The 72089-nt window shown below is 42.5% G+C and overlaps 2 protein-coding genes across 2 annotated transcripts; one reads left to right on the forward strand and one right to left on the reverse strand.

The window, feature by feature from the left end:
* The first annotated feature begins 7624 nt into the window (after positions 1-7624).
* On the forward strand, positions 7625-8216 carry LOC131906226 (dynein light chain roadblock-type 1-like). Its single transcript, XM_059257009.1, has one exon. It carries the CDS (start codon positions 7665-7667, stop codon positions 7953-7955), a length of 291 nt encoding a protein of 96 aa, XP_059112992.1. The 5' UTR covers positions 7625-7664; the 3' UTR covers positions 7956-8216.
* Positions 8217-15239: 7023 nt separating this feature from the next.
* Positions 15240-41637, reverse strand: Sinhcaf (SIN3-HDAC complex associated factor). The gene is made up of 6 exons (XM_059256420.1): positions 41344-41637; positions 27278-27424; positions 24876-24975; positions 22921-23047; positions 19908-20058; positions 15240-16862 (listed from the first exon to the last, which is right to left on the reverse strand). The coding sequence occupies exons 1-6, from the start codon at positions 41544-41546 to the stop codon at positions 16703-16705; spliced, it is 888 nt and encodes a 295-aa protein (XP_059112403.1). The 5' UTR covers positions 41547-41637; the 3' UTR covers positions 15240-16702.
* Between the last annotated feature and the right edge of the window lie 30452 nt (positions 41638-72089).

The following is a 72089-nucleotide window of genomic DNA, read 5'->3' on the forward strand; positions in this document are numbered from 1 at the left end:
ATAGATAGTTTTTACAAATAAAGTCTTTAAAGAGACAGTAAAGGTAGTATAAAAAATAAGCCAGCCGGGCGGCGGCGGCGGCGGCAGCGGCGGCAGCGGCGGCGGCGGCGCACGCCTTTAATCCCAGCACTCGGGAAGCAGAGGCAGGCGAATCTCTGTGAGTTCGAGGCCAGCCTGGTCTACAGAGTGAGTTCCAGGAAAGGCGCAAAGCTACACAGAGAAACCCTGTCTTGAAATACCAAAAAAAAAAAAAAAAAGCCAGAATTAGATAATAAGATAATAAATAAGAACTAGATAACAAGAAGCCTGCCATGGCCATACAGTTTATAAGTAATATAAGTCTCTGTGTGTTTACTTGGTTGGGTCTGAGTGGCTGTGGGACTGGCGGGTGAGAGAGATTTGTCCTGACCGTGGGCCAGGCAGGAAAACTCTAGCAACAGGAAAGGGTATTTTGAGACAGAGTATTACTACATAGCTCAGGCCAACCTCAGACCTGTGATCCTCCTGCCTCACTCTCTCAAGTTCTGGTGTGCACCACCATATCTGTCTTAATATTTACAGAAGGAACAAGTGACTGTCCTTGGCACCAGGAACTTGCAAGCTAGAGCAGAACTACCTAAGGGTTAACTTAGATTCTTCTCTTGATGCTAGGGAATTTCTTCTTTCAGTTCTCCTTGCCAACCCACTGCTTTCCCAAGCCATCCAGCTTCTACTTCACATTCCAGCCAACTCCCTGAGAATACAGATGCTGAGCCAGATACCACCCCAGCACTCAGGAGACTGAAACAGGAGGATGGCAAGTTCAAGGCTATCCTGGGCCCCAGAGCAAGAAAGACCCCATCTAAAAGAAATAACGAGCTGGGTGGTGGCACACGCCTTTAATCCCAGCACTCGGGAGGCAGAGGCAGGCGGATCTCTGTGAGTTCGAGGCCAGCTTGGTCTATAGAGCGAGATCCAGGAAAGGCGCAAAGCTACAGAGAAACCCTGTCTCGAAAAAAAAAAAAAAAAAAACAAAAAAAAAGAAGAAGAAGAAGAAATAACGTTATTGGGATGCAGCTCAGTATTTGCCTGGTGCATTCAAGGTTCTGCTTTCAACCTCTAGCACCGAAAAGGAGATAGAAATGCTGAAGTAGGGCAGTCTAGGCTGAAAGCTGCTGAACCTCAGACAAGTTACTTTAGCTATTGATATTATGATGGAAACAATATTAGTACAGTTTAAGATAAGATGGCCAAGCCATAGTCAAATTCCTGTGATTTGGGACTGGAGAGATGGTTTGGCAGTTAAGAGCACTTAACTGCTCTTCCAGAAGACCAGAGTTTGGCTCCCAGCACCCATAGTGGGTGGATCATGACCACCTGTAACTCTAGCTCCAGAGAATTCAATACGTTTGACCTCCACAGGCACTGAACTCATGTGCACATATACATAAATAGACACACACACATACACATAATTTTAAAATAGTAAAAATAAATCTTTACATCAAAAAGAAGGAAAAAGATGAAGTGAATTAAGACATGTGAAGTGTTTTGAATGGACCACCTTCCTGTGGTAGGCAGCTTCTGACATAGTTCCCCATGGTCTCTGATTCTTGATTCAGATCTGTGTAATACCTTCCCTGGAGTGTGAACTGGAACATAATAACTTCCTTTTGAAACATGGAATATAACAAAAGTGATGGTGGATGGTGAATTTTTTTATATCAATAAAAACTGGTAAAAATAGTACATCTGTCTATGTCTGTAAAGAGGTTTCCACAAAAGATGAACATTTGAATGTATGGACTGAGTGAAGGAACATTCACTCACCAGTGTAGTGGGCATCACCCAAGCCACTAAGAACACAGTCAGAACAAAGAATAACTTTAGTCTACTGCAGCTATGATAGTCACTTTCACCGATGTTGCCCACTGACCTGTGCTTCCTGGTCCTTGGGCCTTTCTTTAGCTGGAAGGAAACTCTACCAATGGTTTTTCTAGGTCATCAGTTTACAAACGGATACCACTTCCTAATTCTCTTATTCCCACCCATCCCCTTTTTCCATTTTCCTTTTCTCCCTCCTTCTATTGCTAATAATCTTATTGTCCTCCAGTGTTGTGAACTGCTCTTAGGAGAGTCTTGCGTGGTAAGAAACTGGGCCAAGACTTTAGCTACCAGGCTATGAGAAAATGAAACTTCAGTGTAGCTTAAGTTTTCCTGCCTGGCCCACAGTCAGGATATATCTCTTTCACCTGCCAGTCCCACAGCCTCTCAGACCCGACCAAGTAAACACAGAGACTTATGTTGCTTTCAAACTGTATGGCCGTGGCAGGCTTCTTGCTAACTGTTCTTATAGCTTAAATTAATCCATTTCCTTTAATCTATACCTTGCCACATGGCTCGTGGCTTACCGGCATCTTCACAAGCTGTTTCTCATCGTGGAGGCTGGCAGTGTCTCTCTGACTCAGCCTTCCACTTCCCAGCTTTACTCTCCTCTTTGCCCCGCCTATACTTCCTGCCTAGCCAACGGCCAATCAGTGTTTTATTGATTAATTAGCAACACATTTGCCATACATCCCACAGCACTTCCCCCTTTTTTTTTTTTTTCAAAAAGGAAGGTTTTAACCTTAACAAAGTAAAATTACATATAATTTGGGAATTTGGGCGTAGCTTCTCTTACTACTTCCTGCTGGAAGGGGGCGCTGTATCTTATGGGGAAACAAAGAAAATTTTAGAATTATGGAATAGTCCATGAGGCTGTATCATCTGAGCCAGATGCCTTCAAACCATTCTGGATGTTGGATCATCTGGGCCATGGTGTCATCGGAGACCTTTCAGGGGGTCTTGGCTGGTCAAACCTGATGTATCTTAATCTTGAACAAATCCATAGCCTTTGGCTTTCTGTGGGAACAAAAGCAGAGACTCCTTTCCAAAGTAACATATCCTTATATCCAAATTTTGAAGTCAAGATATCTTTAAAATATGCATATTGGTTTAACTCAGCTTCCTTTACAATCAAATATTTTTCTGCAGTTAAGAATCCCAAAGACAACACAATCCAGATTCCCTGTGTAATATTCATCTTTACGTGGCTTATTTTTATACTACCTTTACTGTCTCTTTAAAGACTTTATGTTTTAAAACTATTTATTTCTTTATATAACTGTATATATTCCTTTTTCTCTCTCTTTCAAGCCTACGTACATTTTACACACATTGTAAACTATTACATCTGAATCTGTCTTATTGTGAATCTCTTGCCTTAAACTGCAGCAGCTGTGGCTGCTGGCTCCGCCCACCTCAGCTTCCCAACATGGCTACGTTTACCGCCAGCTCTGGGAGCTATCGTGGGTCTATGCTTTTATCCAAGCAGCGTGTAACCCAAAAACCTCTTTTTTTGTTTTGTACTAGCAAAGTCTAAATCCACCATGCAGCTTAATGTGCCACTTGCAGAGGCCTGATTCCCACCATATTGCAGGTTGAGCGCACACGCTAGGAACCCACAGGTAGCTGAAACCAGCAGCTGCCGCTCATTTGAGAGAGACAATTAGGAAGCTGTTTTTAGTTCCGTTTTAGAATCTTTTTTCTCAGTTTTTAGGTGGAAACTCTTGCCACCACGTTGGGCGCCATTTGTAGCTTAAGTTTTCCTGCCTGGCCCACAGTCAGGATATATCTCTTTCACCTGCCAGTCCCACAGCCTCTCAGACCCGACCAAGTAAACACAGAGACTTATGTTGCTTTCAAACTGTATGGCCGTGGCAGGCTTCTTGCTAACTGTTCTTATAGCTTAAATTAATCCATTTCCTTTAATCTATACCTTGCCACATGGCTCGTGGCTTACCGGCATCTTCACAAGCTGTTTCTCATCGTGGCGGCTGGCAGTGTCTCTCTGAAGCAGCCTTCCACTTCCCAGCTTTATTCTCCTCTTTGCCCCGCCTATACTTCCTGCCTAGCCAACGGCCAATCAGTGTTTTATTGATTAATTAGCAACACATTTGCCATACATCCCACAGCACTTCAGTAGATCAATTTGCAAGGAACCTCCTCACTTAACAGTTGCAGTGAGTAGGCAGCTGAACCTTCCTGTTGGAGTTTTAACTGCCTCTAAAAGCCTAGCCAAGCTACAATAAGATCACTGATCCACAGAAACTGAACTAATAAAAGCTGTGTTAAGTCAGCCATGGTGATGTATGCTTTTGATCCCAGCATTAAGGAGGCAGAGGCAGGTGGATCTTTGTGACTTCCAGGCCAGACTGAGCTAAGGAGTGAAACCATGTCTTTAAAAAAAAGTTATATTAAGCCACTAAATACTAAATCTAGGGATAAGTTCTTATGCGGCAATAGGCTAACAGCACCAAGCACCCTACAAATGTCAGCTAGTGATAGAATTCTCAAGTTCCTCCTTCCTCTAATACCCACACCCCATAAACAGAACCACCATCCAAGTTGATCAAACCAAAAGGAAGAAAAATATTTAATTCTTTTTTTTCAATCCTTCTTCTAAATAGAACAAGCTTCATGAGTATCTCAGTAAGAACACTTAGAGGAGGAGATTGAGTCAAGCTTGAGTGTGAGTGTGTGTGTGTGTGTGTGTGTGTGTGTGTGTGTGTGTGTGTGTGTGTGTTTGACAGACAGAGAGAGAGAGAGAGAGAGAGAACCTGTGTGTCAAGCTTTAATAAATAATAATAAAGAAATAGAACAGAGAGGGAAGCCAAGGTCATTCAGGGTCTTGAGGGTGATGGAAGAGGCTTAAGTTTTTATTCAAAATGTGATGGGAAATGAAGAGAGGACATTAAACTGTGTTATTAGATGATCTCATGTTTTAATATGAGTCTTAGTTCTTGTATAAGACCCTTTGGCTGCAGTGTGGAATAAAAATTATAAGTCAAGGGTGAAGCAGAGAGACAGGCAACGGAAATGCTTAGCATTCTACATAAGCGATGATCATACTTCAGGTTAATTACACTGGCAATAAAGAAATGTCTGCATATAGGGAGGGATTAAACAACAGCAGCACAGTTTTTGAAATATGGTTAATAACATTGGCTGAATAACGGCATGAGAAAAGAGGCCCGGAGTTTGGCTGGCATGGATTTAGTTTGACCTATAGGAAAAGATGGGGAGTATATCTAAGAGTAGAAATCAATGGTGTGGTGGCATATACCTATAATCCCAGCACTAAAGAAGATGAGACAAGAGGAACTCTATAACTTAAGGCCAATTTGGCCTAAAGGATGAATTCTAGGGCAGCCTAGGCTACAGAATGAGACCCTGTCAAGAAACCTCAGGTGGGAAGACTTGGCCTCACTGAGCTGCTGTGGACTGATGCTGGATCTATACCTCCTGCCCAATCCCATCCTGACTTCTATGTCCATGGTCAACTGTTTCTGGCTATTCATCTAATGCTGCCCCCATCATGCTCAATGGTGCTCTTGACAGGCCTCTGGTATTCCAGGAGCCACATATCCAGCACGTGATACTATATCCCACCACTCACTACACTCACCCAACTCTTGCCCCTTTTCACCAGGCTATACATGTGTGTGTGTGTGTGTGTGTGTGTGTGTGTGTGTGTGTGTGTGTGTGTGTCTGAGAGAGAGATGGAGAGAGAGAGAGAGAGAGAGAGAGAGAGAGAGAGAGAGAGAGAGAGAGAAACATCCTCTGAGTCTCCCATTCAACATGATGGTGGGTTTTATAGCCTATATAATGTAAGGCACTTGAGATCAAACCCAGGGGCCTCTCACATGCTAACCAAGCACTCTACCATTCTACCTTCCTATCTCCCTTTCCTTTCTTTTCTTCTTTAAATGCTTTTATTTTGAAGCAAGGTCTTACTAAATTACCTAGGCTGGTCTCAACTCATGGTCCTCCTGCTTCAATCTGCCCAGTAACTGTGTACCAAGCAAAGCCCTCATATATATGCATTTTGGCATAGATATTCTCTGGGCATTCCACTTCTTTCACTATTTGCTACTGCAGGGCTTTCATGGTTTCCTCAGTCATATGATCAATACTTGTAAGACACAACCTTACAGTGTATTAGCGCCATCTCCTGGACACCTAGCCAGGGCATGACACTGTATCATGACTGTTCTAAGTAAACTCCTTTTTCCATCTTAAATTCAATTCCCTTTCCCCAGGATCCAGTCCTACACATATACCCCAGTTCCAGAGAATTCAAATTAGCCAAGCCCTACAACTTCAGGGTACAGTCTTTTCTCTCCCTCCAGAGCAGGCCCCACGCCTCTGGATTTGATGACCAAGACAGGAGCAACATGGAGAAACCCTGTCTCAAAAAACAAAACAAAACAAAAAAACTGACTTCCGGGAAGTTTTTTTGACTTCCACATGTGTATAAACACACACAAACACATAAAATAAATGTTTAAAAATAATCGTTTTTTAAAAGGTGACAAGGTATTCGCCAGCTTCGACAGTGCATGCCTGTAATCCCAACATTTGAGAGGCAGAAACAAGAGAATCGTAAGTTCAAGATTATTTCTAACTACATATAGTAAATTTAAGTCCTGGGCTACATGAGACCCTGTCTTTTTTTTTTTTTTTAAAGATTTATTTATTTATTATGTACACAGAAGAGGGCACCAGATCTCATTACAGATGGTTGTGAGCCACCATGTGGGTGCTGGGAATTGAACTCAGGACCTCTGGAAGAGCAGTCAGTGCTCTTAACGTCTGAGCCATCTCTCCAGCCCCGAGACCCTGTCTTAAAAAATAATAATGAGAAAGGAATCACAGTGGCCTGGAAAGCCTAATATAGACGAGACTACATCCAGTTCAGCCTTCCTGGTGCAATCTGCAATCACAGTGGGGTACTTCAAATTATTTTTTTTAAGATTTTTATTTTTGTGTCTAATTATGTGTACATGTATCTGTCTGAAGATGTACACATTGAATGAGGGTGCCCACAGAGAACAGAAGAGGATGTCAGATCCCAGGGAGTTACAGGCTTGGTTGACAAATTGAGTTCGATCCCTAGGATCCACATGGAGGAAGGAGGAACTGACAAGTACACACACACACACACACACACACACACACACACACACACACACACCAATTAATAAATAAAATTAATTTTTAAGAAAGAGACTGACAGGTATGAAGTTGTCCTTCACGTTTAGAACTGTGGTCGTAGTTTCCGGCATACCCGCAATTGCATGTCTCTGGTCACGTCTCAGTGGCAATCTTCTGGGGTAGCAGCATGCAGAGGACATCAATGTGCTTTCTTTCTATTCTTGACAATTTAACTGCAGAAAAAGGTAAAAGAGCTAGACATGTTGGCACACATCTGTAAGCACAAAACTCTGGAGGCTGACGGCCATCACTGTGACACTGTGAAGCACCAAGGCAGTGGGCGCTACAGTGAGACTCTATCTCAAGAAAAAAAGAGGGGCTGGAGAGATGGCTCCGTGGTTAAAAGCACCTACTGCTCTTACAGAAGATACAAGTTCAGTCCCCAGTATCCATGTCTACCAGCTCACCACTGTTTATAACTCCAGCTCCAGGGGATCTAGTTCTCAACAAGTACCTGTACTCAGTTTCACAGACATATACATACTCAAAATTCAAAATAATAAAATAATGTATCTTTAAAAAATAAAGGAAAGGAGAAAGGCGGGGAGCTGGCTGGGCATCGCGGACTCGAGCTGCTGGATCGGTCGGAAATGGCAGAGGTGGAGGAAACACTCAAGAGACTTCAGAGCCAGAAAGGAGTTCAGGGAATCATCGTGGTGAACACGGAAGGCATTCCCATCAAGAGCACCATGGACAATCCCACTATTACACAATATGCCAACCTCATGCACAACTTCATCTTGAAGGCATGGAGCACTGTGCATGAAATTGACCCCCAGAATGATCTAACCTTCCTTCAAATTCGATCCAAGAAAAATGAAATTATGGTTGCACCAGATAAAGACTATTTCCTGATTGTGATTCAGAATCCAACTGAATAACCGAATAAGCCACTGTCTCGGCTTCCTGTGTCATTCCTTAGTTTAACGTCCCCCAGAATAATAGTGTTAATCATGTCAGTGGGCACAGGGTGATTGCCCACGAGCCCATATAGACCATGCCAATGGTAGCTCTGCCCACCCCAACAAGGAGTGTCTCTGGTGATCCAGTCAGTTCTCATTTCCAGGCTTTGGAGGGAGAGCTTATGATAAGCCCACACACAGCTTCCTTCTGACCTTCAGTTCACTTTGTCACCCTTGGAAAGCCTGTTTTTTTTTTTTTTCTTTAACTAAAATTAACGTCGAAAAAAAAAATAAAGGAAAGGAAGGAGCCAGAAAAATGACTCAGAAGGTAAAGGTGCTTGCTGTAAGCCACGTGACCTGAGTTCAATCCCTGGGACATGCTTATTAGAAAGAGAGAACCAGCTCTAGCAAGTTGTCCTCTGGCCTCCACAGATGTCACATAACAACCAAGCCTGTAACTCCCATGGGATCTGACATCCTCTTCTGGTCTCTGTGGGTACCCTCACTCAATATGTACACCCCTAGACAGACACATATACACATAATTAAACATAAAAATAAAAATCTTTTAAAAAATAATTTGAAATACACCACTGTGGTTGCAGACTGAACGAGGCATACATGCCTCCCTTATAAAGAAATAAGTGTAACTTTTCTTTTATTTTTTAAAGAGAGGCTGGAGAGCCGGGCAGTGGTGGCGCACGCCTTTAATCCCAGCACTCGGGAGGCAGAGCCAGGCGGATCTCTGTGAGTTCGAGGCCAGTCTGGGCTACCAAGTGAGTTCCAGGAGAAGGCGCAAAGCTACACAAGAGTCTCGAAAAACCAAAAAAAAAAAAAAAAAAAAAAAAAAAGAGAGAGAGGCTGGAGAGATAGCTCAGCAGTTAAGAGCACTGGCTATTCTTGCAGAGGACTTGAGTTCAGTTCTCAGTACCCATATGGCAGCAGACAATCCTCTGTAACTCCAGTTCCAGGGGGTCCAACACCCTCTTCCAGCTTCTGAGGGCACCAGGAATGCACACAGTACACATACAAATATGCAGGCAAAAACATTCACACACGTAACATTCAAATAAATAAATAAATAAATAAATAAATAAAAATAAATAAATAGATCAGGTCATGGTTAAGGCCTGAGTTTACTATGATCAACCATTCACACACGTAACATTTAAATAAATAAATAAATAAATAAATAAATAAATAAATAAATAAATAAAAATAAATAAATAAATAAATAGATCAGGTCATGGTTAAGGCCTGAGTTTACTATGATCAACCATTCACACACGTAACATTTAAATAAATAAATAAATAAATAAATAAATAAATAAATAAACAAACAAACAAATAAATAAATAAAAATAGATCAGGTCATGGTTAAGGCCTGAGTTTACTATGATCAACCTGGCTCTGCTTCTCTAATTCAGGGGTTATAGGCATCAGCCATAACTGTTTCTGTCTTAGTTCTTTCCTAAATTATCCTGGCCAAACAAATGGAAACAGATTGTAAACTGAGTGCGGTAGTTTATGTTGGGCAGGCAGAATTCCCTGAGTTTGCCTCAAGTTTGAGGCCAGCCTGGCTACAGAGTGAGATTCTGTTGGGGCCAGACTAGGAGGAGGAGGGTGCTGGAGAGTTCTTTCAGCAGTTTAAGAGCATGGCCTATTCTTCTAAGGGACCCAGATTCTATTCCAAATACCCACATGGCCGCTGACAACTTTAATTCCAGCTCCAGGAAATTCAAGACATATGCATGTAGGCAAAACACTCATATATAAACAAAATAAAAATAAAAAGGAGCCGGGCGGTGGCGGCCCAGCCTTTAATCCCAGCACTCGGGAGGCAGAGGCAGGTGGATCTCTGTGAGTTCGAGGCCAGCCTGGGCTACAAAGCGAGTTCCAGGACAGGCTCCAAAGCTACATAGAGAAACCCTGTCCCGAAAAACCTAAATGAATAAATAGGAAACAAAATCATTTTTAAAGTTTACATTCGGGCCAGGCTCCAAAGCTACACTGAGAAATCTTGTCTCAAAAGAAAAAAGAAAAAAAAAGTTTACATTTGGGCTGAAATAACTATTTACTAAACTATGGGTGAAGCAACACATTAGCTCATTTTTGTACTAAAATATTAGGGTGACCATTCAGTGAGTTTATCTGACATGTGGGTGTTAAGTGTTTTCTTAATTTCTCTCTCCCTCTCTCTCTCTTTTGTGGGACAATTTTCAAGATAGGGTTTTTTTTGTGTGTAACAGCCCTGGCTGTCCTGGAAATTATTCTGTAGACCAGACTGGTCTCGAACTCACAGAGATCCGCCTGCCTCTGCCTCCTGAGTGCTGGGAACAAAGGCATGCACCACCACCAACCTGGTTGAGACCCTGGTGTGTGTGTGTGTGTGTGTGTGTGTGTGTGTGTGTGTGTGTGTGTGTGTGTGTGTATTTGTGTTTGGAGGGAGGAAAGGAAGGTGGGAAATGGTGCAATTATATGCTGATTAAAATAAAAATTATTTATTATCAAAATGTTATATTGGCCTGAAATGTCATGTCCTTATCAAAAAGGAGTCTTGAAGGTAGGTATTATTTATTTCTTAAAGATGTGTAAGCATTCTATGACAAAATACCTTCAAAAGTCAGTTTATAAAAAGGAAAAGTTTATTTTGGCTAATGACTCTAAAGGTTTCAATCCATATACTGCTTTTGGGGGGCCTGTGAAGAGGCAGAGGATTGTTACAGAACTGCAGGGCATGAGGTTGTTCAACACAGAAACTGGGGAAAAGGAGAAAGGGGAAAAAGATGAAGAGCAGAAGGAGGGAGGGAGGGAGAGACAGAGTTGATAGATTTGAGATTTTCAGAATCCCGGTATCTCCTTCTAGGAAGCTCCTCCAATGACCTACCTTCCTCCCGCTTGGTTCTGCCTCCTAAAAAGGTTCCCTCACCTTCCAATAGTTCCGCAATCTGGGGATCCTGTCTTTAAAAAAGGATGTCCACAATGTTCTCAGTTTTTTCAACTGGCGCCACCTGGTGTGCATTCATTTCAGCGCATGAGAAGGAACTCTGCTGAGCTTATGTACAGCCACAGCAGCAGGCTCTTCCTGCAGGCCGTTCCCCAACAGCCTTCTCAGTAATTCAGCCCACTTGCAATCTGAGATGGTTTCGTTATTGAACTTGGGGAATACACCCTGTGCTCCTAGCCAGGTTTGTGAGTCTGAGGTCAGGTGAGCTCTGCTATAATTAAAGCTGAGTTTGTAATTTGGTATTAAAGCTCACAGGCCCTAGGAGGTCACCTGCAGAGAGGCTGTATGGTTATAAAGGATTTGCCATCTCCCATAGGAAAGTCAGCAGGGACCTTGAGTGGTGGGAAGTCAACAGGGAGTTTGTGAAAGTAGCTCAGGACCAAGAATGAATGTACTTGTTACTTAAACAACAACAGTACAATTGTTCAGTTCCTTTTCTAACACTACCAGGGACCTGCTCAACAACTTGAGACTGCTGAGCCATTGTTTGAGACTGAAACATAAACACAAGCATAAACCCCCTATTTCCTTGTAGCTGCAAAATCCCACACCTGAAGTTAAGTGCAGGTAAGCTATGTAAGTATAGACATTCTAAAACAGAGTAATTTCCCCCTTCCAGACACGGAGACAAAGGACAGCTCTCATTTTAGTCACTCTCTACACCGGATGAATAGGCTTGTCTAAGACCACCACCCCCAACATACTACAATAGTAAGTAGCCTTTACTCAGGGTGTAGGGAACATGATACTGACAATGAGTAACCAAACTCCACAGCTAGATAGAGAAATCCTCCAACAGGATCCTCTGGTCCCTTTTTCATAAATGAGTCTGTGAAATTACCTACCTTTGATCCAACTTAGCTGTCTCCTTCCTTTTCAGGTCCAGTTCATTGAACACCATTCAAAAAACTACTGGCAGAACACCGATCTGCAACATTAAGCACTCTCTCCCAGGGTGTCCCTGGAGAGCTTTGGCTCTGCACTGCAGGGCAGGCATTAAGATCTGGCTACACTTGAGGCTGTCCAACTGTGGACCTCACGTACCTCAGGTGGTCTTGAATTAATTGTGATCCGCCTACCTCCACCTCCAAAGTGCTGGGGTTACAGGTGTGTACCACCATGGAAGCTGTACAATACATTTTCAAGATCAGCATTAAAAAACAAAACTGGGGTTTTGCTCAGCTGGTCGAGTGCTTGTCACACAAGATGAGGACCAGAGTTTAGACCCCTAGTATCCACAAAGTAAGTATTGGTGGGGCACAGCTGTGTTCCCAGTGCTGGGAGGTAGAGGCAGGAGGGACCCTGGGGTTCCTAGTTATACATAAATCATTCCAAAAGAGAATGAACACTGCTGGGCAGGGTTTAATCCTAGCACCAGGGAGGCAGAGCCAGGTAGGTCTCTGAATTTGAGGCCAGCCTGCCTGGTCTACCGAGAGTTCTAAGACTACCAGGGCTACAGAGAAACCCTGTTTCAAAGAAAAAAGAAAACAAACACAAATCAGAAAAGCAGGTTTTATCCAAGTTACACTGTTCTTTACACTTCTACTCAGCTGCAAACGAGGTTTTGGGTTTTAAGTATTTAATTTTGTGTGCATTGGTATTTTTGCCAATAGTTTTGTGTGCACTGGTATGTCTGTCTGTGTGAGGGTGCCAGATCCCTTGGAACTCTGGAAAGAGTAGCCAGTGCTCTTAACCACTGAGTCATCTCTCCAACCCCTTGTTTGTTTTAAATTAACTTTTGTGGTGATTTGAGTGAGAATGGTGCTCACAGGCTTACATTTGAATGTTTGGGCGGCAGCTGGAAGTGTGGGAAGGATTAGGTGTGGTCTTGTTGGAGGTGTGTCACTAGGGCTGGGCTTTCCTTTCTTCTCTTGGTTAAGTCTCTCCACTCTACCTCATGGCCGTTGTCTCAACATGTAAACTCTCAACAACTGGCCCAGCATCAGGCCTGCCTCTGCAATGCCACAATGGTCGCAGACTCCCCTTCTGAAACCTTAAGCAAGTCCCCAGTTAAATGTGCTCTTTAAGTTGCCCTGGTCATGCATCTCTTCACAACATTTAAGCAACTAAGACAACTTTTGCAGGATGTTTTTAATGTTTAAAAACACTTGGCTCATAGTAATGTTTCATAACAGATCTGTTTTCTGATTTGCCATACAAAGTAGTAGCATTATAGATCAAGAGGCCCGGGTTTGGGGATTTAGTTCAGTGGTAGAGCCCTGGATTTGGTCCTCAGCTGGGGGGGGGGGGAGGGAGGCGGCAAAAAAAAAAAAAAAAAAAAAAAGATCAAGAGGCCCAATGTAAATTTAGAGCTTCATCTTTTTTTTTTTTTTTTTTTTTTTTTTTTTTTTGGTTTTTTTTGGTTTTTTGAGACAGGGTTTCTCTGTGTAGCTTTGCGCCTTTCCTGGAACTCACTTGGTAGCCCAGGCTGGCCTCGAACTCACAGAGATCCGCCTGGCTCTGCCTCCCGAGTGCTGGGATTAAAGGCGTGCGCCACCACCGCCCGGCTAGAGCTTCATCTTAAAAGATGATTCAGGTATGGTAGACCACAATTTGTTGTAGTTGCTTTGTCAATTTCACAGACCTAGACCTATCTGAGAAGAGAATCTTAATGTCTCTGTGGTGGTTTGAATAAAATTGGCCCCATAGGTTCATATATTTGAATGCTTAGTTCCCAGTTGGTCAACTGTTGGGAAGGGTCAGGAGATGTGGCTTTGTTGGAGATGGTGGGCCTTGAGGTTTCAAGAGCCCAGGCCAGGCTGTATCTCTACCCAATGTCTGCATACCTGCCTGTGCGCCACCGTAATGGACTAACCCTCTGAAACTGTAAGCGAGCTCACAATTAGATGCTTTATCACAGTTCCCTTGCTCATGGTGTCTCTTCACTGCACTAGAATAATAACTAAGGCAGCCTTAATAAGAGTGCCCAGTAGACAAATCTGTGGGACATTTTCCTGATTAATGATAGATGTTGGAAGGCCCAGCCTACTGGGGACAGGGCCACTCCCGAGCAGGTGGTCCTGGGTTGTAGAGCAAGCCACGAAAAACAAACAGTAAGCAGTTTTCCTCCATGGTCCCTGCTCAGTTCTTGCCTTCAGGTTTCTACGCTGACATTCTGACCCTTGACACCTAGGGACCTAAATTCCAGCTCAAGGAAACAGGAACGTGCTATTTAAGATGTAGTCTGAGAAGTACATTCTGTATATGAAAGCACTCTGACCTGTGCATGGTACACTAACAACAGACAGAGAGAAATGGTCTAGGGTGTGATAAGTACATGTGTGGAAGTCAGAGGAAAATTGTGGGATTTAGTTTTCTCCTACCTCGTGGGTTCTAGAGACCCAACTCCAGAAACTGTCAGGCTTGGCTCACATACTCACACTACTCAGCTATCTCACCCACCAGCTTGGATATACAACTCTCAAAAATCTTGTTTAAAGCTTCTATCTTATTTTTGAGTTCCTCATAATTCTGCAGTTTTACACAATGTCCAGGTCTGACTCTGCCCACAGACAATGAAACCTTGTCACAGACATTCTAGTACTATGGACATTCAGGTTAAAATCAGGACATGAAGTTCTCTGCATGTCAATTGTAACATCCATTTATTCTTGAGTCCCCACCCCAGCTCATCAAAATAGAGCTTATACTGTGTCTTCATGAAGAAAATTTTATATTTATTTTATGTGTATGGGGTGTTTTTGTCTGCCTCTAACTTGTACCGTAAGCCTGCCTGGTCCCCAAGGAGGCCAGACTGCATCAGAGCTCCTGGAACCAGACCTACAGATACTTGAGCTGTCATATGGGTACTGGGAACCCAACGTGGGTCTTCTGCAAGAGTAGTCAGTCCTCTTAACAAGTGAGTGATCTCTCCAGGCCCTGAAAAATATTCTTACCAGAGACCTTTAAAACAAAATCACAAAACAGCTCCTTTTATTTTCTAATAAGACTAAATTTATTCAATACCCTAGAGTAAAAGTTTTGATTATAAGTATCCAACAGTATAAAAAGTACAAAACAGATCTGTAGATTTCTAATATATTAATACAAAGTGCATGACTACATACAGTACATCCTACAGGCAGAGAGTGGAGGGGGAGAAGACTGTGGTTGAGGTCTAGTAATAAATAAATAAATACAGAAGTAGAGATGATCCATCAAAGTATATTCTACCACCAATACTGCAGCCAAATGTACAAAAAAAAATCCCATGTCAAAGTAACGCAGGAGAATGGTAATGGCTGGACTCTGGGCCGTGGAGAACCAACCCACTCATTAAGCAGTCTGTGCATGTGGTGGCTTGTACTAGGTAGGTTTTCCAAAAAGGAAAGAGACACACAATGTGAAACTATAAAACTGTAAGATGCCACAAACTGTGGCCCTCCTTGTTGTGAAACACTAACAGACTTTAATAAAACTCCAGTTTTTAAAATAATTATGAGTGACAGAATACTAAGGCAGCCATATACCTCTCCCTCTGTGAGAGGTCTGAAATGGCACTATTGTTTTTCCTGAATTTTGAGAAGAGGAAATCAGACAACTTCAGTAGGGCTCAACTGAGAAGCCCTTGCTGAGATATCCATGTGAGGAGCTCCATTCAGCTATCTTGATGTTCAGGAGCCCAACTCCAAGAAGCCAACCTCAACACACAACTCTTTTCTTCTAATCAACTTTAAATAGTGGGAGAAAAATAAAACAACAAAACCCCAAGCCCTAATAAAGTTATGACAAGGCAAAGAGCTACTCTATAGATAAAACCTCCACAAAGGTCAACTGAGGTAATCCAGAGCTAGAACTGAATCATGTGGATTTCAGTGAATCCCAGACAGTTGTGTAACACCAATGTCAATTATTTACACACTGCAAGCCCTCTAAGAAATGTGCCCCAAGCAGCATCAACTGTGCCCCATGCATCCCCAGGACTTACACATTCTGTTTAAGTAGTTTCTAACCACCTGTTCCCTACTGTGTGGTGATGCTTTGGTACTATCCCTATAGGACCTTGCCCATCCTACAGGCTTGCCTTCCCCAGAAAGAGCTCTGGTTCTGTTTGATAAGGTTCACATACAGTCTTTTATCAAATATTATGATGAAGGGAGGCGACAGGTACTACCTGTGTTCAGAAACTGCTTCCTCCTTCAAGCTATTTGCAGAAAGCTCATTCTGTCCTGCTTAATAATCAGTAGTACAGGTCTGATTCATCAGAACCTTGGCAACACCTTAGCATTTAAAAATGTTTAACTACCTCTAGGGGCAGGTCATGCTACTGAGTTATGACAAATTATCATGAGGGAAAACAAGTGTAGCCAGCCATTTTAAAATGCCCCAACCACTGCCTCTCCACAGAAAGACTAAACTACGTATGGTTTATCACACAACAACTCCCATCTCTGTCCCCTGAAATCCCCTAATTTTGTTCATTAAAGGGGATTTAAAAAAAAAAAAAAAAAAGACTTAAAGAGCACTTTACAGCAGCATTCAGCTTTCCTATGAAATACTCAGCATCTTAAATATTATGTACACTTTTTTCTTGTAGTAAGCTAGAAACTGGCTTCAGAGTTTGCTGGATGGGGGACGGGTAACCCATTAAAAACTATTCTAGAAAATGTCTTTTGGCAGAATAGCAGGTATCCAAGTTAAAAATAGGAGGGTCAGTTTGTTGCTTTGTGGTCTTTTCAACATTTAAATCACTCTTTGTTCCCTTCTACATGAACCTTAGTCACCACTCCTGAGTGGAGATGGGCAGAGGCGCCGGGCCCTGCTCCTCAGGCTTCTCAGCAGCTGCTTTCTTGCTGCTGCAGCAAGGCTTGAAGAGATGTGTGTCAATGAGGACTTCCCCAAAACGGCCCTTATAGATGATACCACAACATATTTTCTGTCTAAAATAAATGAGAACAAGATATATTACAAGCGTGCATTTTCAGAACTCAAGTTGTTCAGTTCCGAGCCATCCTTCCAGTCCCACAGCTTCTGTTCTCTTGAAACATTTTGGTCAGATCTTTTTAGTAAATCCTACTCTTCTCTGATTCTCTGCCTATTTCCTTTTGATTCCCTTTATTTCTACGCTTACCTTTAGGATTTACGTACTTTATTGATCTAAGATACTCATCAGATTATTTATGAAAAAATAATCCTGTTTAATCTACCTTTATATCCTAAAAGCAATAATCATTTACCCATACATCTTGATGTGGAACTTGTGTGTGCGCATGTGCACATGCAAATGTGTGTGGAAACTTGAGTTCAACATGGGGTGTCTTCCTCAATTGCCCCTCACCTGGAGCTCACCAATCTGGCTACACTAGCTGGCTAGCAAAACCCTGGGATCCTATCTCTGCCTCCCCAGTGCTGAGATCAAAAACCAACCTCAAGCTCACACAGTTATGTTCCTTTGTATGTTCCAATCTGTATTATATTTTCACTTCCATTTATATGGGTTGGTTTCTATTACTTTGTTTTGCTGGATGTAATTTTCCTGTCTCTTATCTTGTATAGAATATACTTTACCTTGTTAGATTCTTTGATTACTCATCTTTGAAATGCTAATGTTATCACTATGATGACTAATTAATTTGGATTCTACTATTCCTTTCTGTTCAGGGAAGAGCTAGGTATAGACTGAACCTAGGTCCTTACACATTAATTAGAACCTATATGCCCAGCCCTATTCTACCATATTACTTCACTTTTTCTGTTCTACTCTTCCTACTTTACTATCTTTTATATGGGATAATACTGTGGAATAATCCATCTATACACTGTGACTATGTATTATTCATTGGTTAATAAAAAGGTAACAGGCCGGTAGCTGGGCAGAAATGCCAAACTGAGAATGATGGGAAGGAAGGCAGAGTCATAGGGAGATGCCACCCAGCCACCAAGCAAGCAGGATGTGTAGAAAATGAGGTAATAAGCCATGAGCCATGTGGCAAAGCATGTATTTAAATATAAATAAATAATATATATTATATGTTAACTTAAGTATAAGAATTAGCTAGTAACAAGCCTGAGCTATTGGCCAAGTATTTATGATTCACATTCAGCCTCCGAGTAGGTTATTTGGGACCGAGAAGTCAGGACAGGAAAATTCTGATTACAGGTTAACTTATGCTAATTCAACACTGTCTGTTGGCTTTAGTTACTTCATAGAATTCTAGCTACTCAGTATATTTAGTATCAGCAAGGCAAGGACACTTTAAATCCACCATCATCTTTATTTACTACCACAGACTCAACAAGTAATATAATAACCCTCTCCCTCTATTTTATTATCATTTATTTATGTGTGTGTGTTTATGTCTTTGTGTGTGTACAGGTGCTCACTGAGGCCAAAAAATGTCAAATCACCTAGAGCTGGAGTTATAGGCAGTTACAAGCTTCCAGATACCAGGATGCTGGGAGCTCAACTCTGGTCCTCTCAAAGAGCCAACTGCTCTTAATTGAAACATGCTCTCGACCACCAAGCTCTCTAGTTCCTCTTCATTTCAAACTTCCACAACTACTTTTTTGATTTGGGGGGTGGGGTGCTTTAAGACAGTTTGAGTAGCCCTGGCTGTCCTGGAACTCCCTCTGTAGACCAGGCTAATTTTGAACTCACAGAGATCCACCTGCCTCTGTGTCACAAGTGCTGGGATTAAGGGTATGCAACACCAGGCCCAGCTCATAATTATATAATTTTTAAAGTGTTTAAATTTACCTCAATATTTACTATTTCATCCATTCCTCAATTTTAATCTGGGATCTCTTTGTCTCTTTGTAGATAAATCTATTTTCCAGTCAAAATAATTTGTTTGGTTTTGAAGCAGGGTCCAGAGCTGCCTCAAACCCATGATCCTCCTTCCTCAATGGATTACAGGCAAGAGACATCATGCTTGGCTCCAGTCAACTGTCTCATGCACTTGTGCATAAGATATTTTTTGCTAAATATAGTTTTATTTTGGGTCTGTCTGTCTGTCTGTGTCTCTCTCATTCTATTGGTTTTTCAAGACCTAGAATTCGCTCTGTAAACCAGGCTGGCCTTGAACTCAGAGATCTGCCTGCCTCTGTGTCATAATTGCTGGGATTAAAGGTCACCATGCCTGGCTCAGAGCTACTATCTCTTAGCCAACTGAAGACATTAATATACTGGTTTCTGGCTTGCTTTATGTATATTTCAAAGAATCCATCTTTGTGTCATGATTGTTCCTGTGAAAGCAGTGTATTTTCTCCATACAGACCTATACTGTCCTTCATATTTTGTAGTTCTAGGCATGTCTACAAGTAAAATGTCTTATCTGTTTTCTGTATCCTAGAGATACTACTTTTTCTTTGGAAATATTTTCCCTCTTCTAATTATTGACTTTTTGGTCTTTGGCCACATATTATCTGGCCTGAGTGTTCCCTATCACCACGATAGTTTTAACTGCCAACCTGACATAATCTAGAACTGAACTGGGAGAACTTGCCCACTATGGGTGGCACTGATCCTAGACTGTGTAAGAGTAGAGGATGCTGGCTGAGCACAAGTACACACAGGTCACACTATTTCCTCTGCTTTTGATGGATGTGATGTGGGCAGTTCTCTCAAGCTTCTATTACTATGACTTCCCCATGGTGACAGACACTGTAATCTGGAACTGTGGGCTAAAATATCCTTTCTCCCCACATATTTAACTCAGCAAGCAGAAATGAAACTAAGACACCTTTTAAGAGACTTTAAACCACTTGTCCTTTTTTTAGAGATAACTGTCCGAATAGCTAGGTCTTAATTTAAGTACCTTGATGTATGTCTTACATTCAAGGTCTGCTCAATTCCTGCTAATCCAACTTCCTATTTGTGCCACGGGTTATTTGTCAAATACTTTCAACTGCTATACACCTAGAACACTGCAGTCAGTAGTTGATATGGGTTGGTGATTATAAACAAATTATTCTTTGGTTTTTACCTTTTCCAGTAGGTAAGATCTAAAAAGGAAAAAACCGGAGTTCTATTAGAGCTGGAAGCCATCTCTGTGTCTGAGCCATCATCTGACTGGTTACTGTAGCAGGGAGACTGGGCTGGAGAGGCACTTGAGGTGGTGCTGTGAGCATCAGAATCTGCATTAAACACAAAAGACATTTCCAGTTTCATCATGTGCAAAGTCCAGGTGCTGCTCCACTTATCTATATGGAAAAATAACTCACAAAATAAAGGTTAATTTACTAGCCTAGAGCTACACCAGCATATTTTTGCGCCATGCATTTAAAAGCCAGAAAATAAAGCATATGCCCTTTATCCCAGCACTCAGAAGGCAGAGCACACCATCTCTGTGGGTTCACTCTCTTTTAAGTTCGAGGATAGCCTGGTCAGCACTGTGATTTCTAGGATGGCCAGAGATATGTAGAAAGACCCAATCTCAAAACACCAAAATGAATAAATGAATGAATGAATAAATAAATGAATGAATGAAAGCCAGAAAAAACTTTTGGTTGATGGTCACTGTGCTTTTTAGTACTGTTTAGACCAAAACCACCACTTAAACTTCCCGTCTATCCAGGACATGGAAAGAACAGTCTATTTATTTATTTATTAGTTAGAACAGTCTAACTAATCCATTGAGGAAGGAGGATCACAGGTTTGAGGCAGCTCTGGACCCTGCTTCAAAACCAAACAAATTATTTTGACTGGAAAATAGAATTTATCTACAAAGAGACAAAGAGATCCCAGATTAAAATTGAGGAATGGATGAAATAGTAAATATTGAGGTAAATTTAAACACTTTAAAAATTATATAATTATGAGCTGGGCCTGGTGTTGCATACCCTTAATCCCAGCACTTGTGAGACAGAGGCAAGTGGATCTCTAACAGTCTGAGTTTCTAACTCAGAGAAACAATTATTAATATTTATTAAACACCAAAGCTTTAGTTTAAATTTTGTGTGTGCATGTACACATATGCAGACAACCTTGGAGACCAGAGGTTATCTGATGCCCTGAGGTAGTCATGAGCTACCTGATAAGGGTGCTTGATGGGCACCAAGCTTCTTTGCAAGAGCAGTGACACCCTAGGCCATCTCTCCAGTCTCACTGAAACATTTTCTGGAGTGCTTACAAGGGCAGGAGGTGCAGTTCAGTAGTGAATGCTTTCCTGGCACAAAGCCTCAGGTTTGAGCTCTAGCATTCAAGGAAAATAAAAGCTTATAAATGTAAGGATCTCACAAGTTCCTCTTTAAAAATCCTTACATAAATAATGTAAAGTTAAACATCTAAAATAAAGTATCATGTGTTATTAGTATGCTGTTTCATTTTAATAAATGGTATTCAACTTCCTAAAAACAAAATTTTCAAGAGTATCACACCGGAAAGGAATAATCTAGCAGGCTATTTAAACCTCCCAAACATCAGCAGACAGCTTCTGTGTGAGGGAGGCTCCCTATCCTAAACGCTCAGTGTTCTTTGAAACATTTCAAATTTCAGTGTGTACCATTTTTACATTTAAAAGCTGCCCTTAGATTAATTTAAGACTTTGGGATACCAAGATATAACAACTGTATACAGTGAAGAACTGTAATTGGTAAGTCTTAATTGGTAAGGATTAGTTAGACATGAACAAGAGAGCACGAGGCGGATGGGCAACAAACGAAGTCTCAGGCTTCTTTGAATTAGAACCTCCAAAACACTTAACAACTTTCATTTATCTTTATTGTAGTAAAAAGACGACAACAAACTAGCCATTCTATCTACTGTGAATAACTACATTCTTATGAAATACTCGCGTGTTTCATCTAGCAGTTTTGCCTCAGGTCCCCAGGGTTAAACAGGTATTATACAGTAACAAGAGGCTGTTTCCATTTTCAAAGTCTAAAGTCTAAACTGAACATATGGATAACCACAACCTCCACCAATAGTCTATGAACCCAGTATGAATTTGACATTCCAACACAACACATGTGTCTTACAATGAAAGGTCAGAAGCTACTTTCCTCCATGTGAGTGATGATTTCTAAAGTTTCTTTCCAGAAATCTAGGCTTTGGTTGAATGCTGTGTCCACTAATTTGCTGACTTTTCTGCACATCTCCAGGACTTAATTTCTTTATGTATAAAACCCAAGTAAACAAGCTGGCAGTGCAGTCTGGAAAATTAAAATGTCAATAAAGACACACTGTCTTGGTATCCTTTGAAAAAGTAGCTACCTATTATAAGTGTGTGTGTGTGTGTGTGTGTGTGTGTGTGTGTGTGTGTGTGTGTGAGAGAGAGAGAGAGAGAGAGAGAGAGAGAGAGAGAGAGAAAGAATGCGAATGTTAGTTTTGTCTATGTACATGTTTACCCATTATATGAGAAAGCCAGACTGACATCTTTACTAAGGCAGGGTGTCTCACTGAATCCAGTGCTCACTTGTCTCAGGGATCCCTTATCTCTGAATCTTGAGTGCTGTGATCACAGGCAGGAATGTCTGCCCAGCTTTTTGTTGTTGCTGCATTTATTAGTGTACGTACATAAGCATATACATGTCACAGTGCACGTGCAGAAGTCAGAGGACAACCTTTTGGAAGTCGGTTCTCCTAACACATTGGCCCTGGAGATTAGAGACTCCAGTTGTCAGGCCTGGGCAGCAACTGCCTTTCCAGATGAGCTCCCTTGCAGGCTCCACCCAGCCTTTATGTGGGTGCTGGGGTCAGACTCAAGTCCTCATGTTTTTGCAGCAAGCTCTTTATCCACTCCAGGATATCCCAAGTCCCTTTAGTCACTTATAGATATCAAAATAAGAACACACAAAGAGAAAAAAAAAAAAAGCAGAAAAACAGAACACAGTCACTGATTCAATAGTACCTTCCACAGGGTAAGGCCCCAAAACAGGAAGGGTCCACCTCAGTACTTAGCAGACAGTAAGCAGGAAATGGATTCACATACTGTAAAACCAGCCCCGGTCAAAAATAAAACACTACAACTCAGTACTGGTGCTCAACAACAAACTCACTGTGGCGTTTAAACTCCTTCTGCAGTTTACTGATCTGGTTGCTTTTCATCCTGTTTCCAGATAGAGTTTTCACTTTCTTTGGTTTCAGTGTTGTCTTTAGACTGGGTCCTGCCCTTGCATCTACCACCTGGAAGAAAATACTGAATATTTAATACCGTCTGGGCCCATGCTTACTTGAGAACGAGTTTTATACTCAAAAGTGACGAGGGTTCCTCTGTATCTTTAACCGTTACATGACAGAAAAGCATAAGCACGACTTAGACCTTCTGCATGCTAATCCCTAAATTTATCAACCACAGCAGCATTTCCTCTCACTTGTCTAGCATGGCATGGTTCTACTTCTTAGGCCTTCAACATAAAAGGTTGTCACTGGCAGGGCGGTGGTGGCGCACACCTTTAATCCCAGCACTCGGGAGGCAGAGGCAGGCGGATCTTTGTGAGTTCAAGGCCAGCCTGGGCTACAGAGCGAGATCCAGGAAAGGTGCAAAGCTACACAGAGAAAACTTGTCTCGAAAAACCAAAAAAAAAGTTAAAAAAATAAAAATTAAAAGGTTGTCATCACCCGCAAATACCACAATTTTGATTTCCTCAGATAAGCTACTAAAGAAAAGCTTATTTTCATATTAAGGTGACAGGTCCATAGGAAACCCACTGCAGTAATTTAACACTGCCAAAGGGAGGCACTGTGTTGTGTAAAGAAAAACGCCTATTTAAGCAAAATATTTTATGTAATGTAAATTTCATAAATCTTGGCCACAGATGGGAGCTCACACCTGTAACCCTGGTACCTGAGAGGCAGGGTGATAAAATCAGAAGGTCAAGTTGTCCTCTGCCATACTGGGAGCTTGAGGCTAGCTGAGGCTATATGAGACTTTGTCTTAATAAAGCAAAAAAAAAAAAAAAAAAAAAAAAAAATTCTGAAAAGCTACCTAACATTATTCAAGAATTTAACAAAACTCTAGACTAGGGGATACTAAGCAGCACAAGTTTAATCTAGCATGTTCCACACTCTAGTTCAATCCCTAGCACCAAAAATGAAAAAGGATTGGGGGCTGGAGAAATGGTATAGCAATTAAAAGCACATGCTGCTCTTGCAGAAAGTGAATTCGGGTCACAACATCCACCTGGTGGCTCACAGCCACCTGTACTCCAGTACAGGGGATCCAACGTTCTCTTTTGGCCTTTGCAGGCACCAGGGGTACGAGGCACACAGACATAAAAGTAGACAAAACACACACATAGATTGAAAATAAATACATCTTCAAAAATAGATGTATTTAAACATCTAAACATTTAAACATTAAAAAAGTGTTGCTCAGATCATCTAGATCAAATGAGGGAGCGGCTTTTCCAGCAGACTCTGAGTGCCATGCCCAGGCACAGCTCCAAAGGATACAATAGCCCCCACCTCTGGTACACACTCACACACATAATTTTTAAAAATACAAACATATCTAAATATATTTTATATAATTCTAGTGGCATGGGCAAAAAAAGTAAAAAGCATAACAGAATCTACATCAACACTGCTGACCTAACACAGCTTATCCAGAACAGCATCCATCTAGCCTTTTATTTTATAGGCACCACCTCATTCAGGTCCCACAGTAGCTCTATGGACAGCTGACAGCTTTGTAGCCTGTCAGACAAGCAGTAAGTAGGTAGTAAACACAAGACTAAACCTATGCGCTCATGAGTTTGAAGCAGCATGTCAGTCTAAGAGTGAAAAGGATCCATGTCTAACTCTGGGACTTCCTAGAGATGAAGTCTTAGAATCTGACAATGTGCAACCCCAAAATCTCCAATAAGGGTATTGTAGACAGACCAGGAAATGACACACCAGGCTAGTTTATCTTTATCTTTTAGCCTTTTCTATCCTAGTGATATAGAATTTCCTAAATTGGGAATGCTGGTGTTAATGTTATTTTAAAAGAGGTAGAAAAAGATGAACTAACATGATTCCAGTTTTTTTTTGATCCCGCTGGCAACTTCTTCCATCTTTTCACAAGCAGCACACAGGCATTGCAGATGTCTCCAGAGCGAGTCTCATGCAACCTGCAAGGAAAACAGAATATTATCACGCTTGGAGAAAAATACATCCATTTATGGCTCATAGATGATTTCTGATTATCCTAACATGATCTATTCCACTGTTTCTCTAGTGCATTTCAGATATTAAATTAATATGCCAGTAAGTGGTCCTACACCCATGTGTATATATACAGGCAACACTAAGTGGAGTCAGTGGTATTTTAAAAGTAATTCTTTTGTTTTTTTTACCCTATTTTTTTTTTAATTGGTTTTAGACAGGGTCTCAATATTCACTCCTGGCTGTCCTAGAACTCAATTTGTGCTGGTCAGGCCTCACTCAGACTCAGAGAGCTGCCTGTCTCTGCCTCTAGAGTGCTGGGATTAAAGGCGTGCGCCACCACCGCCCAGCCCCGGTTCTTTTTTTAAAAAAGAGAGAAAAGAGTCTGAGCAGTTGAAATTGGAAGAAAAAAATGATGGGGAGTGGTGGGAAAGGAATGAGATGGGTAGATTTGATCAAAACACACACACACACACACAAAATTTTCAATTAAAAAAAGTTATTAGCTTCTAGAGACCCAGTCAATCATATCAATGTATTCCATTCAAAAATCTTTTTTAAGTCAGGTGTAGTGGTGCACACCCTTAATCCCAGCACGTGGGAGGCAGGGGCAGATGGATCTCTTTAAATTCAAAGCCAGCCTGGTATAGACATAGTGAGTTCCAGGGCAACTAAAGCTACACAGTGAGAGCCTGCCTTTAAAAAAAAAAGTCAAATCAGATTTATTTAATTTTTATGTGTGTAAGTGTGTACCATGTGTGTGCCTGGTGCCACAGAGATCAGAAGGAGTAGGATCTCCTCAAACTGGAATTCCGAACAGTTGAGTTACCATGTGTGTACTGGGAACTGAACCAGGGTCCCTGGAAGAGCAACCAGAGCTCTTAGGGGCTGAGCCATTTCTCCAGCCCCAATGTACTACATTTTAACAGTTTGAAACCAAAGAATACCAAGTCCGAGCTGCGGTGATGCATACCCAATGTACTACATTTTAACAGTTTGAAACTAAAGAATACTAAGTCTGAGCTGCGGTGATGCATACCTACAATCTCAGTATTCAGGAGGTAGATGGAAGAGGGCTACTGTGAGTAGCATGGGCTAGAATGACACACACACTTTAAAAACACGGTAGGCCAGAAAAGATAATACACACACCTTTAATCCCAGCAGCTAAGAAGCAAGCTTGGCCTACCTACATGGCAAATTCCAAGGATACACAGGGATATCCTTCCTCAAAAAAACAACTAAAAACAGTAAGACAGAGTCTATGTCTAGAATTAGCAATGAGCAAACAATAAATGCTTTAAGAAAAAGCAGTATGTGGTCTGGGGTGATGGCTCAGTAGGCGAAACACTTCCTGAACAAACACCAGGAGGATCTGAATTCAAATATCCAGAACTTACATAAAACCAGGTGTGGAGGTGTGCAATGAAAAACCAAGCATGGTCATGTGCATCTGTAATCCCAGCTCTCATCTCTAAAGAGTCGGGAGGTGGGAACAGGAGAATCTCTAGTAGTTCACAGGCCAGCTAGCCTGGCCTAATGACTACGCAAGATCAACACTCAAGGGTGCTGACCCCAGCGTGAATGACAGAGCACACAAGCACTCAAATGTTCACATGCGTCAGGGAGTCAGTGGTTGTGCACGCCTTTAATCTCAGCACTCAGGAGGCAGAGGCAAGGGAATCTCGGAGTTGAGGCCAGACTGGTCTACAGAGCAAGTTCCAGGACAGTCAGGGCTACAGAGAGACCCTGTCTCGAAAACAAAGTGCACATGCAATCAATCAAAATCAATGACATGCAAATGCAGGTGCACTCTCTCTCAAGCATACTATCTTCTACAACAGGAAATGGTTCAACATTAAATATTTTATTTCGTCCAGGTACTATTGAAAAGTTAACATACCCTGGTAAGTTTCAGGGCAGAAGAATATTAAGTATATTGCTATCATCCTCCTCAGTAAGTTATTTTAAGAACATGAGCCCGGTGGTGGTGGCACACGCCTGTAATCCCAGCAGAGGCAGGCGGATCTTTGTGAGTTCGGCCAGCCTGGGCTACCCAGTGAGTTCCAGGAAAGGTGCAAAGCTACACAGAGAAACCCTGTCTTGAAAGGAAAAAAAAAAAAGAAAGAACATGAATCCTCACTAACCCAGATATTAGAAAACTAGTGATTTTAAATATTAGCAGATTGTTCCCATTGCTTTGCACGGAAATATTTCCACACACTTTGACTATTTTTCCATCTAAGAATGGAACATAACTAATCTTACCCAAAACAGCTCTGGAAGTCCTTTTCATAACGTTTACTGTCCGTGAACCGAGAGCTGGAGGACTTGGCTCTGCAGATACAGCAGCCCTCTATACTTCGGTACATCTTTGGCTTGTGAAAACCAAACATCTTTTCTCCTGGGCAATAGCTGTAAAGACAAGGGAATGGATGCAGCTTTGTTAAGGACAATGACAAGAAACCATGCAAGGGGGGCTGGAGAGATTGCTCAGAGGTTAAGAGCACTGCTTGCTCTTCCAAAGGTCCTGAGTTCAATTCCCAGCAACCACATGGTGGCTCACAGCCATCTGTAATGAGGTGCCCTCTTCTGGCCTGCAAGGATATGTGCAGACAGAACACTGTATACATAATAAATAAATAAATCTTTTAAAAAAAAAAAGAAAAAAGAAACCATGCAAGGACTTTCCTCTACTCAACCCTACCCCCAGCACAGGTAATTTTATAACCAAGTCTAACAAACTAGAGGAGCTCCCCCAGATCTACTACCCCACAATACGAGGGCCAGTATACAGAACATGCAAATGCCTGGAGCTAGGAGGCATAAATCCACTACCTCCTTTGTTTCTCCCTACCAATATTCTAGAAACGGGACAGCATTTTTCTTAAATCACACACCCTACCAACCTACTATACTACAATCCTCAAGGGACATATGGCTACCTGTAGCACCTATCAGCCTATCAAAGCCCATTCTGGGCTCCAGGGTCCCTCAGTATCACAAGTACTTGTTATAGGTTTCACACTAGCCCTTCTCACCTCTTTTACCCTAAACTCCCTCCAGCTAAAGCTCATCCAACTACTATCCTTCTTATAACCGAGCTATTCTCACTGCTCTCTGCTCTTCATTATGCTCTCTCTACTCTCTGTCTCTGGTTAGTCTCCTTTCTCTTACAGAACCCTGGCCATGACCAGTTTGCTGACCATATTCAGTCTGCTTTCTCCCTCTGCTCTGGACTATTCCAGATGCCTCTGGCTGTTCTCACTCTCATATCTACAATAAAAACTTTAGAAGGTGTTGATTTGGTGTGCTTATCAACTGTGCTCTATGGAAGTGAGAGGTGTTGGTGTGCTCTTTGATAAATGGGAAGTTCTATATAGTCACCTTTAGCTGAAAGGAAGATAGGAAAATCACAGAAATCCAACCTTAGGAGTTTAAAAATGATGTCCATGCACTACTGAGGGAAATTAACTCCTCTGGTCAAAATCCCAATACTAAGGAAGGTTAAAAACTATCTTTAGGCTGGAGGCCAGTCAGACTCCACATCTAAGGTCAACTTCACCAGATCTGGATTAGAGGACACATGCCTGTAATCCCAGCACTAGGGGGACTTGAGGCAGGGCTGCCATGAGTTCAAGGTCAGTCTGGTCTGCCAAGTGGAGGGGATGATAATAAATATGGAAACTTAAAACCAATGGACCACAGGATGTGTACACCCAACTACCAATTACCACAAAAACATAAGGCAAAGAAATAAAAAGGTACAATTCCCTTTGCACATATAGTGTTGGAATTCATAGAGCCGTGAAGCTTCCTATCTGCCACTTAGATCATCTCTTGCCTGAGCCCAGTGCCGTCCATGGACCACAGCAGGTACAAAGAGGTTCACACGCAGCCAAATATCCAGAGGCATATGTGTATCTTTGTTTTTTTGTTTGTTTGTTGTTTTTGCCTTTTTTTTTTTTTTTTTTAAAGACAAGAGTTTCTCTGTGTAGCCCGGGCTATCCTGGAACTCACTCTGTAGTCCAGGCTGTCCTGGAACTCAGAGATCTGCCTGCCTCTGTCTGTGTCACCACATCCAGCTAAATGGGCAACTGTTAATCCCGTGTTTCTTGGTGTTTTCTTTGGTGCAGGGGGCGGGCAAAGATGGATGAATAAGACCACTAACACTTTAATTATTAAGTCTAAACTAACAGCTACCTGTAAAAATTGTTAAGACAGAAAAACAAAGTAGCGGGATTGTTAGAAGAAAAGTACATAATACAAAAAAACTGAAGAATAAGGTAAGATGAGAGGGGATGGAGGGATGGTACAGAGGTTAGGAGCACTGGCTATTCTTCCAGAGGACCTGAGTTCAATTCCCAGCAACCACATGGTGGCTCACAACCATCTATAATGAGATCTGGCACCTTCTCTGGTGTACAGGCATACATGCAGGCAGTACACTGTATACATAATAAATAAATAAATCTTTAAGAAAAAAATAAGTTTTTTTTTTAAAAAGTTAAGATGAGGTGGGTTTTTTTTTTAACCTGAACTCAAGAAAATGTCTTCCCAAACAAATGGTCATGCCACTTTAGCCAAAACAGCAAGTATCAAATGACAGACCCAAGAAACTAGACATGTATATATATTCCTGTTTCTTCTCTAAACACCCTTGCCATCAAGGTCAAAAGTCCACAGTTCCTCTTACAATCATCAATAGTGCTAGGAAACTTCAGCCTCTTCATGAGCAAGGACAAAGGAAGTACACACAACAAAGCTCCATGCCTGCAGTCTACTCTCACAGCCTCTCCCTTCCCCCCAGAAAAACACCGTGCCAAAACGACAGGGCACCCAGACTGTCTCTAAGCTGTGAAGCTAGCTGCCTTCAAGACTGGATTTGCCAAGAAGCCAGTTTTGTCCGTTCATCACACTGACAAGCTACAGCCTCTGCTCAACAGTGAAGCCAATCAGTAATTTTCTTGGTGAGGATACACACAAAAGTAACTACCAGCCCGTCAAGAATTTTGACTTTTTTGACTTTTAACAACCCACCACATTCCTGTGGACTAGCTTCTGCTTGAACAAGGGTGGGGTGGGAGCAGAAACTCAGGGTCCATCCTCTTCTAGACAGTGCTGTGAGAAATTAAGCAAGATCCTAACCCAAGTCGTCTCTTATTAGATGACCACTCAACCCATTAAAGCCCATTCTGAGCTCTTCCACACCCTTAAGAGGCACGTGAGAATCTGCAGCGAATATACATGGTGTTCATTCCAAGCTTTGTTTACAGCAGCCCGTTAAAGTGGTGGTTTGTATTTAACCACTGAGGTTTGGGGAGCCCTGAGAATTAACTGAAAGTATTTTCATGAAATCTATGGAGTCACTTATATTCGAAACCAAAAACATCTACCCAATCCCTGTAGTGAAGCCAGACACAGCATAGTGCCCCTAAATCAGGTTATATCTGAGAAGGTGGGTGGGCCTGGCAGTTTGATTGTGATTTTGAGATTCCTGGTATTTCAAGCAACCTGGTGGCTGTTCTTTACTTCTTTCCAAGTCCCAATTTGTGAAACAGTAAGTAGTTCTTCTGGAACTGTCTCACTTGCTCAAATAGCTTGGTCAGCTATGCATCTTGTCTATACTGGAAGCATTCTCACCACACCATTCTGCACCAGAGGCAATCACCTGCTTCCTGACTGAGGGTGAGTCCGCTGCAGCTCACAGCAGAACAGACACCACACAATCTCATCTTAGAAAGGACTTAAAATTGTAACTTATTTTCTAACATTACAGACAGTGGTGGTGATGACAAACTGAATATCTAAAACCACAGAACTATATGAATAGTAAATTTTATGACATACAAATTGCATCTGAAAGTCATAAATGCAAACAGACCAGAAACCACAAGCTACGATTTCTCAATTTATTCCACAATAGTTAATATGTAATAATGTATCCATTCAACATACACACTCCTTCCCTATAACTTCCTTGCATAAATATCCTCTTAATATATTTTGTTGCAAAGTAAATAGCTGGCAAAGTTATAGGATGAGTGGCTATAAATACTATGCTCAATAAATAAAAATCAAAACAAAAAAAGGTGAGTTAATCTCCTATATGAAAGATAAAGGCTGAATTGGAGTGACAGCTCAGGATCTCTTCTTGTACTCAGCACTCACGAGGGTGGGCTCTAAATCCTATAATCTCTGCTCCGGAAGATCCAAAACTCTTTTGGCCCCCACTACACATTAATGTGCATAGCACCTCCCTATACATACAAAATTTTATGGCTAAGTGCATGGAACGTGCCTGTAACCCAGCATTTAAAATGTGCAGGCAGAATGACTGTTGTAGCTCAAGATCAGTATCCTATACATAGGGACTTCCAGGATAGCCTGGGCTACATGAGATCCTATGCAAAAGAAGGGCTGGAGAGATGGCTCAGCAGATAAGTATACTTGTTGCTCTTCTAGAAGACCCAGGTTCAATTCCTAGCATACACATGGTGGCTCACAACCATCTTTAACTCTAGTTCTAAAAGATCAAACACCCTCTCTTGGCCTCTTTAGACACCAGGTACATATCTGGTGCATAGATACACACAAAGGCAAAACACACATACACATACACAAGAAAAACAAGAAAAAGCATCTTTTATGTTTACCTTCATTGGTGTCTCAAACAGTAAAACAGAGAGAGTACTGGGGTCTGGGCAAAGGGCCACAGGCATCATGTCCAGTTACAAAGGTGGCAAGAAGCAGCCCCTGAAAAGGCCAAGGCTTCCAAGCAGGAACCAAGAGAAGAACTAAAGCCAAGGCCTCAGGTTAGTGCCCTGTCCCGTCTCCAACCACAGGTAAAATTAAGAAATATCGTTAAAAAGTAAGCTGTTCCTTGCACCTGACATGGTGAACCGCTTCCACTATTTATATACAGATTTATATGTTTACATATGGATTCTCTGTCTATAACTACAATAAAGTGTTATACTGGAGCCTGTTGTACATTGTAAAACACTTTAGTTTTAAGTCATAAAAATAAGTAAATAATAAATTACATAGAAAATAATGATATCCTCTAAAAAATGTAAACATGAAGTTGACTTTTGCTTTATTCTCTTCCTCAAACTATCCATTCTTAACCAAGAGCACCACAACCCAGATGTTATTATCATCACACTTTCATTCACCTCAAGAATCCAAAAAAGCTTAGAGAGCTTGAGTAAATTTCTTAAAAGCAAAACAGATGGAGCTGGTCAGTGGTGGTTATGTGCCTTTAATCCCAGCACTTGGGAGGCAGAGGCAGGAGGATCTTGAGTTCAAAGACAGCCTGGTCTACAAAAGTCCCAGGACAGCCAGAACTACACAGAGAAGAAACCCTGTCTCAAAAACAAACAGATGGAAAGGTATCTACGTGTTAGACAATTCACACCACTGCAGATCCTACAGAACAGACAACAGAACAACCCTTGTAAAGCAGCAAAGAAAAATCCAAAGACAACTTTGGAGTGAAGGCAGAAAAAGAAAATGGCAGTCAACATGAAAACCCACTGGTGACCACATGGTGTGGGGGATCCCCACGTTGCTGCAATTGGTAATGCTGGCATTTTAATCGTGTGCTCTTTAATCACCTGTGCTCACAGAACCTAGCAAACAGTGTAACTGTAGCAACACTCTTCACAAAGGGTCAACAGAAGAAGGTTTTGTTTCTTCTCCCACTGCTAGGTCACTTGGCTGCAGAGTTCTCCAACAATGAAACACACTGCATCAGTGCCTAGGGAAAGCAGGAGTAATACTGTTCGTCCTCCCTCTTCTAGATACCTGCATTAAAGCTTCCAAATTTACATCAACACTTTTAAGGTGATGGATTTTAATTTGCCCGGAAGCTGAGTAAGAGGCTGTAGACTCCACTTGTTTGCAAAGAGCTCCAAACACGTATCTCTAAGAAACCACATGCCTAAGCATTAACTGTAGTTGCCGTCTGGCACAGCCTAAAACTCACTTTACAAGAAAGGGGTCCAAACTCATATAAGTCTTCCACTAAGACAACACAGGTTAAAAATTAAATCACAAACCCAGGCCTCTGGAATTTAGATGGTATATATTAAGAAAAAAAAATGCTAGGTCTGCCTATTTGCACAACATAAAGGGAAAAATAACCATCCCATCTAATTCTCGATTAGGAGTGATGTGGGAAGGGGTGGAGTCTCTTTTTAAGAGGCAATTATCAGTTACAGAATTTAGCCATACAGTAAATGGTGAAAAGGTTATCTACCACTTCTTCACAATTAAGAAATTGCTTTTAGGGAGGCTGAAGAAATGGCTCAGTGGTTAGGAGCACTTGATGCTCTCTCTTCCAGAGGAAGGCTTCCACAGGTCCTTGCACTCATGTGCACATACCCAAATGCACAAACATGCTTAGACATAAACAAAAATAAATCTCTTGAAAAGAGAGAGAGAGAGAGAGAGAGAGAGAGAGAGAGAGAGATTTGCTTCTAGCTGAGCATGGTGACACACACCCTTAACCCCAGCACTCAGAAGGCAAAGGCAGGCAGATCTGAGTTGGAAGTCTGAGTTCAAGGCCAGCCTGGTCTACACTGTGAATCATAAGACTGCCAGGGCTACACAGAGAAACCCTGCCTCGGAAAAAACAAACAAACAAACAAAAAAACACAAATTGCTTCTAATTCTATTGGCCCTTTGGTAATATTAAGGTGAAATCTCACTTCCTGCCAAGTATATGAAAATACCAGGGTACATTTTTTTTCTTGAATTTGATAAGATCTGCACATTACTGAAACATAAACTTTTCCAGTCCCAGAACATATCCTAGGGATTCAACTGAGTGTTTCCTGCAGGAAAAGTGAAACCTAAACTTGGGAGGTTAGAGGGGGAAGGGGGTCATAAGGAAGATCGTAAGTAATCCACTCTAACAAAATATTAAGCAGAGACCACAGACTCATACCTGACTCACACTTCAGGAACATTCCTAAACTTTAATGTCATCTTAAAATACAGCTAAATCTCAACTCTTGAATATTACACACCAACACACGGGTTAGAGCATCAGAGGACAGGACGCATCCAGCAAGCAACAACCCTAACTGCCAGTTCTGTCTTAATGCCAGCTCTTCTTCCTCAACATTTCATTTCGTCATTAGTTTTGGTCTAGTCCACTCTCAGGAAATTCTCCAGCATCCCCGAGCTGATCCAATTTCTTCCTTTTGCTCTGGAAAGCAATACAGCCACGTGACTACGAAACCATTCTAACTTTAAATGCCCCACACTGATGATAACATTGCCCCTCCAAATCTGCTGCAGTGTCAGCTTCCTTGGTTATGATCCACAGCCAAACAAAGATCTGAAAGTCAACTGCTGTCTTCCTATCACTCTCTCCACGGCTCTCCCATCTAATCTCATAAAGGTCCTTATGCTGCCTTCCTTTCCTGCCTGTCCCTGTCTTTGTTAGGACTGACTTCTAGAACATGGTTATCTTCCTACAGCTCAAATATTAATCATCCTTCCAGGGTACCAACTCTTGGCTGCAGGCTAAGCTCTGAACTCCTTGGCAAGAAATTCAAAGCTTTTCGGGAGCTGGCCCTGCCTACCAGCTGCTCACAACTTGTAACACTGGTATTCCAGGAGGGCCAAATCAGCTTTGATACCTAGCCACTCCAGCGCTCAGGCTGGTGTTTCTGTCTGAGATGGCTTCCTTTCCATCCCTCACCCGGGGTTTATTCACACAACTTTACATGTCTTTATTCTTTTAAAATGTACTTAATTTGTATTCATACACATAGGTATCTACATGGGTACACACATTCATGTGTGGGGACCAGTGAAGGCCAGAAGGGAGTATTATTGAATCCCCATAGAGGAGCTGGAGTTACAGGCATGTACATGTGACATGTATGCCGAGATCTGAACTCAGGTCCTCTAAAATCTCAAGTGCACTTAACTTTTGAGGCATCTCTCCAGCCTCTCATCATTTCAATATTGCTTTGTTTTTTTGTTTTTTTTTCTTTCAAGACAGGGTTTCTCTGTGTGGCCCTGGCTGTCCTGGAACTCCCTCTGTAGACCAGACTTTCCTTGAACTCAGAGATCCACCTGCCTCTGCCTCCTGGGTGCTGGGATTAAAGATGTGTGGCACCACTGCTCAGATCAATTTTATTGTTTTGAAGCAGAGTCACATGCCTAGGATGACCTTGAACTCAATATATAACTGGGATGACCCCAAACTCTTGATTATCCTGCTTACATCTCCTAGGTGCTGGGACTACAGGCCTGAGTCACAATCACCAGCACTTACCTATCAAATGAGATTTCACTTACTTACCTATTTACTGTGTTATCTCCTCTGTTCAATAGTAAACCCTGACAGGACAAACAAGTCGTGATTACACCCATGTACTAACTCTACACATGGACATTTGCTTACTACGAAGAAAGTAGGACAGCAAAGATGAACATAAAGGCAGACTAAAAAATGAAAAAGAAAAAAGAAAATAATTTTAAAAAAAGGACTGTAGACATGTCTCAGCTTGTTGCTCTTCCAGGACCCTAGTTTAATTACTAGCACCCACATGGCAGCTCACAACCATCTATTAACTCCAGTTCTAGGGACTCTGATACCCTCTTCTGGCCTCTGCAGACACCTGGTACAAGTACATATACGAATTTCGAGTAAGTGAACAAAGTCTTCAAAAGAAGTTTTTCCTTAATATTTAAATTTTTTAATTAAAGACTTCCCACAAAAATATAAACCATATGAACTCCTAAGATTATTAATGGTAAACAATTTTCATAAAATGGTAGAAAAATAGTTCATTATTTCAAGAGGGGAGCAATTAGGAGAAATGAGTCTCATAATTAGAACTACTTCAATCAATCAAACTTATAATAGACTGAAACAAAATACACAACTAGAAATGAATTATTTTAGCCTAGGTTTCAACTTTTGTTCTAGAACAAAATATCTGTAGTAGCAAGTATCTGTGACCTTGTATTCCTGGTGGAGAAAGCAAGCCTTCTCACCTTGAAAACAAATGCCTTTCTTTTTGGATTAGATTTTTAGATTAGTCCTACAATAGCAGAATCTTAGTTGCAGAAAAAATTTAAGAAAAAAGAAATTTGAAAATCAAAAGAAAGTATTTCCCATTTAAATCTGTGAAGAATCAAAAGTAAGTGCAGGACCCCAGGGAAGCGCTGTAGAGAAACCAGGAACAAAGTGGTGACATTTACTAGGTATTCACCGGACTTTTTGGTGTAAAATGGTTGAATCAGATCTGGAATAACAAACAGAAGTTGAGGGCAGTGTCTTCCCAGAATTGGTTTCTGATGGTGGGGGAAGGGGCCAAACACACACTCTTTCCATGCAGCATTTACTGTTTCTCTGGGCAAAGTAACTGAGATGTCTACTGCCCAATCCCGAGGACAACAGCCTGAGGACAACAGCTGTGTCACTTACTGCCCACATTTCAGTCACTTTCAACCCTGTGGAAATAGGTATGACTGCCATTATCACAAATGAAAACACTGGACGAAGCGAATCAGCTTCCCACTGCAGACATTCTCCTCTTTTTTGTTGGAGACAGGGTCTCTCTGTGTAGCCCTGACTTTCCTGGAACTGGATGGATAGACCAGGCTGGCCCAAACTCACAGATATCCTGCCTGTTTGCCTCGCCTAAATGCTGGCATTAAAGATTTAAAGGTGCCACAACATTTGGCCCCCATCCTAGGCATTTAACCCCAGAAACTTCTGAACAATTAAGCAAGTGCTTCAGATAATGTGTTTTAATTAGGTTTACTATCTCTAGAGGGGGGGAAACTTTTTTTTTTTTTTTAAAGAATTGTTTCTGGGAGCTGGGGAGATGGCTCAAACCCTTAAAAGACTTGTTTTGCAGGGCGGCTCATGCCTTTAATCCCAGCACTTGGGAGGCGGAGCCAGGCAGATCTCTGTGAGGCCAGCCTGGTCTACAGAGTGAGTTCCAGGACAGGCTCCAAAGCTACATAGAGGAAACCTGTCTGAAAGGAAGGAAGGAAGGAAGGAAAAGAGAAAGTATTTGTTGTATTAATTATGTATATGTAGGGTGTGTGCACAAGTGTGAGGGTGCCCAAAGGGGCTGCCAGGAGAGGGTGTTGGATCTCTTGAAGCTTGAGTTATTACAGTTGGTTGCAGGTCACCTGACATGGAAGCCATGATCCCAATCCAGGCCTTCAGCTACAGCAGCAAGCAAACCAACTCTACGGCCCAGAGCTGTTTCTAAAGCAACAGCTATGGACTTGGCATGGAAAAGTTAATCGTTCTCAAAGCAGCCTTAGGAAGTTGGCTTAAGATTTTTCCACGGGGACTGGAGAGATGGCTCAGTGGTTAGGAGTACTGGCTGCACTATATTAGATAGAGGTTAGGCAGTGGTGGTAGCACATGACTTTAATCCCAGCATTCCAGAGGCAGAGCTCCATCTGGATCTGTGTGCTCAAGGCCACACTGGAAACAGCCAGGCATAGCGGCAGACACCTTTAATCCCAGCACTTCAGATCTCATATATTGCTTGGGAAAGACACACACCTTTAATCCCAGGAAGTGATGACAGGAAGCAGAAAGGTATAAGGCATGAGGACCAGGAACTAGAGGCTTTTTAAAGCTTTTAGGCTTTTTAGCAGGAGTTCAGCTGAGATCCATTGGGATTGGCTGAGAAGTTGGCGAGGTGAGGTTAGCTGTGGCTTGTTCTGTTTTTCTGATCTTTCAGTGTTCACCACTGCCTCCTCCCCCAAAAAAGAGCACTGGCTGCTCTTCCAAAAGACCCCAGTTCAATTCCCAGCACCCACATCACAGCTCACAATGGTCTGCAACTCCAGTTCCAGGGGATGTGGTACCCTCACAGACATACATGCAGACAAAATGCCACTGCACATAAAAATAAATAAGTCTTTTTAAAAGAGAAAAAAATGGTTTTTTCCATTTAAAAGTTTATTTTAGCCGGGTGGTAGTGGTACATGACTTTAATCCTAGCACTCAAGAGGCAGAGGCAGGTAGATCTGAGTTCCGGGCCAGCCAGAGCTACACAGAGAAACCCTGTCGGGGGTGGTAGGGTGTGTGTGTTATAGTTGTGGAGGTACCACAGTGGTACAACACTTATCTAACGTCTTATACCTGAGGTTCAAAACACAAGCATACCAAGTTTGAGGGCGAGTATTTAAAACAGTGCTACCACGATGACTCAGCCAATAAAGTCTGACCACCTACTTACTGAATCTGATGCCTATACCCAACTCCACCAAGTAGTCCTCTAGCCTCAAATGCTCTTTCAAAAAAAAAAAAAATCACAAGAAGGGAGTGGAAACCTTGTCTTCATTTTTCTCTTAACTCGCTCAAGTCTCTTTTACAAGCACCACTTGATTGTAAGAACAGATACGTTTAGTTCTACATGGGGTGTGGATTTTCCTAAGATGCTGAAGTCTCACAGTAAGCCGGCTATAAAATACAAAGCAAACAAAAACACCCAGATCAAACAATGTCTGCAAAGCACCTCATGTCTTTTCACGTGTCCCAGGAGTCACCCAAAGAAAGCCAAGGTTATAACACCCAAGGTTTTTCATTTTCTTGATAGGCTTTCCCTAGTCACTTCAAAGAAATGCACCCCAAGACGGGTTACCTTTCAGTATCATTAACTTGGTCAACAAAACTTGAAAGGAATGTTTCTCTAAAAACAAAACAATAAACAAACAAACAAAAACGATTTCAATTTTTATGGTGCATGAGGGTAAAGCATCTAATTTTACTCCCCAGTCAATGCCACACCTAGATGCTAATAAACTAACTGAAACACGGGAGAAATCAGGAAAGAAGCAAGACACCATATTGCTGGTTAGATGTCTAGACTGCAGGCAAACCCCAAATACCAAAGAAGCATCCATGTGTCAAACCAGCATAATTTTTGAGCTATGCCTGGAGCCACATACCAAAAAAAGTTAGCTTGAAAAAAAAGTCTAGGAGGGGTAACTCGAAGGTCAACGCAGTTCCCAGGACTTGTGAAACTAGCAAGGGCTCGCTAGCAGTGTCATACTCTAGCAACTTCTCCCAGCATCCTTTTACTATCTTTGAAAGACCCTACTCCCCAACTCAGGAATCTTCAAGGTCATGTCTGAGATTTATCTGTGTCCTGCATGTCTTAAAGGCCAAAACATCCTCCGAATCATCCTCTGAATATTTCACACGCTTTTAGCCTTTGCCCCGACTCAAAAGCGAATCCCAGACTTTCATTTAGAGTGGGCAATTCAAACGTGTTCAGTTTTGCAGCACAGATCACTGAAAATTATTTTCAAGTGTGGCAAACTTCAGTTCAAAAGCAGGTGCTTTCAGTACCCTGCTAATAACAAGTTTCACGTCCACCTTACTAAAAGAAGGCAAAAGTTCCCTCAATCTTTAGAAAACATGACAGGGCGAAGAGTCTACTAGGAACGAACTCCTAACATGGGGGGGAGGGGGGGAGGTGTCATGAGCATCTGCCTCCGAAGTCATTCATCACCCGCAGTAATGAAAGGCCAGAATAAAATAAAAACAAGAGGCGGGCTGGGGTGCTAGTTACCGGAACAAACTGCTGCGTGTCTAAAAGCCGCCCTGCCAAACCTGCGCTACGCTTCGCAGCTCGCCCCACGTGTAAACACACAAAGGCGGCACAGCACGCACCCCTAGTTCCTCCATCACTACTTCCCGGAGCACCGAAACTTCCCCGCGTGTAGTCGGAGGTCCTGGGATGGGGCGCAGAACTCCACTCCTCGAAGGAGCGCAGCGCTCGGGGCTCCCGGGCCCCACGCGCCGCCCGCCGCCCTCACCTGCGCTGAACAACGGCCCCGCGCCCCGCCGGCGCCGCCCGAAGGCCGCGCCTCCGCTCCCGGGCCGCTCCGCACGCTCGGCCTGACGTAATTCAAACATGGCAACAGTTCCACTTCAAAGGCGGATGCATGGACCTCCCAGACGCGGCCTCCCTGCCTCGGAGCTCGGGCCACGCGTGGGCCCCGCCGAGCGGCGCTCCGTCGCGCCGCGCTGGTGACCCGCAAGCCGAGGTGCCCCCACGGACACGGCCTCGCCGCGCCGCTGCGGAAGTTTCCGAGAGGACCTGAGGGACAAAAGCCGCCCCGCGCCCCGCCCGGCCCGCACCGCTCGGGCACACGCGGCCCTTTGTTGTCCGGCGGCGTCGGGGCGACAGGGACCCGCGCGCGGGCCCCAGGAGAGGTCGGGTGCCCTCGGCCGCAGGCCCCCGGGGCCAAACTTTTGCCGAGTCCCCGATCAGAGACGCCCGGAGGTCTCCGCCGCGCGTCTGCAGCGAGTTGGCGACTTTCGCTGTGCTTTGGAAACTGGCAAGACGCCATCACCAGGAAATCACATTGTCCTGCTCCCGACAGCCCCGACGGCGACCGCAGCTCACTCGGAGCCGGACACTCGGACGCAGACCGGTCGCGGCCCTGAGCACGTGGCTTGTCAGGTGGAGCACACACACAAAAAGGGAAAAGGAAAAAAAAAAAAAAAAAAGAGTTGGGTGCCTCCTGCAGTGGACTGCGCCCCCGCCTCCATCCAAACGGCTTGGCTCTGCGGGCCAGGGCCACCCCTCGCATGACGCCCGCACCCACGCTACAGGTGACCAGACCGGCGGCGAACTTTGGGCTGCGGAGACCGCCCGGCGCCGGCCGAGTGCAGAGACCGCGTGCTGCGCGCTCATTGTCGCAGACGCGTCCCTGCGGACTTCGCCAACAACGCCACGCCGCGTGCGCCGCGCAACCCCGAGGCTGGCCCTCACCGGCTGTCTTTAGCCCGTGTGGCCGCCGGCTCCAGGTAGTGGCAAGTTAGTTTACGAGCTCCGGCTTTGTTGTGCACCCGCGTGCAAACCATCGCGAGCGCCGCGGGAGTGCAACACGCGGGTGCTCGCGGCGCACGAGACCACAGCCGGAGCCCACAGGGGTTCCGCGACCCCGACTCAGCTCTCTGGGTCGGTGGGGAACACTACAACTGAGAAAAGTCATTGTCACCTTCAGCGTGGATGCAACTCCGCCGCTACTCGTTCGTTTCCACGCTGCACTCACTTTCCCCACACCCTGACTTTCGGTTTACCTCAAATACCCTCCCCAATTAAGAAGCGCACATCCAACACCCCTGTACAAAGGAATCTGGAGTCCGTAGAGGACGAGGACAGCGCTCCTCGCAATGCCATCTCCAAGACAAAACTTCCTGTGTGTTTGTGTATGGGAAGGACGGAGGAGGCGGGGGAGGTAAAGGGAGGAAAGAAAAAACGCAGAAAGCGGAGCCTCGGAGACAGTTTTGTACCGGTGTCCCGACTAGGATCACTCACCTTCCACGCGCAGCAGCGTCCCCACGGTGCGGACTGCACCAGGCCAACCCCCTGCAAGCACTCCCTCCGCCTGCGCCGAGTCCAGAAAGATTGTCTCCTGCAGTTCTTCGGTTGCTACCGCGGACGGAGGTGTAGATTCCGCTTTCCCTCTGCGCACGCGCAGCTCCCGGGACCAAATTCTCTTGAATTGAGCTGATTTGCATACGGGCGCGTGCACGTCGCGGGCTGGGCGGGGAGAGGGCAGGGCGTCCGCGCGCGCTCCCGCGGCCTCTATTGTCCTTTTAAGGGGAGAAGCCGCGCGGCGCGGGAAACGCGGCGGCCCGCAGGGACGGGGGCGGGGCCTGCCTACTACGCAAAGTCACGTAAACAAACGCCCCGGGGTGGGAGCCGACGCGGGGGCGTGGCAGGGCGTGAAAGACGTAAAGGTGAGCGGTTCTCCTCAGCGAGCCGCACCCCTTTAGGACCCTGCTAAGCTTGGAAAGTTCTGGAAGGTACTTTTGCAGCATTCGGGCACCTATGCCCAGTTTCTAGCTTGAGGTGACAGAGAAGGTTGTCTTGGAGGCACCCACTTAATTTATGCTTGTCCTCACCTTTCCTTAATTCTGTTTGAAGGTGAGCTTTACGTTTTGTCTTTAAATCTTTAAGTATTTCCAAGACCACCTGAAGGTGAGAACCGACTTCTGCAAATTCACTTCCACATGCACACACACAAAATAAAATGTCAGTTCTCCAGCAGAGGTTTCGTTCTTGTGGAGGTTTCGTTCTTGTAGTTTCTACGAGTCCCTTAATAAAGTCCCATTTGACACTGCCCATTTACCCTTCTCAAACATGATCCAAACCCTAACTCGGTTGTTTTGCTTTGCTTTGCTCACTTGGAACTAAGTTTTCAAGCCTCTGCAAACTATGGTGGTAATTAGTGTGGGAAAGGTACCGCTTTCTGAAAAGACCCAAGTCCTCCAGTCATGAAGAGCTTCTCTCCCCAGCAAAACCGCTTCAGAAGGGAGAAAGCGGAAGCAAAATACACACTGTTCCTTGTGGAATATATGGTGATCTAACATCTAAATGTTCCTTAAAAAGTAAAAAGAGAGACAATTCTAGAAGAAAGGAAGTAATCTATAGAAAACAAAGAGAGGTTCCAGAGAACGACGTGGGGGGGAGGAGAAAAGGAGAATGATCCTGAAGTAACTTTTCAGATGAAAAAGTAGGAAATAAAGAATGATTGGGATACTACACCTGGTGATTCTGGGAGGATAGGGAGAAGATGGGGGAAAGGGTGGTTTTTTTTCCAGAACGTGATATTGGTCCCTTGCTGCAAAGTGTGGAAATAACTGTAAAACTTTATCATTGCTGGCAAGTTTGACTGCTTTCGCTGTAGGGCCAACAACAGATTCAAAGAAATACTTGTGAAGTGCTACTTTAATTCAACAGCCAATTCCTAGAACACAGTTCAGATCTACTTGTGAAGACCACAGTTTTTTTTAAAGCGTTCTGTAACTCTCTTCCTGTAAGAAGGGGAGAAATGACACCTCACTAAAATACAACTACTTAAAGCAAAGGTTTTCTCTTATGTTTGTATCCCAATGCCTAAAACAATGCTTATCACATAATGGACAAAAAAAAAAAAATCTTTTTTGGGGGGGGGCGGGGGAATTGAGACAAGTTTTCTCTGTGTAACCCTGGCTGTCCTGGAACTCACTCCTAGGTAAACCAGGCGGGCCTCAAACTCAGAAATCTACCTGCCTCTGCCTCACAAGTGCCGGGATTAAAGGCGTGCACCACCACCACCACCACCACCACCACCACCACCACCACCACCACCACCACCACCACCACCACCACCACCACCAGGCTAACAGTTCTTTTGTTTTTCTTCTCTACATAGCCCTGGCCATCCTAGAACTTGAAGATCCACCTGCCTCTGGAGTGTTGGGATTAAAGGCATGCGCCACCACCACCCAGCTATAAAACAGTCCTAAGATATCTTTTAATGACCACCTGCTATTTTTTTGAACATACAGGTGCATTCCAAAGGTACTTCTTCGTTTTTTTTGTTTGAACATGTTATAGCTGGCCCTACCCACAGCTAATAGTTCATTTATGAGCTACCTTTAAAATACTATTACCTAAACACCCTAAGTGGATTTTTAATCATGAAGAAAGGAAGAAATAGTTCATGATTATATATAAATTTTGATAAGTGATTGAATTGCTCAATGCTAGGGAAATGCCTAGTATTTTTAATGGCTATGTTGAACTTATAATGAGTTCTCAAAAAAATTTATTTTGTTTAACTAGATAGATAGTATGGTTACTATCCTGTTACTTTGGTTATAATGCACTGTTCTTGCTATGAAATAGCCTTAAATATGTAAGTATTTGTGTTTGTTTAGCCAACATTTAATGAACATAATTATATGCCAGATAGTGAAATTATTTCACAACTAGATGGCTCAGTCTCACTCAACCCTTCTAATTTGTTTCTATATACTTTTGTTGGTTTTTCTTTTATAGAATTTATTCTTTTATATTTAATTATTACTTTGATTTTTTAATATTCTTGAAATTCAAGTTATAAAAAAAAGTTGAAAAGGTCAATTTTTTTCTGATTGTGAAGGATATTATTTGCAACCTAGTAGTATTCATAATGACAATTATATGACATATCTATAATGACAAAAATCAATGATTGCTTTCTAATAGCTTTTATTTGAATTTCACTCATTTATCCCACAAATGTTTCTTTTTTTGTTTTGTTTTGTTTTTCAAGACAGGATTTCTCTGTGTAGCTTTGGTGCCTGTCCTAGAACTCACTCTGTAGTCCAGGCTGGCCTCGAACTCACAGAGATCCACCTGGCTCTGCCTCCCAAGTGCTGGGATTAAAGGCGTGCGCCACCACTGCCCGGCCCCTCCAATGTCTCTTGAGCACCTGCTACATGAAGGCAAACACTTGAAAGAGACTGGCAATACAACATTAAAGAAGACATTTAAAGTTGATGTTCTCCTAAAGATTACAGGTACTGAAGGGAAAAAAAGCTTGTATTTATATATTTTGTTTGCACCTCTCTATTGGTGAAATTATTAAGGCCACTCCACGTAGTTAAAGGGAAGGTTTATTTAGTGGCGTAACTTAAAAATGAAGGGATAGGTAGGTTGCAGGGTCTGGGGAAGACATAGCACAGTCTGGCAGTGTTCTCTGGAGAACTCTGCTCTGTCTACCTCCAGCGTCCAGGGTCCAGGCACCAAGAGAGGTGGTGCCTCCGGATCTCGGGTCTTCAGGGTCCTCTCTTGGCCCCGCCTTGTAGGCGTGACAGTTACTGAAGCCTCAATGGGGTTGGAACTTTCAGATTAAAGCTGGAATGGCTACCCACTACACCTCTCTATAGAGAATGATTGCTTATAAAATTAAAAACGTCGGGCGGGCGGGCGGGCGGGCGGTGGTGGCGCACGCCTTTAATCCCAGCACTCGGGAGGCAGAGCCAGGCGGATCTCTGTGAGTTCGAGGCCAGCCTGGGCTACCAAGTGAGTTCCAGGAAAGGCGCAAAGCTACACAGAGAAACCCTGTCTCGAAAAACCAAAAAAAAAAAAAAAAAAAAAAAATTAAAACGTCAAAGTTTTCCATTGATAGTTGAACTTACGTGTATGTTACCTTTGTGTATGCACATGGATGTGCACAGATGTACTTGTCTATGCAAACACCAGGATGTGTTACCTCAGTTGCGCTTCATCTTACATATCTGAGACAGAGTCTGTCACTGAGCCTGAAGCTCACCATTTCCACTTGGCTGGTCAGTGAGGCCTTGGGATCTCCTATTTGATTGAACCCTTCCACGAGGGCTTACAGATGGGCACCACTCAGTCCAAGTACTGGGGATCTGAACTCAGGTCCTAACGCTTGCGCAATCATCTCCCCAACCCACTAATTTAATTTAACATTTAAATGAAGGAATAAATTAGTAACCCAGTCTCAAGTATTATGTCATTGTAGCACAAAACAGACTAAGAAGCCAGTGTGGTGATACATATCTGTAATCTGTTATGCCCAGATCACAGGGACCCCCAAAAGACCACCACTGAGACCAAATCCTGCATGTAAAAGCAAAGAGCCTTTATTTCAAGCTCCGGAGCTTGGTCCCTCTGTCTGTCTAACACAGCAGTGAGAGCAGAGAGCCCCGAGCTCAGGTGGGGTGGGGTTTTTATCATAGCAGAGGTTGGGGTATCTGTAAAACAAAAAATAGGTGTGTGCTAGACTCAAGGACATCTGGCTACCTTATCTAATGGTTGGAATATTTGGGATGTTAGGTACTTCCTCATCCCTGGGTGGTATCAGCTTAAGGCTTTTCCTGGATCTGGGTGTTGCCTGCCAGTAAGCCTGTCACAGAAGCTGTGTAGGCCCCTAAGCCTGTAACGGCTGCTGTGTGGTCAAGCTGTTTTAGGGCCCCTCCACATAATCTAGCTACTCTGGAGTTTGAGGCAAGAGAATAACAAGTTTGAGGCCACCTTGGGCAATGTAGCAAGACTCTGTCTCAAAATTTAAAAAGGCTGAGTGAGCTGGGCAATGCTGACATATGCCTTTACTCCCGACACTCAGGAGGCAGAGGCAGTTGGATCTCTGTGAGTTCACAGCCAGCTTGGTCTGGTCCACAGATCAAGTTCCAGGATAGGCTCCAAAGCTACACAGAAACCTGGGGGACGGGGGTGGTGGCGGGGTTGGGGGGCTGAGTGTAGTGGGTAGCTGTTCTATGACCTTGAAGCACCACCCCTAGAGATGCAGCAGGTAACTGCTCCACCTGCCTATGACCTTGAAGTACATGCCCCTGGGGCATGGGCTCTAAGTGACCCTAAGATCTGAGATGCACATAGGCACCGTCCTCCGTTGTGAGACTTGGATGCGGGACTGATCCAGGTGACCAGAACATCGTTCCAGAACCTGTGTCAATTCTGTTCTGTACAGTGAGTTTTTCCCCTTAATAAATTCTTTGCCCTTTAAACAAACTCTGTGGATTTCTCATTATAGCAGAGTGAGGGTGAGTGAGGGTGAACTTCAGTAGAAGAGTACTTGCCCAGCATACATAAATTCAATTTCCGATACTGAAAAAAAGAGAAAAAGCAAAATCAACTAAGACTGTTCATCAGTGAGTAACTGTGAGACTAAAGAAATACCTTTTTTAACCTCACATAAGCAATTATATAGTACTTTGTTACTTATTAAGTCTCTTGGATGTCCAAATATCAAGGAATCAGAGCAAGTCAAATAATTTTACACTATGAGGTACAGCATAAGTTATATCATGTGAAATACCCAGGTTCTCCCCGAACCATTGACTGCTGCCAAATAAAGATGCTACTTAGAATTGGCATAATGGTACACACTTGTAGCTCCAGCACTCAGGAGGCTGAGGCAGATGGGTCTCTGTGAGTTCAAGGCCAGCCTGGTCTATAAAGCAAGTTCTAAAACAGCCAGCCAAGACTACATAGTGATATTGTGTCTCAAAAATATGTAGAAAAATAAATCAATATAATTAAATATATTTAGTTATATATTAGGTATAGACACTTAGTAGAAGTAACTGTTTCACTACTGAATGTAAAGATTTGGGAGGCTGAGGCAAAATGATCAGAAATGAGTCAAGGGATTTCAAGGACAGCCCTGAAGTAAGAGACCCTGCCTTTTTAAAAAATCATCACATCCATATAAAGAAACTTTATGAATTTGTTTAGAGAACTTTCAAATTTGGTTTTGTGGGGTCTGTTTTGCTTTAAGACTGGGCCTCTCACCAGGCAGTGGTGGCACACACCTTTAATCTCAGCACTTGGGAGGCCGAAGCAGGCAGATCTCTGTGAGTTCGAGCCAGCCTGGTCTATAGAGTGAGTTCCAGGACAGTCAGGGCTCATAGAGAAACCCTGTCCCTCTGCCCTGCTGCCCAGGCCTGTCTTGAATTCAGAAGATCCTTCTGTCTCAGCCACAGCTAGTTACTAGGAACTGCAGGAGGAGACACCACAGGAAGCTAAGAGTTAAACTTTTATGCTGTTTTAAAACATGTTTAAACTCGCAGGAGAGTGCCATAAGGAAGGAGGAGATGTAAACATAGCCTAAGATTAACAGTGGGAAGCACTCAGGAGAAGACTACTATCCACAGGACTGTGAAGAGCAAATGGACTTGTTTTATACTTGGAAGCAAAATCACAAGAACATTGCTAAACATGAGAAAAATGTCTAAGTACACAAATATTTCAGAGATAGATGAAGATACTTCAGAAGACACAAGCAAAACCAAGATCATTCTTCATGAATTCCACTGATAAACTGCATTATTCACTGTGTATATTTAGGGAGTCTTTAAAATTGGTTTTTATACCATTTGTTTATTTATTTACTTTCTCTTTCTGTCTCTCTGTCTCTCTGTCTGTGTGTGTGTGTGTGTGTGTGTGTGTGTGTGTGTGTGTGTGTGTGTGTAGATCAAAAGACAACCTGATGCTGGGCAGCGGTGGCACACACCTTATTTTTTTATTTTTTTATTTTTTTTTTTTGGTTTTTCGAGACAGGGTTTCTCTGTGTAGCTTTGCGCCTTTTCCTGGAACTCACTTGGTAGCCCAGGCTGGCCTCGAACTCACAGAGATCCACCTGGCTCTGCCTCCCGAGTGCTGGGATTAAAGGCGTGCGCCACCACCGCCCGGCTGGTGGCACACACCTTCAGTCCCAGCTCCAGGGAGGAGAGGCAGGTGGATCTCTGAGTTCGAGGCCAACCTGGCCTAAATAGTGAGTTCCAGAACAGCCAGGGCTACACAGAGAAACCCAGTATCATAAAAAACAAAAACAAAACAAACAAACAAACAAAAAAAACCCACCAAAAACAAAAAAATGTCGGGGCTGGAGATATGGCTCGGTGGTTAAGAGCACTGACTGCTCTTCCAGAGGACCTGAGTTCAGTTCCCAGCACCCACATGGCAGCTTAAAACTGTAACGCCAGTTCCAGGGGACCTAAAACCCATGGCAAAACACTAATGCACATAAAATTAAAAAAAAATTAAAGTTTAAAAAAATGTCTTTTGGAGAATAAATAGAATTTGAGTGTGGACATGAACCCATTCATTTAATCAATTTGGAAGGTAGGCATTCCAAAGAACCACACATGAATGATTAAAAAAAAAAACAAAAAAAAACCCAGGAACCTAACTATGGGTGGCAAGGGAAGCAGAGAGAAGGCTTTCTTAAAAAATGAAGCTGAGCCGGGCGGTGATGGCGCATGCCTTTAATCCCAGCACTCGGGAGGCAGAGCCAGGCGGATCTCTGTGAGTTCGAGGCCAGCCTGGGCTACCAAGTGAGTTCCAGGAAAGGCGCAAAGCTACACAGAGAAACCCTGTCTCGAAAAACCAGAAAAAAAAAAAAATGAAGCTGAGAACCAGGCATGGTAATGCCCACCTGTAACCTCAGCATTCAAGAAGCAAAGTTAGGAAGAACACAAGTTCAAGGCCAGCCTGGACTACAAAGTGAAACTCTGTCTCAAACAAAACCTAAGGAAAAAGAAAGAAAAAGATTAAGTTGGTTTAGTAGGAGGAGGATTATATAGAGACTTGAGATGAGGAAAAGCGTGCTGAACCAGTACAAATGCAAGAACAAAGTCCTAGAAAGAGAGCTAAGAACATTCAGTGGTAGAGAAAGAGAAGACAAGGTAAAAGGACATGTCACTGAATGAAAGTCACATGCATTTCTGAGTGGTGGCACACACCTTCAATCTCAGCACTGCATGGCAAGGCAGGCATTTCTTTGGGAGTTCTGGTAAAGACTGGACTACACAGCAAGTTCCAGGCCAGACAACGCTACATAGAGAGACCCTATCTCAACAGACAAAGGAACAGGGCCTGGAGAGGTGCTCAGAAGTTAAGAGCACTGGCAGCTGTTACAGAGAACCTGGGTTCAATTCCCAGAACCCACATAGCATCTCACAAACACCTGTAACTCTAGTTCCCTAACACTGGGATTAAAGGTGTGTACCACAACCGGTTTACACCTTAAAAATAAAAGTAAAAATAAACAAAAGTCATATACATTTCTATTTGAGAGGGAAATTATGCTCAATGTTAGAGACTGAAAAGAGTTAGAATTCATGAATCTGAAAGTGATGTCTGCTTCAGAAACACCTATGCCAGGCAGTGGTGGCTGACACCTTTAATCCCAGTGCTCAGGGCTAGGGTTGGGGTTAGGGAAGCAAAGGCAGGGGGAATCTCTGAGTTAGAGGCAAGCCATGTCTACAGAGTGAGTTCCAGGGCTACACAGGCAAAACCTGTCTCAAAGAAAAAAAAAGGTCCCAGACACACAAAAATTATGATTAGGGGGCAGTTGGTTTTATCAATATGTGGGGTTTTGTTTCTGCACGTTTATTTTCTACACATTTATTTTTCTAATTGTCAATTAAAAAAATTAATCCTCTATCCATCAAACCTATCACCTAAAAGAAATCTTGTTTTACTTGACTCCATTTTGCAGTAAGGCTCGTTAAGGAAGGGAATGGTTCAGTTGCCTTTAGCCTACTGGCTATGGGTGGGTTAGGACTTCTGTTGGTCTTTTCTGTGTCGAACACACAGATTGCAAGCCCAGCGCCACTTTGAGATCTTTGGCAGCAATTAACTCTGCAGCTCACACATATTTGAGCCTGTATGATAATGAGTATTCAGAAATGGGTAATGCCTGGGGGGCGCTCACAAACCTAAGACAGAGCACCTGTGTGGCCTGGGCTGGCGTCTCCATGACGGGTAAGGTGACCTGCTGATATCCCATGCAACCTAAGTCAGAAGCTCATTTATTAGTAAAAGGGGAACCTATAGGGCACTGGCCCCCGTTTTGGATAACTGTTGCCTTGCTTGCTGACCTTGACCTTGATATCCTCCCTATGCTAATTCCCTCCTGGGTTTCACCCTCCTGAATGCTTAAGGGAAGTTCCTTGTCTATGTATCCTGCATAATGGGCGTTAACAGCTTAGATGCAAGATTGTAAAACATCTGTAGTGAACTTCTGCCCTCCAGGGTTCTCCCATTGTGCTGTAAGCCTGTATTCAAGACCTCCTCACTCCTTCAATAAACGGCATTTGGCATTTAAAAAAAAAGGAAAGAAAAAAAGAAAGAAATCTTGTTTTACTTATCCAAATCATTACTGAAAGCAAATGTACTACGTCAGATAGAAAAGTGTACAGACATGAACAAAGATGATAGAGAAGTGTACAGACATGAACAAAGATAGAGAAGTGTACAGACATGAACAAAGATGATAGAGAAGTGTACAGACATGAACAAAGACAGAGAAGTGTACAGACATGAACAAAGATGATAGAGAAGTGTACAGATGTGAACAAAGATGATAGAGAAGTGTACAGACGTGAACAAAGATGATAGAGAAGTGTACAGACATGAACAAAGATGATAGAGAAGTGTACAGACATGAACAAAGATAGAGAAGTGTACAGACATGAACAAAGATGATAGAGAAGTGTACAGACATGAACAAAGATAGAGAAGTGTACAGACATGAACTAAGATAGAGAAGTGTACAGACATGAAGTGTACCCACATGAATGAAGCTGAGGAGAGGGCTGGGCTGCCATTTGTAAGAACTCTGGAAATAAAATACCTAGGTCTACAGAATAATTTTGTATTTTGCTGGTATTTAATTTTAAAAATATGCAGGCCAAGGTGAAGTATACTTATAATAATTCCAGCACCCAGGATGCTGAGATAAGGTTGCCACAGTACCAGACTAGACAGACAGCATGGCAAGACCCTACATACAATACATAAAAAAATAAAAACATTAATGCATTTTTAAAGATTTCAAATGAATGTTTACTAATTTAAAAGTAGTAATGCAATCTTAGAATTTAGATTAGAAAATAAGAGAAGTTGGTTTCTTGATACACTGTCAGTCAGTCATGTAGTATATCTAGATATACCAGCATAGCAATTCCTGCAGTTAATTTTATACTGCATTAGTATGGCAAGAAATTCAATGAAATGAAAGTAAACACACTGGGAAAGAGTGAACAATACACTGGGAAGCATACTGTTAGGACGAATATGCTGTATCATGAATTCCTAATAGACGAACTTTAGTATTTGAACTTATTTTAACTTTTTTCTCCAGGTACTCTTTTTTTTTTTTTTTTTTTTTTTTGGTTTTTCAAGACAGGGTTTCTCTGTGTAGCTTTGCGCCTTTTCTGGATCTCGCTCTGTAGACCAGGCTGGCCTCGAACTCACAAAGATCCGCCTGCCTCTGCCTTCCAAGTGCTGGGATTAAAGGTGTGTGCCACCACCGCCCGGCTGTCTAATCTTTCTGTCTCTATGAATTTGTATATTCTATATATTTCATGTAATACAATTGTATAGTATTTGTCCTTTTTTAAATGTAAAAACATTTTATGTATAACTGCAGGAGAAATAATACACAGATAGCTTGAACATAAAAACATGGTATTTTTTTTTTTTTTTTTTTGAGACAGAGTTTCTCTGTGTAGCTTTGCACCTTTCCTGGAACTCACTTGGTAGCCCAGGCTGGCCTTGAACTCATAGAGATCCGCCTGGCTCTGCCTCCCAAGTGCTGGGATTAAAGGCGTGAAAGTCCAGGGTTATTTTAAACTGGAAAATATTTTCTCTGTAGAAAATAGTAAAAATGATAACATTTCCCAATAAGCCATTTTAAGCCAAATAATAGCTGAATTATACATATAAAATTGATTAGATTCTGCGATACAGAAGAAACCTATCTTCCTTCATCTGTTCAGAGAGCTATGTTTTTTTGTTTTGTTTTTAATGTAATTTTATTTATTTTTATTTTTAAACATTTTTTTGAATTTTTTAAAGATTTATTTATTATGTATACAGTGTTCTGCCTGCATATATGCCTACGTGCCAGAAGAGGACACCAGATCTCATTACAGATGGTTGTGAGCCACCATGTGGTTGCTGGGAATTGAACTTATGACCCTGGAAGAGCAGTTCCTGCTCTTAACCTCTGAGCCATCTCCCAGGCCCCAGAGAGCTATGTTTTACTTAAGTTGTGTAAGTGAGATTCCTATTCAACTTCCCCTTCACTGTTCGATTTACAGCAGATATTTTTCTATAGGCTAATTCATTATCTAAAAAGATTTTAGCCTCCCTTCCTGAAAAAACAGCCAGCATGTTCTTTTATCAGCTTGATATGGTACATATTCTTATTTCAATAGTGAAATGTTTCACTAAAGCTTGTCCAGTGATTGGGCTAAACCAACACTTATTATAAGCCACAGTTATCCTAGGGTCTCCCCTGCTAGGTAGCCTCCCTGGATCTGTATATCTTACTTTCACTGCTTCTCTATGTCTGTCTGTCTGTCTTCTTGCCCCAGGCATGTCCCTCATTCTGTTCTCTCTTCCTTCTTCTCTTGTTCCCTCTTCTCTTTTTCTATCTGAGCCTAGATTTCCTCCTCCTATTTATTCTCTCTGCCCGCCAGCCCTGCCCATCCTTTCTCAGCCTAGCTATTGGCCATTCAGCTTTTTATTAGACCAGTCAAGTGCCTTAGACAGGCAACACATCTTTTCATATTTAAACAAATGCAGCAGAAACAAAAGTAACACACCTTTACACAGCTAAAGTAATATTCTGCAGCATAAACAATTGTAACACATCTTTGCCTAGTTAAAATAAGATCCACAACACAGAACCACATGCACACTAGTTTACACAAAAGAAGATAAATGGCAATAAGCATATGAAAAATTATTTTTATTGAAAATAATTTTATAACATTGTTTATAAGCTATTTTTCTTATAATTTTATATGTAAATTGAATAAACCATGTTTTATCTAGATGTGATCACTAGTAAATTTATTCCATAATAACTAGGGTTGAGCGCCATATGGGAGGAGAGAAACTTTCACATTTTATTATTGGGACTATAAACTATTACTTTAAGACAGTTATTTAACATTATGGAAATTTCAAACTAGTTCCACTTGTGAAAATGTCCTCTAGAGTACACTAGACAGAGGCATAAATGTTTATGAATATGACAGTCACCTCAGGTAATTTACAAGAGAAGTAAAAAGTGGACACAACCCAAATCTCTGTTGATATAAACTGGTCCAAAAAACAATGAAGTATACACAAAGTGTAACTCTACACTGCTATTACAAGGAATGAATCTATCTCACATAAGGATATATAGAATGATATTAACAAAATATTAAACTCTTGGAAAGCAAATACATATACATACATGTACACATACCGTTTGTTCATATATAAAAGGTGATCACCAGACAAGCATGGTGACACATTCCTGTAACCACAGTACTTGGGAAGCTAAAACAGAAGCATTGCTACAGGATCCAGGTTCCAGACCAGCCTGGGATACATAATGAATTGAAAGGCAGGCTGGGCTAGACTATAAGACCCAGACTTTGAAAAAACAAACAAACAAAAAGTACTTGCAAGGAGACGACTTTTATTTTACACTCTTTGAATTTTTTTGTTGCTGTTGTTTGCTTGTTTTTTTTGTTTGTTTGTTTGGTTGGTTGGTTTTTTTTGTTTTTTTTGTTTTTTTGAGACAGGTTTTCTCTGTGTAGCCTTGGCTGTCCTGGAACTCCCTCTGTAGACCAGACTGGCCTCAAACTCATAGAGATCCAGCTGCCTCTGCCTTCTGAGAGCTGGGATTAAAGGTTTGTGCCACTACTGCCCAGCTCTTCTTTCAATTTTTATACACATAAACTGTTTTTTATAATTTTAAAGATTATTTTCCATATATTTTTAATTATGTGTTTGTGTATGTCTCCGTGTGAGCATGTACACTTGAATGCAGCTGCCACAGAGGCCAGAAGAGAGAATTAGGTCCCCTAGAGCTGAGGTTACAGATGGTTATTGCCCACCCAACACTAGTGCTGGGAAACAAACACTGTTCCTTCATAAGAGTAGTATGTGCTCATCACCACAGAGCCATCTCACCCGCCCCATCTAATACATAATTAGCGTTTATAGATCAGTCCCTATCTCTGCACTGAGCCTCTGGATCAGGCTTGCCCCTGTGGGTCCATATGTTTTATCTCACTTCTTTGCCTAAAATCCCCTCAGAGACCCTCTAATAGAGATAACAAGTCTTTCTCATTTACATATGAAATAGGCCTTGGTTGTGTGAATCCTATCTAATAAGAGTAATGACCATTACCCAAAATCTTTGATCAAATTGTACAAGCTTTATTTTCTGTCAGACAGGGCAATCACCCTAAAGCAGTGTTTGAGAAAATAGCATCAAACACAGGAGAAGGTGGGGTTTATATTAGCCCCCAAACTGAAAGGCTAGAGTTTTCAAGGGTTTTTGGTTAGGTAGAACTTGGCAGAAGATCTCAAAATTATTTGGCAGAACATCTTATCCTATCAGGGTGGAGATTAGGGTATAAGATGTCCAACATGTCAATTTCCAGAAAATAGGTCTTGACGTTGTCAAACCCAAGTTCTACAGAAAACAGGAATGAACTTATTTTGACACTGTAATAAGTTGGCTTTTTGGTTTTTCGAGACAGGCTTTCTCTGTGTAGCCCTGGCTGTCCTGGAACTTGTAGATCAGGCTGGCCTCAAACTCAGAGAATCTCTTGCCTCTGCCTCCGGAGTGCTGGGATTAAAGGGTTGTGCCACTATGCCCCAGAGTTTAGTCTTAAAATGGAGTCAGGCTGGTCCATCAGAAGTTAGGATACTGCTTCAGTGTTAAGTGGTGGGGTGAGCGAGGAAGGGGCTTTCCTCTCAGTCCTTGTGGATTCATTCCTCTTTGCCTGACTCTCTCAGTCAGGAAATAACAGTTTTCTCTTCTGTATTCTTTTTTAACACTCTGTCAACATCTTTTTTGTTTGTTTGTTTGTTTGTTTGGTTTGGTTTGGTTGATTTTTTTTTGTGGGAGGGGTAGTTTGTTTCTTTCTTTGTTTTTTCGAGACAGGGTTTCTCTGTGTAGCTTTGGAACCTGTCTTGGAGCTCACTCTGTAGACCAGGCTGGCCTCAAACTCATAGAGATCCAGCTGCCTCTGCCTCCTGAGTGCTGGGATTAAAGGCGTGAGCCACACCCCACCCAGCTCTTTTATTTTTTTCTTTTTCTTTTTCTTTTTTTCTGTCAATATCTCTGAAGGTATGTATTAATTTCTACTTTATATTTCACTTATTTGTTAGAGCCCAGAATCTGTATGAAAGTGAAAGCTAACTCTCACAGTTTTGGTTTTTGGAGAGCAAGAAGATCACCTGTGACTTTAAACCTCAAGAGTTGAGGAGCTTCTGATGCTTTCTGAAGGTGAAGGACTGAGTATGCCTCAGCAAAGCCAGTTTCCTCTTCCAATTTCTGCACTCTACATGTCACTACAAAAGCAGAAGTTGTATCAGTCACCCTCCTCACTGCTGTGACAGACAGCTGATAAGAAGGATGGGTTTATTTTGGTTCATAGTTGGAGGGCACAGTTAATCATGGTGGGGAAATGCAGTCAGTAGGACCATGAAGAGGATGGTTGCACAGCATCTGTAGGGAAATGCACACAGTAGAACCATGAAGAGAATGGTCGCATGGCATCTGTAGGGAAATGCACACAGTAGAACCATGAAGAGAATGGTCGCATGGCATCTGTAGGGAAATGCACACAGTAGAACCATGAAGAGGATGGTTAAACAGCACCTGTGGGGAAATGCACACAGTAGGACCATGAAGAGGATGGTTGCACAGCACCTGTGGGGAAATGCACACAGTAGGACCATGAAGAGGATGGTCACATGGCATCTGTGGGGAAATGCACACAGTAGGACCATGGAGAGGATGGTTGCACAGCACCTGTGGGGAAATGCACACAGTAGGACCATGAAGAGGATGGTTGCACAGCACCTGTGGGGAAATGCACACAGTAGGACCATGAAGAGGATGGTCACATGGCATCTGTGGGGAAATGCACACAGTAGGACCATGGAGAGGATGGTTGCACAGCACCTGTGGGGAAATGCACACAGTAGGACCATGAAGAGGATGGTCGCACGGCATCTGCAGACAGGAAGCAGAGAACAATGAACGCTGGAGCTCAGCTCCATTTCTCTTTTTTTTCCTCACTTCTTTCTCTTGTAGAGGACCTGGGTTTGGTTCCCAGCACCCACCACATGATGTCTATAATTCCATTTCCAGAGGATCTGATACCCTCTTCTGGCCTCCCTGAGCACCAGGCACACAAATGGCCCATGTATGTGAGGGGACACAGTAAAGAAACTGCTGACATGACTTCTCTATGATAGGGTTAAGGGAAAGGTTTTTGTTGTGGGCAAAAGAGAGAAACACCCAGAGGCATCTGGAAGAGTCTAGAGAGAGAAAGAAGCAAACTGCATATGGCCAGTGTTAGGGAAGCAGGAGAGCGTGTATAAGAGAATTGTGTAGATGCCAAGAGATGGAGAATAGCAAGAGAAGAAATAGTGAGACTAGCAAGAGACCAAGAGTAAGAGAAGCAGATTGCATATGGCCAGCAGACTGGATACAGCCAGGGCTATCAGTGAAAGAAGGGACAATAGCAGGAGCACTGGGAAAGCCTGGGGGAGTGAGAAGGGCCAGGATGCCAGGGGAGGAGCTTCGACATATATGTAGGGACTGGGGGAGCCTGGAGGCCAGCATGGGCTTGATATGCAGCCACAGGTACATGTCAGTGGAGAGCTGTATGTCTACTCCTTTTGGGAGATGGGAACTGGTTTGTTTCATAAGTTCCTGAGGAATACTGGCTTTTATCTAATCATCAGAAATTCTCCTACAGTCCAGACTCAATTTTGGACTGAGTTAATGACCTGCCCTTTTTGTGTGTGTGTGGGTTGGGGGGGGGGCGGTGTGGTGACTAGTTTTATGTCAACTTGACATAAGCTAGAGTCATTTGAAAGGAGGAAACCTCAATTGAGAAAATGTCCCCATGAGATTGGGCTGTAGGCAAGCCTGTAGGGCATTTTTTAAAAAACTAGTGATTGATGTGGGGGCACCCAGCTCATTGTGGGTGGGGCCATTCCTGGGCTGGTGGTCCTGAGGTCTATAAGAAAGCAAGCTGAGCAAGCCATGGGGAACAAGCCAGTCAGCAGTGACAGAGTTAAAATCCTTTCCTTTTTATTTAGACAAAAAGAGGAAATGTTACGAGATATTTGATTACACTATGTAAAGATATGTCATTGTGACTGGTTTAATAAAAAGCTAAATGGCCAATAGCTAGGCAGGATTTTGGGAGCAGAGAGGACGCTGAGAAAAAAAAAGGGTGGAGTCTTAGGGAATCAGCAGGAGATGCAGAGGGAGCAAGACATGCTGGAGGACAGGTGAAGTCACGAGCCACGTGGTAACACATAGATTAATAGAAATGGGCTAATTTAAGTTGTAAGAGCTAGTTAGTAACAAGCCTAAGCTATGGCCAATCTTTTATAATCAGTAAGTCTCCATGTCATTACTAGGGAGCCAGCAGTACCGAGGAAAAACTATAAAGCAGCACTCCTCTATGGCCTCTGCATCAGCTCCTGCCTCCAGGTTCTTGCTCTGTTTGAGTTCCTTCAGTGATGAAGAGTGATGTGGAATGGTAAGATAAATAAATCCTTTCCTCCCCAAGTTGCTTTTGGTCATGGTGTTTCATCACAGCAATAGTAACCCTAACAAAGACAGGGGTTGGGGGAGCATTTACCCTTTGGACCTGACACAAACATACATGTGGGCAAAACAGTCATAAACATAACAATGAAAAAAGAAAAAAGAATGTAAACTCACATAACCACTATGGAAATAAGGAAAGCTGAAAATAGGGGCTGGTAAGATTGCTTAGCAAAGGTGCTTGCTGCCAAACTTAACAATCTGGGTTCAATTCCCAGGATATACATGGTGGAAGTGGAGAACTGACTTCTGCAAGTTGTCCTCTGCCCTCTGCAGACACACCTTGGTATGTCCCCACTACACACCACACACATAAACAAATATAATTTAGGAAAAAAAAATTAAGCTGAAAATAAAACTACTCTGTGACCTGACTCTCCGATGCCTGTGTGTGAACCTAAAGGACTCTAAGAGGTATATCTACACACACACACACACACACACACACACACACACACACACACACACCCATGTTCACTGCTGTACAGTCACAAGAGCCAGAAAATGGAGCCAGCCTAGCTAGTAATCAACAGATGAGTACATAAAGAAACCACGGTACAGACATGACAGAATTTTTTAAGGTTTTTTGTTTTTATTATGTGTGTGTTATATATGTGTGTGAGAGCTTGAGAGTGCCATGGCATACCTGTGGAAGTAAGAGGGTAACTTGGGACTTAAGTTTCTCCTTCTCTCATGTGGGGTCCAGGGATCAAACTCAAGTCATCAGGGTTGGTGACAAGTACCTGTTAAACAAATACATGTAAAATAAAATTTGAAAACCTTTTTAATTGGTGTGGTGTGGGGTGCGTGAGTGCGTTGGTGCGTGTGTGTATGCGCGTGTGTGTGATAAAACTAGAAAGGGGATCATGAGAGCAAAGAAAGAGATGTTAAGTGAGGAAAGAGCAGGTAATAGGATACACCTGATTATCCGGGGCAGGAAAAGGGACCAGCTGGATCAGGGCAGGGGTCCAGGGCTCGGGCAGTGGGAGAACAAAGGGACAGCCGGGTATAATGACAGATAGGTACAGAAATGGCATAATAAAACCCATCATTTTGTAAGCTAATCTAAAATTTTCATTGAAAAAAATTCATAAAACCAAATGTGGAATCACAGCTGCCTTTCCTAGGAGATGAGCCCACACAGGTGAGGGGCACTGTGAAGGTGGAATGGGTAAAGTTACAGAGAGCAAATTGGACCACAGGTTAAAAGGGTGACATGAGAGTGTACACAAATACACCTGAAATGTTAGCACCTAACCATCACAAAGAACGAAAACAGACTCTAGGACTATGCTTAGTCTAGAAGCCTCTGTGTCATAACAGCCTTTTTTCTTTGAAGAATACTTATTTTGCTCAGCTTTTATCTGTTTGAAAATGTTTATGACTGTGGAAGAATAAACAACTTGCTCAGCTCCCTAAACTCTTCCAAACTTGTAGGATAGCAAAAATACTAGATCATTCTGCCTGTACTTTGAAAAGGAATAGTTGATCTAGGCTGGGGAAGGGGATTAAGGAGACCAGGGCAGGAATGCGTTTAAACAGAACTGATCATACATGCACTGTAAAGACATTTCTTACCCGAGGAACCATTTTAGATGAGATCACTGTTTATCCACTAGTAACTTTTTAACAACAGAAACTCTGTGTGTGTGTGTGTGTGTGTGTGTGTGTGTGTGTGTGTGTGAGAGAGAGAGAGAGAGAGAGAGAGAGAGAGAGAGAGAGAGAGGAGAGGAGCTGCTTTTTCTGTAACAACCATCATGGGCTATGAGCTATGATGTAGCTCTGTTGGTAGAGTGCTTGCCTAACATGCAGGAAGCATGGGTGGCTCAGTCCTCAACTCTGCGTATACTGGGTGTGGTGTCAAATGCCTATAATTCCAGCACTAAAGACGTGCAGACAGGAGGATCAGGAGTTCAAGATCAGTCTTGGGTATATATTAAATAAGAAGCTAACTTGTAGTACATGAAGCGCTGTCTCAAAAATAACAACCACTATCATAGCCCACAGCCCTTGTTACAGGCTAAGAGAGAGAAATAGACTAAAGCTGATGTTGCTGGCCTCAGCAAGCAAAATCCCTGACCTTCTGCCCTCCTTTCACCAGCTCCTTTCCCCCACAAGGCAGGTCTTGGAAATGCTTATCTCCTCCGGCCCTGAAACTGGTCAAAAGAGTTCCTTTGGCCCTTTGGCCGATAGGGATGATAAGACCTGCCTCCCAAAGTGCCCTGCCCCAAACATAGAGGAGAAAAGCTGAAGAATCCCAACAGACAGGCCTTGCTGGGTTTCCTACCTGACAGTTAGTACTTGATTGTGATTATCTCCTTTTGGTCCAATCCCATTGCAATATTGCTGTGCATTGTTTGATCATGCCTACCCAGTGAAGTTTCCATAAAGACCAAATGGACATGTTTCAGAGAGCTTCATTTTGGCTGAGCACATGGCAATTGGGACTGGGGCTTGTCTGGCAAGGGTAGGGAAGCTCTGAACATTGCCACACACCATGCTCAGCACATCTCATCCTCTGTATCCTTCACAATCTTTCATTACAAACACGTTTCTCTGAAGTCTGAGAGCCATTCAAGCAAATTAGTTGAAGTTGAGATATTCTGAAAGACACTGACTCGCAGTGATTGGGGGGAAAATTGTTAAAACAATCTGGGGCTGGTGATGAACACCCACCTTTGGGATCTGACTCTACCCTCTATAGATAGTTGCATAAATGAAGAGAAAGGAGCTGGGCGTGATGGTTAATGTCTGTAATCCCACCACTCAGGTGGCTGACACAGGAGGATTGTCACAAGTTCCAGGCCAGCCTGGGCTATACAGTAATTATGAAGAGCAGAAGTTCAAGGTCATACTCATTTTCTTAGGGAGTTCAAAGCCAGCCTGGTTTACACACTGAGTTAGAGAGCACCCAGAGCTACATATGACACCCTGTCTCAAACAAAACAAAACTTAGGGGACAGAGTAGGCTGTAGCTCAGTAGTAGGTAGGGCACTTACCTACTTTTGTGTGAGTTACCTAAAATGCCCTGGGTTCGGTTCCTAGCACCACAAAAAATAAAACCAAATAGGGCCCACCCAGCCAGTGTCAATTACAGACCTGCTTGCTTTCTGTCTCAGGAAAGCCCACACATCTGGTATCAGAAGTGACCTATGTAGTGACAGGAGAAACTGAGTCTGGGTTTGAGTTTTTTTTCTTCTCCATCTGTAAATAGGCCTTTCAAGGACATTCACCTGAAACCTAGAGCTGGTATCAATATTATTTTAAAGTGCTGACATTTGAGATTCAGTCGTTGTAGGAAGAAAGCCTTCTTAGAATCTCACTCATCTGACTGAAAACAACTTGGGGAAATGAAATTGCCTTACGTTCTTCTTCAGGACTGAAACTTGCCTGAATTGCTCCTTCAGGGAGCTGTAGACCACAGGAGACAAACCTGTACAAACCATCACAAAAGCTCTTACCTCCTCTTGTTCTGAAAACACACTTAATCTTTCCCCAAGTCACTTGCTTTCCTCCAAGTATCTGCCTTTCACTCCCCTTAACCTAGTAAGATTACAGACCACAGAAAAAGGGATCCTGACTGCCCCTTTGACTGACTCACCACCAGGTACTTTCTTTTGTATGCCTGTCGGACATTAAGTAAACTGGCTCTTCGCCATCCCCATTAATTGGTTTTATGTATGGGTAAATTTCATTCACAGATCATAGCTAATGAATTCCTCTAAGAATGAGGAAATGTTTCTCTCTCTTATACTTTCAAATGATTGGGTAAGGTTTACTCACACAATGTACTTAAAGTCAACTGATTGTAGATGTTAAGCATATCTACAAAATACTGTTTCAGGAGCACCTAGTCCTATTTAAAAAAGTCCTATTAAAGCCTAGCTAAAATGATATATAAAACTACCATTTGAGGGAAATAGAGGATAGATGACCCCTTCCTAAACCCCGTCCCCCCATCCCCCACTGAAACATGCATGCTCATGCATGCATATATACTTTAAAAAATGGGATTAGAGAAATGTCTCAGTGGTTAAGAGTATTTCATCCTTAGGGGTTGGGGATTTAGCTCAGTGGTAGAGCGCTTGCCTAGCAAGCGCAAGGCCCTGGGTTCGGTCCTCAGCTCTGGAAAAAAAAAAAAAAAAAAGAGTATTTCATTCTTACAGAGGACCAGTGTGCAGTTCCCAGCCTTCACACAGTGGCTCACAACTACTAATAACTCTAGATCCTAGGGTCCCAATGCCTTCTTCTGACCCCCACAGACACCAGGCACACACATGGTGTACACACACACACACAGACACACACAGACACACACACACACACACACACACACACACACACACGCAGGAAAAACACACAGATAAAATAAAATAAATAAATCTAAAAAAACTTTTTTTTTTTAAGACAACAAAAGCCCTAAAGAAATAATAGAATTTATTGATTGGTCAGAAACAAGGAAAAACAAGAAAAGAAAATTTAAAGTTTGAGGCTCGGAAGCAATGGTTTCCAGCTATTCATTTTCATTCTTGCTCAGTCTTAGCCTTAAAAACTGTGTGTATGTCTAACATCTGGCTGGTTACAGATGCAGTGGGTGACCAAGTGACAAAGTGCCACATGTTGATGAGCAGTGAACCCCAGCCCCACCGGTGCCAGGTTTGGGGTACAGTCCTTCCCAGTGGACATACTCTCCTGGCTGCTGTAGGAGGAACACTGTGTTACCTAAAGATGAAAAAGCACACAGGAGGAGACCGGTAGGGAATAAGAGGAGGACATTTTTGGAACTGTGGGGCTTGCCAGCTCCCTCTGAGCAGTGGTAGACTGGCCAGTGAATGCAGTTGCTTTAATCAGTTGAAATTTAAGTAATTAGTGTAACCCTGAGTACAGGTTTACAAGCTTTCTCCTTTGGATATAAGATTTATTTATCTGGGCTGGTGTTTTCCTGAGTTTCACTCCTACTTTTAGGCTTTTTTTTTTTTTCTTTTTCTAAATGGCATGTGGATATGGCTTATAAATGATAAGTTTGGCACTTTGGCAACTATAATAATGAAAGCCTGCAGCAGGAAGATTAAACCACTACATAACTAGGTTGTAAATTGAGTCTGGATATACTTCACTTACTCAGTAGGTAACTTGTTGCCAACAGAAACCTAAAGAAACATTTTCTGCAATTAATACATTAACTATCATTAATGGCTTTGTTTTCTTCAGACCAACCAACAGCATTGGTCTCGGTCTTGATAAACAGGTTCTAAGCACATGAGCTCAGGAAGAACAGGACCAACAAGGATCCAGCTGTAAATGCTACCTGCTTCCTAAGATGAATCAAAAACCTGGAACTTAGAGGCACCGAGACTTCATCTAATGTATCAGGAAGGATTGATGACATATGTTTTTCAGCTGCCAGTCCCAGAATTTTCTAAACATACACACCTTTTTTTACAATCTCGAGGGTAGTGTGCCTCTCCGATGTATCCCAGCTCCCCAGTTCTCCAAACAGCACTTTTCCACTCCTACTCCTGAATCACCATTCTCAAAAGCTCTCAGGGGCTGGCTAGGGTGGTGTATGCCTTTATCCCAGTTAGAACCTGGAGACAGGAGCTCCAGGCCAGACTTGGCTACATGAAATCCTGTCTCCAAAAACAAAAAGAAGGAAAGAAGTCAGGGAGTGGGAGAAAGGAGGGAAAAAAAACCTTCTGGATTCCTCATGCTTCCTGGGAGGAATCTAAGACCCACAGCTCAGGCCGACTCAGGAAAGAGGAGTTACTGCTAATGAGGGGCCCTGATTAACAAAACACAGGGCCAGTTATCAACTTGATCTCTTTAGGCACACCTTCCCTGGGCGCTAAGCATCTCATCTTTATGCGCATTTCATTTTATTACTTCACAAAATGAGCTTGAGAGACAAACAACACAACTCTTGTGGCTGATGAGCACGAATCAGTCTTGTCCACCAGTCTTTTTAATTTTTTTAAGTGTATAAATGTGTGTGTGCACACACAGAGATCACAGGACAAGTTGCAGAAATTGGCTCTCTCCTTCCACTGTGTGGGCCCCAGTGATGGAATTCCTATGAACAGACCTGACAGTAAGTGCCTTACCTACTGAGCAATCTCACCTGCCCAGTGACGGTAACTTCTGATTTTAAAATATCCTAGGTTTAATTCAGCTGCTTTCAAGCCAACATTTTGCCTACTTAGTGTTCATGGACAACTTCCTGGGAGAGGGCTGCCTCTTCTCAACCTGAAGCTTATTACTAAAGTACATTGAGACTGACAGGATCACTTCATTGTGGTGGACACCTTCCCAAACACTGGTTCACTTGGACTTCTGAATTGTTCTAATGGCATTCAAAAGACACAAAGGAGAAGTCTTTTCTGTCTTTCCTTTTCTTTCTTTCTTTCTTTCTTTTTTTTTTTGGTGGTGGTGATGGTAGTGGTGGTGGGGTGGAGGAATGGAATGGAATGTTTAAGACAGAGTATCACACATAGGCCAGGCTGGCTTTGAATTCACAGAAATCTTCCTACCTCAATGTCCCAAGTATTGGAATGACAGGCACGTACCACCAGTGAGCTCCACCACACCTCCACTTTCAGTCTCCTGTCTGTGGTGAGAAAGACTGGTTCACGTAGCAACAGGGCTCTCTCTCTCTCTCTCTCTTTTTTTTTTTTTTTTGGTTTTTCGAGACAGGGTTTCTCCGTGTAGTTTTGGTGCCTTTCCTGGAACTCACTCTCTAGTCCAGGCTGGCCTCGAACTCACAGAGATCCGCCTGGCTCTGCCTCCCAAGTGCTGGGATTAAAGGCGTGCCCACCACCACCCGGCCACGGCTCTCTTATATCCATGATGTCATCCAAACATCAGGCACACTTCTCTGAACACAAAGCCAGGAAAAGCTCCACTGTGTGGTGGGTAAGGACTAATGCTACCAGCATGTTCCTAGTAACTGCTACTGTTAGAATCCAGTGTGACTGAGGATGGGACCAGAATGCTGCTCCGTGTTACTGGGACTTCTAAGACAAAGGCTGAATTACAAGAAGCAGGGTTGACCTGGGAGAGAACCTTAAATGATGAATTCAGGACACTCACACACAAATCACCTCTCCAAGATGAACAGGACTACTATAATCCCAACATTCAGCAAGCAGATTCAGGGTTGTTACAAACTTGAGGCTACCCTGATATATATATATATACATAGGTGGGTTCTGGGCCAATAAGGGCAACATAGTGATACCCCATCTGAAAGAAGCACTCCTTTCTTTCTTCCCTTCCCAAACCTCCTTTTTCTTTTTTTAGCAATGAGATATATTCCCAGTCCTCATTTGACTTTTATTTTGACACAGTTTTATGAAGTCACCTAGGCTGGCTTTGAACTTTCTCTTCTGACTCAACCTCTAAAGTAGCTGGGATTACAAGCCTACCCCATGGAGCCCAGCAAATTTTGTATTTCTTCTTCTAGTCTTTCTCCCAGATTACCTACTTAGAGGCTTCTGGCTGATGGGTAGTCAAAATATTTGTTATTACCTTAGAAACATCAGTTTCAAGTGCCATGACATGCCATGTTTGAAGATCCACCAGGAACTTTACTTGACATTTGGGTTTCTGTTACCCAGAATCTGCCATTACACAGGATGTGTGACCTTACAAACCCTGAACACCCTCCAGCTCAGCTTCTCCATTTCTACCAAGAGATAAGTATTTTATAAGTATTTTATGAAAGGAGAATCTATTTTCCATAAGAAAGATTTACTTATATATGTATATATACACACTTATTTATTTATTTATTTATTTATTTATTTATTTATGGTTGTTTTTTTTTTTTTCTGAGACAGGGTTTCTCTATGTAGTTTTGGTGCCTGTCCTGGAACTCATTCTGTAGCCTAGGCTGGCCTCGAACTCACAGAGATCCGCCTGCCTCTGCCTCCCGAGTGCTGGGATTAAAGGCGTGCGCCACCACCGCCCGGCTTACACATATATTTAAAGAAAGAGATAACAAAACATACTTCATAGACTTACTAAGAAGATTAAATGAGGTAATATCTGTGGCATTAAGATGCTTATTAAATATAACTCATACACTTAAAGTTAATTATTATTAGCTCTTATTAAATGATACTTGAGGGAAGATAAATTTTACTAGGTTGTTGAAATCACACCTGAGCAATTGTTTACAGAATACAATTGTTGTGTCGAGGCAAGAAACTTCTCACCATTATTGCATAACTAAAAAACATGGAAATGATTCTTTTTTTTCACTTTTTTAAAATTTATTTTTCTATTTTCAGCTTGATACAGTATAAATTCTTATCCTAATTGTGAAATGTTTCATTGAGGCTTGCCCAGTGAAACCAAAACTTATTATAAGCCACAGTCATCCTAGGATCCCCCCTGCTATATAGCCTCCCTCGTTCTGTGGGTTGCAGTCTGATTGTCCTTTGCTTTATATCTAGAATCCACTTATGAGTGAGTACACACCATGTTTGTCCTTTTGGGTTTGGGTTACCTCACTCAGGATGATATTTTCTAGTTCCATCCATTTGCCTGCAAATTTCATACTGTCATTGTTTTTCTCTGCTGAGTAGTACTCCATTGTGTGTATGTACCACATTTTCTTAATCCATTCTTCAGTTGACGGGCATCTAGGTTGTTTCCAGGTTCTGGCTATTACAAATAGTGCTGCTATGAACATAGTTGAGCATGTTATCTTTGTGGGATGATTGAGCATTCCTTGGGTATATGCCCAAGAATGGTATGGCTGGGTCTTGAGGTAGATCAATTCCCAATTTTCTGAGAAACTGCTATACTGATTTCCACAGTGGTTGTACAAGTTTGCATTCCCACCAACAGTGGAGGAGTGTGGAAATGCTATAGTTATAGCTGGTTATGGTAGTGCATGGCTATAGTCTCCATACTCACGAGGCTGAGGCAAGAGTATTGATGTAAGTTTGAGGCCAGCCTAGGCTACAGAGCAAGACTCAAAAATAAAAATAAAACAGGCCTCTCCTATGTTTTCTCATTACTTTCCTTCAGAATATTTACTACATATTTATATTAATATTATTTATTTTGTATATATACTTAAAATATTTCTCCCAAGCCATGTATGGTGGCACACGCCTTTAATCCCAGCACTTGGGAGGCAGAGGCAGGTGGATCTCTGTGAGTTCAAGACCAGCCTGATCTACAAAGTGAGTTCTAGGACAGCCAGGACTGTTCTACAGAGAACAGTCTTGTCTTGAAAAACCAAATATCTTTTGTTATTACTTTATACTACTCATCCTCTCTGAGCTAGCTGGGATATACTGGGATTCCGTTTTCTGAGGAGCTGCCATATTGATTCCCATTGTGGATGTACAAGTTCACACCCCTATTTGTAGTCGAACCTTTTCATCAGGACTTCTGGCCCACCAATAATGACACCAAGATGTACTATTAATTATAAAAGATCGGCCAATAGCTTAGGCTTGTTACTAACTAGCTCTTAGAACTAAAAGTAACCCATTTTTACAATTTACTTTTTGTCTTGTGGCTTTATTACCTTTACTCTGTACTGTCCATGCTGCTTCCTCTCTGTCTGGCTGTGGCTCCCTCCTTCTTCTTCCCAGTGTCCTGTGTGCCTGAAAATCCTGCCTAGCTATTGGCCATTCAGCTTTTTATTAAACCAATCAGAATGACGCATCTTCACAGTGTACAAAAAGATAATTTTACAACACCCAACAGCAATGGAGGAGTGTTCCCCTTGCTTCACATCCTTGCTGGCATGAGCTGCCGCTTATTTTATTGATTTTAGTTAGCCACTCTGACAGGTGTAAGATGGAATCTCAAAGTAGTTTCGATTTGCATTTCCCGGATGACTAAGGATGTTGAACATTTCTTTAAGTGTTTCTCAGCCATTTGAGATTCCTCTATTGAGAATTCTCTGTAACACTTTTTTTTTTTCTAGTTTTTCAAGACAGAGATTAAAGGCATGTGCCACCATGCCTGGTGTGTACCACTTTTAAAATTGGATTATTTGGTTTGATATCTACTTTCTTGAGTTCTTTCTCTATTTTGGATATTAGCTCTCTATCAGATGTGGAGTTGGTGAAAATCTTTTTCCCATTCTGTAGACTGCAGCTTTGGCGTCCTTTGCCTTACAGAAGCTTTTCAGTTCATGCGGTCCATTTATTAATCGTCTCCTCAGTACCTGCACTACCAGGAAGTTGTCTCCTGTGCCAGCGCATTCAAGGCGATTCCCCACTTGCTCTTCTATCGTGTTCAGTGTATCTGGTTTTATGTTGAGGTCTTTGACTCATTTGGACTTGAGTTTTGTGCGGGATAATAAATATGGATCTATTTGCATTTTTCTGCATGCAGACATCCAGTTAGACCAGCACCATTTGTTGAAGATGCTGATTTTTTCCCACTGTGTCTTTCTGGTCTCTTTATCAAAAATCAGGTGTCCATAGATAAGTGTGGATTTATATCTGGATCTTTGATTTGATTCCATTGGTCAGTGTGTCTGTTTTTATACCAATACCATTCAAGTTTTATTATTATAGCTCTATAGTGCAGCTTTGAATCAGGGATGGTGATACCTCTGGAAGTTCTTTTATTGTTCAGGATTGTATTAGCTATCCTGGGCTTTTCGTTTTTCCATATGAAGTTAAGTATTGTCCTTTCAAAGCCTGTAAAGAATTGTGTTGGGCCAGGCAGTGGTGGCACATGCCTTTAATACTAGCACTCAGGAGGCAGAGCCAGGTGAATCTCTGTGAGTTTGAGGCCAGCCTGGGCTACAGAGTGAGTTCCAGGACAGGCACCAAGACTACATAGAGAAACCCTGTCTCGAAAGAACCAAAAAAAAAAAAAAAAAAAAAAATTGTGTTGGAATTTTGATGGGATTGCATTGCATCAGTAGATTGCTTTGGTAGAATGGCCATTTTTATTATGTTAATCCTACTAATCCATGAGCATGGGAGCTCTTTCCATCTTCTGGTATTTCCTTCAATTTCTTTCTTCATGAATGAAAAAACATATAAAAAGGAAAAGGAAAGGACGTGACTGAAGTCCAGGTCTAACTTTGATATGCTAAATGGGCACCTCAGCCATTTGTCCTGAGTTTGAAACTTAACACTTCAAAGACTAAAAGTTTTTATTATACAAGTTTTAAATTTGCTTGCTTAAGGTTACCCAAATGTATTTATATCATTTGTGGCTATTGTTTCCCTGATTTCTCTCAGTCTGCTTGTCATTTGTATATAGGAGAGCTACTTTTTTTTTTTTTTTTAGTTAGTTAATTATGTATCCACCACTTTGCTAAAAGTGTTTATTACCTGTAGGAGTTCCCTGGTAGAATATTTTGGGGGTTGCTTATGTATACTATCATATATTGGTGAAATTATTAAGGTAACTCCACATAGTTAAAAGGTAGGTTTATTTTGTGGGGTAACTTACAAGTGAAGGGATAAGTTACAGGGTCTGGGACAGGTGTAGCGCAGTCCGGCAGTGTTCTCTGGAGAACTCTACTCAGTCTTCCTCCAGCATCCAGGGTCCAGGAACCAAGAGAGCTCTCCCATCCAGATCTCAGGTCTTCAGGGTCCTCTCTCAGCTCCACCTTGCAGGTGTGACAGTTAACAAAGCCTCAAAGGGGGTGGTATTTCCAGGTCAAAGCTGAAATGGCTACCCACTACAATTATATCATCTGCAAATAATGATACTTTGACTTCTTCCTTTACAATTTGTTTACCCATGATCTCCTTCAGTTATCTTATTGCTCTAGCTAGAACTTCAAGTACTATATTAAATAGACATGGAGATGATGTACAGCCTTGTTCCTTATTTTAGTGGAATTGCTTTCAGTTTCTCTCCATTTAATTTGATGTTGGCTTGCTGTAAATTGCCTTTATTATGTTAAGGCATGTTCCTTGTATCCCTACTCTCTCCAAGACTTTTATCATGGTGTTGAATTTTGCCAAAGGCTTTTTTAGACATTTAATGAAATGATCATGTATGTTTTTTTTTTTCTTTCAGTTTGTTTTTATGGTGGATTACTGTAGACGAATGTCTAAAATGGTCTTATTAAATAAAAAAATATGGAGCCAAAAATTTGGGTTAAAGCCTTAGAGAGATCATAAAAAGCCACTTGCCAACCTTACCTTACCAACTCTGCAGCTTCCAAATACAAGTTACTTCCTGTCTACCCACACCTTCATTGCCTTGGTATTCTGCCCTCTCATTGGCTATCTTAGCCCAGCTACCTCACTTCCTCTTCCTACACAGCTCTGTCACTTTCTGTCTGTCTGTACAGACCTCCAGGTCTCTATGGTTGGTACTGGGATTAAAGGCGTGTATCACACACTTGGCTCTGTTCCCTAGTATGGCCTTGAACACACAGAGATCCTGCCCTTAAGGGATTAAGGGTGCTGCCTGACTTCTTGATTACTTAAAATGGCTGGCCTCTTCCCCCTGATCTCCAGGTTCATGTTGGACCAACCTTGCATCTCTGCCATGATGACTACTTGTATTTGTTGGTGATGCTTACATTGAAGATACAATAGAAGAAATAGAAACATTGGTCAAAGAAAATGTTAAATCTAAAAGATTCCTGACACAAACCATCCAGGAAATCTGGGACACCATGGAAAGACCAAACCTAAAAATAATCAGAATAGAGAAGGAGAAGAATCCCAGCTCAAAGACCAGAAAATATTTTCAACAAAATCATAGAAGAAAAATTTCCTAACCTAAAAAATGGAGATGCTGATACAGGTACAAAAAGCATACAGAACACCAAATAGATTGGATCAGAAGAAAAAGTCTATATGTAGTTCCTGTTTACTTACCTAGATTTTTCTTTTTCAGAATTCCCTCAGTTTATGTTTTCTTTCTTGGTTCTATTTCCATTTTCAGGTATTGAACAGTTTGTTCTTTCTTGGCTTTCTTTAAGGGATTTATTCATTTCCTTTTTAAGAACCTCTATCATCTTCATAAAGTTGATTTTAAGGTCTTTGACTTGTGCTTCAGCTGTGTTGGAATATTTAAGGCTTGCTGTAATAGGATAGCTGGGCTCTGATGAGAGGACATTGTTTTGGCTATTGTTTGTGTTTTTATACTGGAATTTAAGCATTTGGTTTGGGGTGATTATAGGTCTAGATACTAATTTCTGAGTTCGTCTTTGTTGGATGTGTGTTTTATTCCTTGGTTTCTGTTTCCTCTCTGATCTTCTGGCAAGTGTGGCCTGTGGTTCACTAGGGGGTCTCCACCTGAGTTGGGGGCTGGACCTCTGATGGCAGGCATGGCCTCTTGCTGAGCAGGGGGTCTCTGCCCAAGCTGGGGGTTGGGGGTAGTATGGAGGGGCTCTGAGAGAGTGGGAGGTGGGCCCACAGATGTGTGGCCTTCCTGCAGTTCTGGTGGCTGGAGTGGCCTCTGGTCACTGCTCTCATTTTATTTGTCTTTATTTTTACACAAAGTAAAACACCCAACAGATTGACTCTGTGGTTCTTAAATGGTTACTTCATACTCCCAACATCCTCTATGTCTCTGCCTCCCCAGGGTGCTGTGAGTAAAGGTGTGAGCCACCATGACTGGCCTAATTTCTAATTTTTCTATTTTTTTTTTTTAAATCTTGCTATGCCGCCGCCGAAGTTGACCTCAAATTACTAGGTTCAAGCAATCTTCCTCAGTCTCTCCCTTTACCCAGTAATCTTTTATTAACATGTCAAATGTGTACATGTTTGCTGAGTGTAGTATTGCATGCCTGTAAGTCCTAGTACTGAGGAGGCTGAAGACTAAGGGTTGTTGAGTTTGGGGCCAGTGTGGACTATAGAAAATCTGTCTCAACAAGTAAAAAAGGATGTTGAGGTGGTTCACAAGGTAAAAGTGTTTGCTGCACAACTTTAATCTCCAGAACCTATAGTGTAAGGACAAAACCAATTCCCTAAATCCATCCTCTGACCTCTACATGCACACCATGACAAACATGTGCTGGCACTCATAGACACACACACACACACACACACACACACACACACACATACACACACACACATGTGGTTGAGGCAATGATGTCAATAGGTAAAATGCTTGCTACATTAGCACGAGGCCCGAGTTCCGATACCCAGCTCTG

The sequence above is a fragment of the Peromyscus eremicus genome, chromosome 3 (genome assembly GCF_949786415.1).
Source record: "Peromyscus eremicus chromosome 3, PerEre_H2_v1, whole genome shotgun sequence".
NCBI classification, from domain to species: Eukaryota; Metazoa; Chordata; class Mammalia; order Rodentia; family Cricetidae; genus Peromyscus; species Peromyscus eremicus.

Excerpts from the sequence above, each read along its gene's own strand:
- LOC131906226 (XM_059257009.1), top strand. The coding sequence starts at position 7,665 with ATGGCAGAGGTGGAGGAAACACTCAAGAGACTTCAGAGCCAGAAAGGA.
- Sinhcaf (XM_059256420.1), bottom strand. The coding sequence starts at position 41,546 with ATGCAAATCAGCTCAATTCAAGAGAATTTGGTCCCGGGAGCTGCGCGT. Across the intron at positions 24,976-27,277 it reads GACTTCCAGAGCTGTTTTGG|GTTGCATGAGACTCGCTCTG; the intron begins GTAAGATTAGTT and ends TTTTCCTTGCAG. Across the intron at positions 20,059-22,920 it reads GAAGGAGTTTAAACGCCACA|ATTCTGATGCTCACAGCACC; the intron begins GTGAGTTTGTTG and ends TGTTTAATGCAG.